At 44.3% G+C, this 72,089-nt stretch overlaps 3 protein-coding genes across 3 annotated transcripts; all 3 read right to left on the bottom strand.

Moving 5' to 3' along the window:
• Positions 1 to 1,726: 1,726 nt before the first annotated feature.
• prdx5 (peroxiredoxin 5) lies at positions 1,727 to 9,130 on the bottom strand. Its single transcript, XM_056284899.1, has 6 exons — positions 8,975 to 9,130; positions 5,684 to 5,818; positions 5,456 to 5,587; positions 5,303 to 5,341; positions 5,151 to 5,215; positions 1,727 to 2,166 (listed from the first exon to the last, which is right to left on the bottom strand). Exons 1-6 carry the CDS (start codon positions 9,065 to 9,067, stop codon positions 2,061 to 2,063), a joined length of 570 nt encoding a protein of 189 aa, XP_056140874.1. The 5' UTR covers positions 9,068 to 9,130; the 3' UTR covers positions 1,727 to 2,060.
• Positions 9,131 to 11,486: 2,356 nt separating this feature from the next.
• esrra (estrogen-related receptor alpha) lies at positions 11,487 to 41,691 on the bottom strand. Its single transcript, XM_056284205.1, has 8 exons — positions 41,385 to 41,691; positions 39,491 to 39,607; positions 24,365 to 24,745; positions 23,521 to 23,637; positions 23,261 to 23,374; positions 22,078 to 22,245; positions 18,399 to 18,668; positions 11,487 to 14,822 (listed from the first exon to the last, which is right to left on the bottom strand). Exons 3-8 carry the CDS (start codon positions 24,738 to 24,740, stop codon positions 14,569 to 14,571), a joined length of 1,299 nt encoding a protein of 432 aa, XP_056140180.1. The 5' UTR covers positions 24,741 to 24,745; positions 39,491 to 39,607; positions 41,385 to 41,691; the 3' UTR covers positions 11,487 to 14,568.
• Positions 41,692 to 46,592: 4,901 nt separating this feature from the next.
• On the bottom strand, positions 46,593 to 55,291 carry LOC130117199 (potassium channel subfamily K member 4). The gene is made up of 6 exons (XM_056285370.1): positions 55,103 to 55,291; positions 52,701 to 52,818; positions 51,588 to 51,748; positions 51,289 to 51,475; positions 47,624 to 47,766; positions 46,593 to 47,537 (listed from the first exon to the last, which is right to left on the bottom strand). The coding sequence occupies exons 1-6, from the start codon at positions 55,289 to 55,291 to the stop codon at positions 46,887 to 46,889; spliced, it is 1,449 nt and encodes a 482-aa protein (XP_056141345.1). The 3' UTR covers positions 46,593 to 46,886.
• Between the last annotated feature and the right edge of the window lie 16,798 nt (positions 55,292 to 72,089).

Genomic DNA, 72,089 nt, shown 5'->3' with positions numbered 1-72,089 from the left:
GGTGCAAGACTTTTTCCCAGAATGATCCGGGGGAAGAGTTCAGAAAGTTAAATAATACATTGTGCTATTTTATTTAATTAATGCTAACCCATTTGTTTATGGAAACTTTAGTTTGTATCGTAAGCTTTTAGTTTGTGATAATACTGAATATTATCACCAATATAGGCTACTTCGTATTCATTTGCGAGTGAGACATACCATGGTCTTTGATGTGCACAATGGGCCCTTTTAGTCCACACAGATGGATTTAATAATAGTTTTGTGTTTCTAAGGCATTTAAGCTATGGTGCCAGCCATTTCAAACTGCCCTCTTCACAGATTTGTTGTGGGCGTTATTGTTTAACTTAATACATATTCTGATTAAAAAAAAGAAATATGGCCTCAGCATTGAAAAGTTTATCGTCCTTACATAAACTTTAAGTCTTTATTTTTATCATTCTGAAAAGTTTGAGGACCAAGCACCGAACCTGTGCAGACAGGACCCTCTCCTCTGCTGCCCCCACCCTCTGGAGCACTTGCTTGCTTTAGGTTGTCCGTCGTGTCCGATGATGACAATCCTGCCTCTGTCACTTGTGAGTCTTCTTATGGCTGTAAAGCCCAATCCGCGATCCACAATGTCTGCCACAGACAGAACAGGTGAAATCACTGACTGGGGGTGTAGGTGTGGTACTGGCTTCATGTCTCTTCAGACGTCTTCTGGTCCGTCGATCACCGCGGTCCTTCTCGAGGTTTTGTACCCCTTGTTGACAGAGCTGCCGCCAGATGGAGCGTTGGGCGGCAGTGTCTTCCAGCTGGCTCGGGTTCAGGCCGCACTTCTTTATGATGGTCTTCAGCTGGTCTTTGTACCGTTTTTTCTGGCCCCCTGCCAAGCGGCGGCCAAGATGTAGCTGGCCATACAGCACTTTACGCGGTAAGCGCTCCTTTGGCATCCTGATGACGTGACCGAGCCATCGAAGTTGGTGCTGGGTGACGGTAGCCTCCATGCTGATGCAGTTGGTCTTGCGGAGTATTTCAGTATGGGGCACTCGGTCACGCCAGGTTATCCTCAGGATGCATTGTAGGCATCTGATGTGGAAGGCCTCAAGCATCCTGAGGTGGTGGCTGTACAGGGTCCACGCCTCACAGCTGTAGAGGAGAGTCGTGATGACAACTGCCAAGTAGACAGATATTTTGGTGTGGAGGTTGAGGTCTTTGTTTTGAAAGACCCTTCTCCTAAGTCTGCCAAAAGAGGATGACGCTTGTTTAATCCGGTTTTGCATCTCCCTGTCGATGCTGCAGTCGTCAGAGAGAAAGCTGCCCAGGTATTTGAAGGATTCCACTGTTGCAAGTGGTTTGTCGGAGATGTTGAAGGTTGGTGAATGAGATGGAGGAGTAGATGCCCACTGGCATAGAGGAGGAGTAGATGCTTGCTACTCTCTGCTCTCAGCGTGTGTGTGTGTGTGTGTGCTCCTCTGGAGCACACACACACACACACACACACACACACACACACACACACACACACACACACACACACACACACACACACACACTCCTTCAAAAAAGTACTTAAAACACACCTTTTCAAATGTGCTTACAATCTGTAACTCTTTTTGTTGTTTGATTTTAACTTAATTTTGATTTTTGTTTTTATTGTGTCTGTGAAGTATCTGAGTCTGAAAGATACTTTAATAATAATATCATTCCTTCACCAGTTTTAAAAAAGAAAAATCACACTGTCTTCTGGCATCATTCACTGTGGAGGCCGCTGAGCTGCAGAAAATGAGATCAACGCAAACTAGAAATTTACATACAACATAGGGAAGATAAGTACCATTACTTTCAGGGCAAATTTTATTTGCTTCCACCTGACGGTATACACAAGAGGGTGTGCAGTCATCTGGAATGGCATTCAGTCATAATTGTGCGCATTTATTTATTTCTGTACTGGGACCTCACCAGCCATCTGACATTTGCATCCTTCTTTGGGATAGTGAAATCATAGGGGTTTGGGTAAACCAGTGCAATTGTAACAGTGTCTATAGGGCTACAGTAAGGGTGTCAACGTGCTCCAAATAAGTCTAGAGCTGCGACAGAACATTGGAAGCCAAACTGCATGTCAGGCCAGTACCGTCAGGCTCCACATTAATGTTCTTCACGACTCCATCCTCCACCACCATGACATACCTGAAAGACAATGGTTTAAAAAGACAGTGAGGCCTTGTACTAAATCAGGCTTTTACTTCTATTTTGAATCAGTTCAGTCTGGAAATGCTTTCAATGTTTGGGCAGCACTACTCTCAAATCAGTTTTTTTTCCAAAGTGCTTTACAGAAGAAAAAAATATTTTAAAAAAATAATGAAAATAAACAAAAACTTGCAAAAATAGTAAATTTGGTCAAAAGGTAGCAAAAAAATACATAAGTCTTTAAAAGGTGTTCTGAAAGTGGATATTGTAGTGGACTTATAGACATGATGCACCATAGCTTGTTGTTTGTATAAAGCTGACATGCTCACTTTAAGGGCTCAAGGTGTAGCCATGGTGATGCAGCGCCATGTGGTTGGGTGGGGTGGTGTATAGTATAAGGAAATAACCAACACATGCGGGGTGGTGGTCAAAGAGAAGTTGTTCGTCTGTTTTCTGCCAACTTCCACAACGGTGATCCTGACGTGGTCATAACCAGGAGGAGACCCCTAGCCAGGCTGCAGCTCGTCATAAGTGGCAGCATCACCGTAACTTGAATAAGACGGGTCAGAGTTCAAGTCGGGGTATTGGAAAACCTCCTCAAAGACAAGCTGGGATGGTGATTTCCTGCAACGCGAACTGCGCTTCTGTCTGGGCGAACCAAGCTGAGGCTGATGACTCCCAAAACTCAGCAGCTTGAGAGAAACTGCATTAGCCGCCATGTTCGTGAAGAGCTGTCTCCGGAAACGTCAGGGTGGAAGTTGGGAGAAAACAGAGATGAACAACTTCTCTCTTTGATCACACACCTCGCGTGTGTAGTTTATTTACTTATATACACCACCCCGCCCAACCACATGGCACTGCGTCACCATGGCCACACCCTGACGGCTTAAAGTAAGCACGTCAGCTTGATACAAACAACAAGCTATGGTGAATTATGTCCATAAGTTCCATTATCCAAACCACTTATCCTGCTCTCAGGGTCACGGGGATGCTGGAGCCTATCCCAGCAGTCATTGGGTGGCAGGCAGGGAGACACCCTGGACAGGCCGCCAGTCCATCACAGGGCCGACACACACACATTCACACCTAGGGACGATTTAGTACGGCCAATTCACCTGACCTACATGTCTTTAGGAGGAAACTGGAGCACCCGGAGGAAACCCACGCAAACATGGGGAGAACATGCAAACTCCACACAGAGGACGACCCCCAAGGTTGGACTACCCCGGGGCTCGAACCCAGGACCTTCTTGCTGTGAGGCGACCGCGCTAACCACTGCGCCACCGTGCCGTGACTATCGTAGTGGATGTCCATAAGTCCACTACAATATTCACTATTCCAGCTTTATATGTAGAAATGGGTAATGCAGTGACACAGCATGGTGGTGCCATCAGCGCCACCTTGACTCTTGATAGCAACATAGCTTGGCTATTAAACTACATGTATGCTAAAACATACAAAGACAAATGGGAGAGTATGGCTTATACAACCAATCATCTAAAAGGAATCAATAAAACCTCCAGAACATTCTCAGGGAAGTTTCACAGAACAGTTGTGTCAAAATTAGGCAACGTTTCAGTCTGCAAGACAAGTCACGTCCTGCATACAAAAACAGCAACTGATAAAGCCAGACTCAATTATAATTAAGTGTCAATGGATTTGTGTGTGCAATGCACTGACACCGGAAGAGATTTCTCTTAAGACAGCAGGTGAAGCAACACAGAGAGAGGGGAAAAAAGAAAAAAAAGAAAAGCATCACACCAATATATTGTCTCTTAACGTCAAAACATCATCACCTCTTTTTCCTCTGAGGCCAAAATAATGCTATGATTTCTTAACCACAAATTTTGATCATCAACGGTCACCGGTCGACACCGATGTGCGCACACAGATTTTGGCCTTCATACTTGAACTCAGCCCTAGCACGTGCCCTTGAGGGTAGTGACGGGTTTACAAAACCGAATTACACACGAATAGCCAAAAAATGGACGCAAAGAATATAAACAAAAGAAAATAAGGGAGCACAAAAACCCTTGGTGGTTAACCACTTTGTCGTTTTGTCTTTCATCCTGTGCTGCTTGAGTGTGTAGGCCTTATTGTGTTAGTGCCTTTGTCCCCACAACTGTTGGGTTTCATGTGACGTCATGCTACCAGATAGCGTCCCCGCTTGACCAATCAGCATGGGTTAACGACTGTGAGCCAACAAGAGAAATTTGATTTATGTTTGGATAAATAAGATTCTGCTCAGTAGTGGGTCATCTCTCATAGAATATAATGTAATCATACTTGTTTTTCTAGAAAGATTAGTGTCATCATTGACATCTGAATCTACGCTGGAGTACTCCAACTAAGGGCTCAACTTATCCCTACAGCTCAAGTCTGCATATTTGCCCTCCTCTAAATGTCATAACTATGCATGTGAAAAAACAAGACACACTTTTTTATTTTATTTTTTATTTACCCCCCACCTTTTCTCCCCAGTTATATCCGGTCAATTACCCCACTCTTCTGAGCCATCCCGGTCGCTGCTCCACCCTCTCTGCCGACCTGGGGAGGGCTGCAGACTACCACATGCCTCCTCCAATACATGTGGAGTCGCCAGCCGCTTCTTTTCACTGACAGTGAGGAGTTTCGCCAGGGGGACGTAGCACGTGGGAAGATCACGCTTTTCTCCCCAGTTCCCCCTCCCCCCTGAACAGGCGCCCAAACTGACCAGAGGAGGCACAAGTGCAGGGACCAGGACACATACCCACATCCGGCTTCCCACCCGCAGACACGGCCAATTGTGTCTGTAGGGACGCCGGACTAAGCTGGAGGTAACACGGGGATTTGAACTGGCAATCCCCGTGTTGGTAGGCAATGGAATAGACCACTGCGCTACCTGGACACCCCTCTTTTTTGTTTTCAAAACAAAATGCCTGACAGGCGCCAGTTGTATGTTACAGTATGTTGGCACAACTGACATGGGTAAAAATTATCCTTACCGCTTAGATCTCTTGTTCCCGAGGACTTGCACAATCTGATCATTGTCAAGCAACAGGTCAACTGCCTAAAAAGCAGAGGAAAAGAAATCAATTTGGAGAAAGTCACAAAAATGTCCAACAGATCTTTAATAAATCAGTGGATTTTGTTTTACCTTAGTGAATGCTCCCGTAGGATCGGCCAGCATCCGAACCTACAATCCGACAATACAACCAAAACTATTTAAGGGAAGGACATCAATCTATTTTTTGCTTTTTACAATGGTACTGCTTTAGAAAAAAAACTTTGAAAATAAAGCATATCCCACCTTGCCATCTGATCCATGCTCCTTTCCCCAGGCAGTCATGACAAATGCGTCATTGACAGCGATGCAAGCAATCTCTTGCATACCTTTACTTCGCAACTCCACAGCCTGCTGCACAAAACCTGGAAGATGTGTCTGGAAGACAAGTCAGCAATTTGAAATGAAGACAGGCTTAGATTTGTTCATTGTGTGACATGTTGAGTGAACTCATTCAATTGCAGGTGGACCTACCTTGGAACAACCAGGGGTGAAAGCCCCTGGCACGGCAAAGAGGACTCCTTTTTTCCCTTTGAAGAGCTGGTCCATGGCCACCTTGTTACCAGGCTCCCCCTCCTGGACCTCCACTTCTGGGAGACTTTCACCAACCTAATATGGATTGTATGAAAAACAATGAAGAATTAGAATAAATAAAATGCATTATAAAACGTAGCTGAGGAGACCATAGGGGATCATTGCAATGCATATTGTTGTGGCTTTCCTTTCAAGTCTATAGGGATGTACTTTCGCAGATGAAGTGAAACGAAATGCTGTTTCCCCCAGCCCACAGCAGTGCAACATACAGACAAAAACACATTCAAGAACTACAAGAACACACATATTCAAATAACACATATATCCAAACCAAACAAAAAATAAAAGTCACTGTCCAAGGGAACAAACATCAGCAAGGATGACTGTCAGAACCACCGGTCTGCATGAGCAAGCGGTTAGCCTAGCCTGCCCCGATTACGCGTCCTGTCAGACTGCCCTCCGTGTTTCCTCTTCGGGCGCAGCTCCAGGCAGGGGCCGTGGTCCCTGTGGCAACCGGACGAAGCAGACCAAGCCCTCCCAGCTGATCCGGCGCCAGCTCTCCCAGCCAGACAAGCTACCTCCCCGCAATCCACACGACGACATACAAAACACCAGTCAACGGCCAGGTGAGGCCGCCGCCAGACCGTCCTCGGTGTTATCGTTAGCTGCCAGCCTTCATGGGCTAGCAGTTAGCTTAGCCTGCCCCACCTCTGCGTCCTGTGAGACCGCCCTCAGTGTTACCCCCTCAGGTGCAACTCCGGGCAAGGCCGTGGTCCCTGAGCCCACAGTGCAGCAGACCAAGCTCTCGCAGAGCCGATCCAGCGCCAGCTCTCCCAGCCAACAAACGGAGACAAAAATTTAGACGCAGACTTGGACAAAGACACTGCATCGACAGTACTGGGTGAGGCCGCTACAAATGTGAATTCGCGCAGCCATCTTCCCACACCGGTACTGGGTGAGGCCGCTGCGAACGTGAATTCGCGCAGCCATCTTTGTTGGTTATCCATCTGCATCTCTATGTTCTCAAAAGTGAAGCTGTTTTTCAGTAACAGACTTAATTACCGACATCAATTACCCCCCAAACAGTGAACAACATAAAATCAAAACCCCAATCAACTTCCTGTCTTTCCATTTCATGATGCTGTTCTGTTACAAAGTGTCCCTGGTCATGTTGAGTCAATAATGTCAGACAAAAATCATTGACTGAAGGATTCTTAAATGCATATCCAAACGGTTGAATGCTTAGCAGGTGATAATTGTGCGTGAACTTTGCATGCATGTGTACAAAACACATGCACATTTTCTAAACGTGCATCAACAAGTAGGTATAAATAAGTGACCTCCGGATGGCGCTGCGAGCCATTTCTTCTTCCCAGGCTGCCTCGTTGGCCGCTGCTTTCTTTTTCTCCCCGCCTCTGATTGGTTAAAGTTAGGGTTACGTTGGGGTCAGGGCTCGGCTGCGTTGGGAAAAGGAAACCCTCTTGTTGGCTGGACCGGCCGGTGGGCCAGCGCCACAAACGCGAATGTCGCTGACTGACGATTGGGCCGCTGGATCAGGTGACCAACAACGTCACTGACGTTACACAATTGGTCGGCCGAGCGGCACGAGGGAGAGCGCAAAAAAAAGAAAAGAAAAGCGCAGTTAGAGCACCCCAAATGATTACTCTGTGACAAAGCAAATAGCGTCTCGGTGCTGCTTGCACGTATTTAACTTACGTAACATGCACACATTTGGCGCAAACTCGGCCTCCTTTCTCTGCAAATCAGCCTTTCACAAAAGTGAAAATGATTTGCATTTTCAGAGAGTTGGTGGTAACGGACGCGCAGACTTCCCAGTGCTCATGGCAGCAGTGGTTGTAGCCAGGCGTTCTTGTGAGCGGATATCTAGAAGGAGAATATCACTCTTGGCTTTAACTGAGACCGAAGTCATTCACAGATACAGGTTGCCAGGTCTGACAAATTATTGTTATACTTGATGGCATCCAAGGGTGAAACATTGACCTACTGTGTTCTTGACGCAAAAGCAACCATTTATACTTTGCTACACGGATAATTGCAATCAGACGCAAAACAAGGGCGGGTTGCATTCAGGGGCAAACAGTGTGCGTGTGTGGCGGGGGGGGGGTTAAACTGTAACACCAGTAGCGCAACATCTTTTGTGAATCGGGACCTCCAGACGGGGCAGATAGCGGTTTGCAAGTGATGCGCAATTCATGGCGTTTATCAGGGGCCACAACCCGCTCTTTATGAGCCCGCCTGTCAACACAGAGGGAGTCTTAGAAAAAACCAGACATCCGCAGATAGAAGCAGATGAAAGAGGGAGGAGAGTTAACAGATAATTAGAATAGTTATAATTACAATTGTTCTCTTTCAGATCAAACAGTGGAAAGTATTGTTCTTTCCTCTCAACGTAGTTTAAGCATGTCGTGTGATAGCACCCTTTAATAACAAATATTAGTGGGACCGCTGCTGATGACACGTTTATATCCAGGAATTCGCATTACAGACACCACCACGGACTAGCCCTCAAACCAACTGGCCACAATTTCCAACGCTGACCACACACGGTCCGGGACGCAGGTTTGGACCTGGTCTCGTTTTAAAATGGCTGTGCTGCGGTCGCTGGTTTAAACTGGGAAGCCATTCTCGGCGTGAGATACGTTTAAAGCGATACGTTTACCACTCACTTACCTCAGGATTGCTCCAAGTGTCCCCATTTACCAGCAAAATAACTTTGATCGCGGATTGAAACGAGGAAATTAGTAAAGCTGGTGGGGGAGGAGGAGGGGGGGTTATACGGTACTGCGCAGTTTAGTATCGGAAGCACGTTTAACGCGGCCCACCGTAGCCTTACAGTTCTCCCCGGGGGAAATAACGGTACTGAATAGTGCAATCACAGCCCTCTCCAGTATATTATAAATTAGGACTTTTAGTTACTTATTGGTGTATATGCGACATGGCGATGGCAAGACACGCAGAAGACGATTATTAAAAACATTTTGCTTGGACGACTTGTACAACAAAATACTTAACGTTGGTTGTTTAGGCTGCGACGGACCACCGGCTGGCAGCGTCAAATAAACAAGAGTGGCTCCCACACACAAACGCGTTACAGGGGGAACCTCGTGAATAACGTTACATCATCTTTCTCTCTTTCCTTCTTTTTTTCTTAAAACAAATTCCCGCACTTCTGCCACGGTCCCCCTGTAAAGCGACGAGAGTGCCGCTTACCTTGATCGGCATGTTTGCAGCGGCGGCCGTGTGCAGCAGTCTTCCGACCTGGACGACGCGGATGTGTTTTGCGACGAGCGTAACTGGAAGCATCCCGGCGCTGAATGGAGCCCCGCGTCCACCGAGGCAAAGTCACTTCCTGTCGGCGCGCGCGCACGCACACACCGACTCGCTCGTCCGATTGGGATTTAGAGCGGCTAAAGCTTATTTCATTGCATCATCTCCAAACCGGAACTCTCGTCTAACGCAGTTAGTCTGATGCTCTAATGAGCACTGGTGGCGACCATAAACGGAGCTCGTCTAGACTGTGAAGGCGCTGGGTCGTTCTTTTTTATTGTTGCTGTTTATAAATGTGTTAGTTAGATGTGGTGCCCGTTCCTGCTCATAATCACGTCAAGTCTGATCGCTTTCTACTGTGTTGTTGTTGTTGTTGTTGTTTTGTTTTGTTGTTTTTTTTGAACTGTGATGGATGTCTTTGTCTATTGTTAATGTATTTATGTTCCTTGCCTGATGGCAAATGAATTTGCCCTTTGAGGATTAATCTTCCTGTCTATCTATCTATCTATCTATCTATCTATCTATCTATCTATCTATCTATCTATCTATCTATCTATCTATCTATCTATCTGTCTATCTGTCTGTCTGTCTGTCTGTCTGTCTGTCTGTCTGTCTATCTATCTATCTATCTATCTATCTATCTATCTATCTATCTATCTATCTATCTATCTATCTGTCTGTCTATCTGTCTGTCTGTGTCTGTCTATCTATCTATCTATCTATCTATTTATCTATATATATATATATCTGTCTGTCTATCTGTCTGTCTGTCTGTCTGTCTGTCTATCTATCTATCTATCTATCTATCTATCTATCTATCTATCTATCTATCTATCTATCTATCTATCTGTCTGTCTATCTATCTATCTATCTATCTATCTATCTATCTATCTATGTCTAGTTGCAAGAATGTTTCAGACCATCTTTGCAAAATTCCACTTTTAATGAAAAACCAAATTGCACATGAGTGAATTTTTTTCTTGTTTTCGAGATTTTGGTAATTTTAAGTTGGTCATACCAGGGTTTAACCAACGATGAAGTCCACAAAGTCGATATTTAATACTTTTTTTTTAATTCTCATCTGGACCAAAAATTACTATGTACATTATTTAGCCATTAGGGGGCGATATAATCAAGCGTCGTACCTAAACTGGCGCTGATTTACCTCTCCATCTGTTAAACAAATTTGTCATTTATAGTTTGTGTGTGTGTGTGTGTGTGTGGTGAGGGCAATAGATGGATGGATAAACAAAATCAGTGTAAGCCACTCATCTTTTGTACCAAGCTTTGAACACCATCCTTGTATTTGTGTGAAGCTGGCGTTATCAGGCGTTGACACTCATGCCATCATCACTTTAACCATATAAACTGTAACCTACACTGCATGGACCTGCATGAGGCACTACATGAAAGCTTTTATAAATGTCTGATATTTTTCTTTATTTTATACTGTTTTTTATCTTTACTCTTATTTGGTCTTACTCTTATTTTTGCCTTGTCTGGTTTTATTTCTTTGTAAAGCACTTTGCAACATTGTTTTAGAAAAGGGCTACATAAATAAAGTTATTATTATTATTATATGAATAGCTGGCTGACAATTTGACATCCCAGAGATTTATAAATTTATATGTATTCACTGAAAGGCCAACTAATACATGAGATGAGAATGTCAAAAATATTGAGATATTTGACACCTTCCCACACATCTCAGAAGTAAGCCAAGACACCGAGATTAATATGGGTTGGCATAGTAGGGCTACCCATCCCCTCTAACATACACCCACGCATACACACATACGTACACGTGTACACACACACACACACACACACAATGCACACACATACACAAGGCATACACATACACGGAGACATAATGAGACCAATGGTATATGATGGTGGTGTGTCCATATTTATTACACAACACAAAGCACCTACAATAATTCACTACCTCTTCTTTCTGGTAGTGCAGGATTTCAATTTTTTTTTCACAGTGATTTTTATATGGACATTTTTAGACAGGGACATTTAACTGTTTTTATCTTAATGAGAAAGTTGCCTATACACAGAAATTCACAGCCATTATCACACACAAAAATGAAGCAAGTTTTGACAAACAACAGTAAATTGAGTAAAAAATAGAATTTAATCATTTAAATAGTCTTTCAAAATACAAACATTGATTTTAACTTCTAAATAATACAACATTTAGTACAGCTATTCTTCATTATAACTGGCAATGTTAAATTTACACTGTGGCTATACAGGGAAATGTGAGAGTTTTGGTAATTTCTTGTATTGCTCATTGATATTAATGCGCACATAATAGAAACTACAAATGAATATGATTTTATATATATATATATATATATATATATATATATATATATATATATATATATATATAATCTAAATGGGGACACTACAAATGATCCCACCCATCCACCTCCATCGTACCTATGACAATGCAGTTATGTTTATGTTAAGTTTAATTCCGTGGAGCTGGCCGAGTCGTTAAGGAGACAAACATTCCCGACTGTTAAAACTCAATGCTGACATCTATATTTGCATAGATGTTTTCCCAGAACTCTTGATCGTTAATCAAGAAGTTACTAAGCAACAAACGAGGAGGGAAAATATATTTTACAAGATAGGATGATGTACGTTTCAACCTACAGACTACTGTTAACTATTTTTAGGACCAAAGAAGAACCGAAAAGTATAAATCAGAACAAGAATGGACACAAAAACACGAGCGTTTAAGCCACCAACTTCATTAGCTGAAGGTTGTGAGGTTACCAGTCACTTTTTTCCCCATCCAGCTGGGTGAACAGACTACTTAGCAACTGTTGTTGACACTGCCAAAAAGAAATGGGCCTAAAAACTGTTAAGTCGTACCGTCCCTCTGTTTAAAAACTCCGTGAATAGGCGTCCGGGTAGCCAACACTGGGATCGCCGGTTCGAATCCCCATGTTACCTCCGATTGGTCGGGCGTCCCTACAGACTCAATTGGCCGTGTCTGCGGGTGGGAAGCCGGATGTGGGTATGTCCTGGTCGCTGCACTAGCGCCTCCTCTGCTTGGTCGGGGCGCCTGCTCGCGGGGGGAGGGGGAACTGGGGGGGAATGGTGTAATCCTCCTATGTCCCCCTGGTGAAACTCCTCACTGTCAGGTGAAAAGAAGCGGCTGGCGACTCCACGTGTATCGGAGGAGGCATGTGGTAGTCTGCAGCCCTCCCCGGATCAGCAGACGGGGTGCAGCAGCGACCGGGACGGCTCGGAAGAGTGGGGTAATTGGCCGGGTACAACTGTATAAACCCCGAAACGTGTAATGTTGGCTCTTGGTTGGGCTTGTCGGTGTGCTACACAACATCAAGTACTCAAAGGTGTTTCAAAAAGTAGGATTGCTTAATTGCCTCCAACGTTCATCAATAATAACAATTTTAAAAAAAAAGAAATTCAACACGTCAACAATAACACACATCGTCTTTGTAGTGATCCACCTAACCCTGCTTCTTGAGGTACCCCAGTCGTCTCACCCTGCCAAATGAACTACCAAACCTCATAAATTGATCCGCAAAATGAAACTTCTGAATGAAGTACACATGTTCAGCTTTAAAAAATAAAATCTTTTAACATCCTCAATAGACAGCTTTATTTCATACCAAGCCAGTCATTGAGGATCACTACCTAAAAAAAGCTTGCTTGAAATCCAAGGAAAATGTATGAGGTGAATTTTGAGGGGTTTTTCTTTTTTTTTCTTTTTTTTTTTACAAATTACAATAAATCATACACTATACAAAAATAATGGTACCTGGGAATTTATCACATTTGCTGGTTTCATTATCTTTGTTACAAATGGGATGTTTCCGCTCACTGTACTAGTGTAAATCTCAACGTCGAGTAGATTCACCGGCCGTTTTCCACTGAAACTTCCAGAACACTGAAACGTACCACTGTCAGGGATCTCAACTCGTCATCGGTTAAATGCCTCTGATCAAATGGAAATGAATTACATCCAAAGCAAATCAATGGAAGTGAATGGAGAGAGAGAGAGAAAAAAAATATTGGATTATCCATCTGGGCCACACGGAGCAGCTATTGAAGATATTTTGCAAATATTTACGAATTCAACATCGCTTTAAAATCAACAGTAAAGGAAGCAACCACAGAATGGACTGTCTGGGAGGGTCTGTCAAGGTAAGGATGTATAGTCCCAAAGGAACAATACACGTTGCATTTACTGTTGCCCTGGGCCCATTATGGGCACCAATCATTTGCAGTAAAGGATGTACACGACATAGGGATCTCATATGGAAAATTAGTTCAGGATCCATATGAAGCAAACTGTTATGACACCCAAACAAACAAATGGGCTAGTGTTGCACATTATAGCCTACAAATCAAAATAGGTCACCGATACACCATAATTTTAAAACAGCACATTCTCTCAAAGTCAAAAATGTTGGTGGGATCAAGTGAAGAATAGTATATTAAAAAAAAAAAGAAGCAAATTAAGCATTTGCATCCCACTTCTCCTTTTATCGCTGCTGTAGCCAGACTGGTTTTAATGTCAAAGAGCTGTGTTTTTCCCTGATCTCAGAGCACTCTCATTGGTTTTGCACGCACACACACACTCACACACACACACACGCGTACATGCATGGCTGCATGGAAGCCACTTTGTTGTGTAGCTATAGGAATTGCATACAACACTGAGCCACTTAACTTCCAAGTACAGTCTTTTTCTGAGTAGACAATCTTTCCGTTTGCTTTTCCTAGAATACAAATCAAATTGCACAGCCTTTTAATAAAGCGTTCTCTATTATCACCTATTGTATACACACAGGCTGTCTCAGCCCATCCACATTTAAAATGCGACACACCGACAGTCGTTTCATTGTATTGCTTATAACATATTGCAAGTAATTCCTATCATTTTTTTTTTTTGCCTTTGAAGGCACACTAACCTACAGTAATACAAGAACTGCTCAGTGCATGTCAATCTGACTCTACTGGACGATTTGTCAATGACCACTTGCCTGGTATTACATTATGGCTTTTGGGAGCAAGTATTGCATTATTTGCAAAAAGTTCAAAAGCCACATGGTTGGAGCCCAGTCTTCAACACCCCCCAATGTCATTCTTCAGTGGTTATGCAACTGCAGATAAAGGCTGTAATGGAACACACCATGAAGATAGCAGAGAGTGGATTGTATTCTGACATTCATGTTCAGTGCTCTCAATTCCTATTTTCCCCCGCATTTGGATGAATCTGGATCTTGGAGCCTTTCACTGAAGTTTGGCAGTTATGACTTAAATGGACAACTCCCACAACGGGACAAGAATACAAGAGGACATACGTTCCTCACGTACTTATCTTCTTGTCATGTAGCCTAAATATAAAAGCAATTACCCTCCCCATTATTAACTCGCTAAGAAATCCTCTCCATTCATACTAAGCACTCATTCACTCTCGTAGACTCGAGATCTTTGTTTAGTTATATTCCCTGCTTCCATGCTGTTATTTCTGCGTTTTCCCTCTAGGGGGAGTCCATCATGGCCTCCAACATCTCCAGGAAGAGTTTGTGCATGGGTACTCCACCGCGGGTCTTGATGCTGTAGAAAGTGGTGAGGGCACGGCCTGCAGTCTGTCGGAGGAGGGGCAACGTAAGAAGGAGGCGTCCTGCTCGTTGGGGGTCCTCGGGGCGCCGCTGAGACTCCAGCTCCAACAGGGCCTGGTGGAGGAGATCACGCAGCTTCTGCACAGCCTCCATGTCCTCTATGTAAACAGAGTCTGGGAGAATGGAAGAGATGTATATGGTAAGGTCAGGGTGCTTGTATTTCCCCTCACCTTTTGCCGTGGAAAAGTTCAAGCCCATCTGGCTGAGCCTTTTAACACTGCTACAACACCACAGGATCTTCTATGTTTACAAAACAAGTTGCCAACCCTGAGGTACAAGCTAGCTACGCCGGATCAGCTGTTTACAGTAAGAGTGAGTGGACGTCCATGGAATCTCCATTTAAGAAATACAACTGTTGTGTCAACTGAGCTTTTCTCTACCTAACCATGACAAAAATGCTAGTTAATATTTACAAAATTTAACAGCACAAATGCTTGATCATCAGTTGTGTTATTACCATTAATTTACACTCTACACTATATACTACATGAACACAGCAGGCATGCCAAAGTTGGAAAAGACAAAGCAAAATGGCTTTTTCTTGCTGGTCGACAACTTAGCCAGGAAGTAAAGCCAGCTTGTCTGAAGTAAAGCCAGTCTGACAGCTCAGTGACACCAGGTCCGCTAAAACCCTATGTTGTTGTAATGGGTCTTAGTCTGTTGACAAGCATACAAACCTGCCTGGTGGACAGACATCACACACTACACTGTAAAGCACTTAAGTACTTACAAACAAAAACATCTTTACAGATGCTGCCAAGGCTAGGGGGGGAGGGAGGGAGAGGGAGCGGCTGTCCTCTCTCTTCCTCATCCAGTATACAGATCTTATCAAAAGCCAACCGAGGTGAGTCAAGCACTCGTTTACAGTAATATCAACAGCAGCACTAGAACCCAAACAGTAAGTGTTCGGGTGTGTTATGGGACACAGGCAGAGAGCCATGCTAGGAGTTAAATGTTTAAGGAACAGTTTGGAATTAGGTTGGTTTTTTTATTAGCCTTTCTCTATTTTATACTCACCGCTCACGTTCCCCTCATCCACCGACCCCCCACCCCCCATTTTCTCTATTTTATACTCACCGCTCACGTTCCCCTCATCCACCACCCCCCATTTTCTGCCTTTATCGGATAGAGATAGTAGAGCGACAGACAGGAAAGGCAGAGGAGAGAGAGGGGATGACATGCAGCAAAGGCCCGGGGCCGGATTCAAACCCAGGCCGCTGCGGTAAGGACTCAGCCTTATGTGGTACCAAGTGAGCCACCGGGGCGCCCCCATCCACCCTTTTCTTCATACTGGACATGCAGCCCCAACTTATGATACAGTCAGTTCATTGCTATTAATGGGAGACAAATCCACAACCCTAGTTCAGTGCAAAAGACACCCCACTGTTCAACTAACATCAGTATGACGCTGCTGCACTCGATCATAGTATCATATCTATCACAGGCTGTGTGATATGATCAAAATCCCAAATCCTGGCGTCCGGGTAGCGTAGCGGTCTATTCTGTTGCCTGCCAACACAGGGATCCTGGTTCGAATCCCCATGTTTGAATCCCCGTGTTGGCTGTGTCTGCCGGTGAGAAACCAGATGTGGGTATGCGTCCTGGTTGCTGCACTAGCGCCTCCTCTGGTCAGTCAGGGCGCCTGTTCGGGGGGGAGGGGGAACTGGGGGGAATAGCGTGATCCTCCCATGCACTACATCCCCCTGGTGAAATTCCTCACTGTCAGGTGAAAAGAAGTGGCTGGCGACTCCACATGTATGGGAGGAGGCATGTGGTAGTCTGCAGCCCTCCCTGGATCGACAGAGCAGGTGGAGCAGAGACCGGGATGGCTCGGAAGAGTTGGGTAATTGGCCAGATACAATTGGAGAGAAAAAGGGGGAACATTTCAAATCCCAATATGGCCATGGTGTGTGTGTGTGTGTGTCTGTGGAGCAGTCCCGCCCTCGCTGAGCCACAGAGAGCGGAGGAGAGTAGCGCAACCATAAACGACAGCAAAACGCAGTAGAAACTCACTGAGCTGAACTGAAACGAGTGCACATAAATTAGTTTTATAACATAAACAGTCTCTTCTGCGTTTTGCTGTCATTTATGGTCGCGGTAGTTCCTTGTCTCCTCAACTCTGCTCTGTTTCACCGTGGGCGGGGCTCAGCTCCTCCAGACACGAAGCTCAGCGGAGCGAAGGAGAGTCAGACAGCGGTGGAGGGTGTACAACAACTACACTTGTTAGGCTACTGTAAGTACAATAAAAGCTTTGTGAGTAAAAAGCCAATAAGAGTAATTTATTATTGCAATCCATTTAAAAAAAATTTAAATTCAAAAGACGGAAAGACTCCAAATGACGAAAAATATTGCCGTAAAGAGTTATTTGTGGCATGAGGGTAGCGTAGCGGTCTATTCCATTGTCTACCAACACGGGGATCGCCGGTTCGAATCCCTGTGTTACCTCCGGCTTGGTCGGGCGTCCCTACAGACACAATTGGCCGTGTCTGTGGGTGGGAAGCCGGATGTGGGTATATGTCCTGGTCACTGCACTAGCACCTCCTCCGGTCGGTCGGGGCGTCTGTTTTGGGGGGAGGGAGAACTGGGAGGAATAGCGTGATCCTCCCACATGCTACGTCCCCCTGGCGCAACTCCTCGCTGTCAGTTAAAAAGAAGCGGATGGCGACTCCACATGTATCGGAGGAGGCATGTGGTAGTCTGCAGCCCTCCCCGGATCAGCAGAGGGGGTGGAGCAGCGACCAGGATACCTCGAAAGAGTGGGGTAATTGGACTGGTGCAATTGGGGTGAAAAAAAGGTGGAGAAAAAAAAAAGTGTGATTTGTGACACAATGAAATAAAAGATAAGAGCATAATATGAAATTGTAGACATTTTTCTATTGTCACACAATATACATCGTCATATCGCACAGCCTTACTCTATCATAGCAAATCTGAGTGGCCATTTTAAAAAATTAGCTTTTTACAGTCAGTTATGGTCGTTTCCTACTATGCTACTTCCTACAACTGCCTATGAGTGGTTATCAGCACGAGTCATGCCACGGCGGCACAGCAAAGCTGTTATACTTAGAGGGAATTTAGCAATGAAAATGAATGTACCTTTTTTAAAATGACCGCTCATATTGACCACGATAGACTGCTGTAGCATCATGTTAGCTTTGGCTGAACTGTGGAGTAATTTTTTTACACTGAACTTGGATTATGGACTCATCCTGCATTAACTGCACTGAGCTCTAGCTGGCAAGCTGGAGCTGCATGTCCAGTAAGAAAAAAAGAATGGATGACTAAACATGAAATCTACTTATGCAGTATATGAGCAGCGAGTATAAAATAAGTGATAGACTTCAAAAAATCCTAGCTATTCCTTTAATATTCTATAGAGCTTTGTGATCAGTACCCTTACATAGGGCTATAGTGGTTTTGATTTGGTTTAATTATGGTTAGTTGTGAGGAAAAAACAGTTTACAAGCTAAATCTCTTGTAACGTGTGCCACTTTCATAACTTGTGAAATTGCCTGCCATTGTAGAACGATATGACCTTTTGAATATACTTTGAAAATAATTGTGTATGTTATAGGCCAACAGAGGTAAGCCAAACTGGTTTGAAGGTGGGTATACAAGGTCATTAGTGGGTAAATTATATAAGCGAGCATACATGCTCAGGCACACTGCAGATATTATACCAATCTTACCTGAGTTGGTGAGTGCAATGGCTTTTAACATGACAAATTCCTCTCGGTCCACATTGAGCGTGCGGAAACGGCGCGCAAGTTGACTAATGGCAGCATTTAGCTCTGTCAGTCCGGCGACACGTGACATCTCCTCGTCCAGAACAAAATCCTCTGCGAACACCACCTCATCCTCAAAGCTCAGGGAGCGGTATGCTACACCCAGCACCAGCACCTCCAACCATACTGACTGCAGCACGGACATCTGGTCTGCCAGTGACAGTGACAGGAAGCCTACAAAAAAAACAAAAAAAAACAACAAAAAAAAATCACAAATAGGAACCTTAATGTAGGAGACAAAATCACAAACACGATCGAATATGCTGTACTCAGTAGACGCGAAAGTTCCTAATAACCACTTAAAAAGTATTAGCCTAATCTTTTCAGTGAATGGCTAATAAGCTATGAATGGTAGTATGGTGAGCTAATTGCCTACAATGAGATGCCGCTTTAAATGATGAACAGCTTACTAACCAGTAGTAGGCAAGCAAGTAACATTAGCTAACAGGATGGACATCTAAATGCCGAGAAGAGGATAACAAACACATGGAAATATAAGGGGAAACAGAACTCACAATGAGGAAGCAATTGCTGGAAAAACAGATGAATACACTATTATACAACAGTTAGTTCCAACCAAGTCATTTGATTGGACAAGAGGCATTCCATGAGTGCCGATATTCAGTATAACAGCACTGGGACTTTTAACTATATGCATCACTCCGCCGCACAGGTGTTCTATTAATAAACGTTAATTAGGCTATATTAATAGTCGTTACCAACATAATGTCATCCGTTTATTACTGTACAAAAAACGTATGTGTGTTGCAGGTCTGAAAGCTCGCAATAAATTACTGGAGACCATCCACCGAGAGCAGCAAACGATGGAGCAACGTACTGTCTGATTGCTCATCGGAATCACACATGCCACCCAAGCGACTGTCAGTGTCAACAGACTCTTATTTCACTGGTCGCACAATAAACGGAAACGTCCAGATTAATGTACATGAATACAAAGTAGCTAGCCAGTGGTAACGCGTGTAGACCTATACAAAGTAGCAAGCTGTGCAGGAAAATGTTTGCGTTCAGGTTGCCTGGCAATGGTCCAAGTTCAAGAGCGCAGTTGTGGAACTATTTGTTGGCGGAGCGAAATAAATGATTAAATCAACAAACGAATCATAATCTGTTGTCGCTTATTACTGTTAACTAATAAATGGCGATTGTAGAACTGTTGAATAAAAGCAATAACAGCACTCCCTCTCGTGTTGATACTGCTTAAATAGCTGAAGTCAAGGCTTGTTTGTCAGTTTAGAACTTTCATAATCGATAGTTTTCAAATTAAAACTAACAAATGACATCAACAATACAATAACACATAATGAAACTGAATTTAGTATTGGATAATCATTTGTAAATATTCAGTCATAAATGTGTAATGTAGCAGTTATAACACCCTTGTTCATAGATCATGAATGTATTCTATATACAGTACTCCTAAATTCAAACTAGGCGTTAACCCTTATTTTACAGAAATTGTATATGGGTGGGACTTGAAGAGAGCCTTTATGAATGTCTAGCATAACACCGCAAAGGAGATCTTTAAAAACAAAATGGAAGCAGTGGAAACATGCCTTACGCCAGTTTGAGACATTTGTTCGATGAGGCATTCATGTAAACTGTAGCACCAGGCAGCAGAACACTGTATCATTTTCCTTGGAGTAAAGTCAAAATTCACTTTTAAGGAATGAGAGTTATGTCTTTGACATATCAGTCCCTGTTAAAGTCAGTATTGTCCTCCCCTGTTCAATGAGTAGTCCATATTTTGAAGGTCAAAGTGCTTTGCTCCTTTGCATGCTAGATCAACTTCTGCTACCACAGTGATACAAAGCCTGGCATATCCTTTAGGGCCAAAACTAAGTTAATAACTTATGTATTATATGTAAATATATATTATTGCCTAGCTCCGCCCAGAAAACAGCTGGATGCAAGTCACAAAAATCAAATTGTTCTTCTCAAAAGTAAATCAATTAACATGGAAAGCAATTGTAACTGTCGCATGGTAAAAACCTCCATAGCCATGAGAGTTCATGACCACTATTAATAATATCTACTACAGAATTTAAATCTGAAAAATGTCTGTACTTACACATTTGTAATATAGCTTTATATTATAGTGGTGCCAACAGTATATTACATAGATCCACTTTTAGTTAGAGGGATGCATTTTATTTTCCCTATTTCAGGAATATACTTTCAATTGGAGGAATACACTTTTTTTGGGGATCCCCCCCCCCTTTTTTTCCCCCGATTGTACTTGGCCAATTACCCTACTCTTCTGCTCCACCCCCTCTGCCGATCCGGGGAGGGCTCCTCTGATACATGTGGAGTCGCCAGCCGCTTCTTTTCACCTGACAGTGAGGAGTTTCACCAGGGGGACGTAGCGCGTGGGAGGATCACGCTATCCCCCCCCCCCCCGAAGAGGTGCCCCGGTCGACCAGAGGAGGCGCTAGTGCAGCGACCAGTACACATACCCACATCCGGCTTCCCACCCGCAGACACGTCCAATTGTGTCTGTAGGGACGCCCGACCAAGCCAGAGGTAACTGGGGGATTTCAACTGACGATCCCCGTGTTGGTAGTCAATGGAATAGACCGCTATGCTACCCGGACGCCCCGCGGAGGAATAGACTTTAAATGGATGGTTCGAATTTCTTGACAGAGGGTTGTATGATTTACTCACTAGTGGTGTCATCGCAGCAGTGCAGTACCTTGTTTGGCTAGTCCTGTGGGCACAGATCTGCTTGCTAGTCCTAGCGACTGGGAACTAAGATGAATAGCAGCAGACCAAGACAGCTAATAAAACCATTTTAAGCCATTAGAAAACATGCACAAAAATGAAAGGAGTACTCGAGTTGTAAAATTATACACATGTGCAAGCCTTACTGTCTGCATTTCTCAGGTTACCAATTGTAGCTCAATTCTCTTTGAAACAACTGATAGGTGGCATCATACGCTTTGCAAACAGGCTCTGGTGCAACAAAAAGTAATTCCAGGATAAAGAGTGGTCTGAGAGGAAAATCAAGCAACAGAAATACATGAGAGATGCTGCATTGTTTTGTGGATTTTTCATTACGGAGAACTTTTTTTTTTTATTAACTGCCCCCGGTTTGCTGCTGTTCATCTTTGTATCGCTCACTTGGACTAGCTACCAGATCTCTGACTGCAGGACTCGCCAACCAAGGTAATCTCCAGGCATCAATAACACTACAAGTGAGTAACCCATAACACCTTACTTCATTAAATCTCATCTATCCCTTTAAGTCGGATGAATGTAAAGAAATGTCCTAAAAATAAATGTTAACCTATATTGCATTACTTTATAGTTGTGTTTAAAATTGTGGGTTTTTTTTTTTTTTAGAATGTCAAGATTCTAAACATTTAAGCATAAAACTTAGGGAAGCAGGATCAGTATCAGTATGGCTGATGTTTTTATAAATAATCAGAAATCGATATCAGCCAGCAATTTTCGTAATAGTGCGTCATCATTTCTCATTGTTAAATGAAATCAGATGATGGCATTTCTACTACTGCTACCGTGTGAGCTCTATCGCTAGTTCCCATGTTATAATTTCCACCTCCTTTACCAGGAATGTGTTTGGCCCAGCCAATGATAACAACCAGCTCACGATCAGCAAGATCACAAAGGGTGGTGAGCGTGCGCTGGGCTGTGTCAGGCTGCAGGGGGTCAGGCATGGCGAACAACTTCTCTGGCTCTGCCACTAGTAGGTGGGACACAATTATATTGGAGGAACCTGCAAGAGAGAAAAAAAGTATACACAGACACGATTTTTACATCACAGCCACTGATTGGTAGCTCATACAGATACACATGCAGGTTATTCCTAATTATATGCTGACTTAAATGCAAAAAATGTAAAAAAAAAAATCTGATTCTTGGAAGATCTGAAATCTTTCTAGAGGTACCGTGTTATGCTACCTACTCGGGGAAATATGAATACAACAGTGACATTAGGAGCTGCAAAAAAAAAGGTACTATCATGGCAATGGCATGGTATGACAATGTCATCATCATAACAAGCTTGAATAAATCTTTCAGAGTGAAAATACAGAATCATTTGTATGAGCATGACATTGCCGTATCAAAGAAGGGGTTGTCTTGTCAAAGCTCAATGATACAACAATGACTGAGGAAAATGGGTGTTGTGGAAGTTTATGGAAATTTCGCTGACTATAGTCACAAGATTAAGCACTTTATTACTTTGCAGACTATGATCAAGTTCCTTAATTCTCTGTATATTAAGGTTGACCTTAAAATGTCCTCATTCAGGAGTCGTTCAAGGATATGTTTTCTGTTATGAGACAAACCACAACACAGACATTCCCAGACCAACTTCATTGTCTGTGTTCGAATAGGTTATCTCCTATTTCCTTTTTCAGAGACTGGGCTCTGCTTTGGTCTGCATGCATTTATCCATGCTGCGTGAATAAATTCACTTCATAACCCCGCCGAGCAAGGACGAACACCAAGACACCAAGTTTTCCAGTGTGTAGCCATCTTCTACCTCAGTGGTTCTCAACTCATCTATAATCAGTTCATTTACCTTGATCTACTCTTGCCTATGTCATGCATTTTTCTGGGTTTAAAGTGACGTCTAACTTTTAGAAAAACATTTGAGATACTTCCTGGATTACATCACTCCACAACAGCTCGAGGGAGCGTTGTACGTTAATTATCACACTAATGTCCCTTATTATGTAAATAATACCATTGTGTAAATAAAAACCTAACAAGAACCTAAAACCCACCTTTCTCCCCCTCCTTTCTCAGGGGTATAGGAGCGCTCTGGTACGTTGCATTCTCCACTTCGGGTCGCCTTTTGTACTTCTGTCTTCCCCCTCTGACCCTGTCAAGACGAACTCCTACAATATAAAAAAGGGATAAAGAAATAATATGGACTGGTGGCTGAATAAGAGGACCAGTAGGTCCATCGTAACTGTCTTCTCAGAGGATTAAACCAGCGTCTGGTTTTATTCAAACAACTGAATTTCACAACGACATCACTTACCCTCTTTCAGCATGCCTACTTTGAGGCACTTGGTAAAGCGGCATGCCTGGCAAGCCTTTCTGCGCCTTTTGGTTATCTCACATTCATTTGATGCAGGACAGCTATATTCAATGTTACCTATATGAGATTAGAGAAAAAAAGTTGTCAGTTTAGAGGTAGGAAGAAAATAAAGAATGGACACAAATTCTGATGGGCAGTCAGTATGAATGTTGTTTCTTCATTCGAGTAACACCCTAGGCTGTTAGTTTGAAATAGCAGCCATTTCCAACAAGCTTAAAAGCTCATCTAAAATTTAAAGAGTAGCTACAAACTAAAACCAAATTCTCAAATGTTTAATATGCCATATCAACTTGTCTGAGGTGAAATGGCACTGATCTTGCTCATAAACTCAGTACTTTAGAACAAAACTCTACACTATGCAAGTACTGACAGATCAGTGGTTCTCAAACCGGAGTTCAAGACCACGAGGGCAATCACAAGATATTAAAAAAAAAAATTCTAAAATTAGAAACACAGGATCATGTTTCTAAACTCTGTGATAAATGCTTTTCCCTCATGAAATATTTTTAATCCTCACAGATCCTTTAAAACAGCATGAAAATAATAAATAATAATTTATTTATTTTTTTGCTGTCACAGATCATTCAATCCCACATGCCTCTGTCAGGGGGTTCTCTAATGGGAATCACTGCATTTATACAGGTCGCAAGCCAAAAAGGTTGAGAAATACTGATACAGATCAACTTCTTCCTATAACTAATATGACTCAGAAGTACAGACAAACATGTCTTCATTCATTTGTGCACAGCTGTACAAACACTCCCAAGTTTGAAACGGTACACACCTTGGATGGTTCTCTTGAAGAACGCTTTGCAGGCCTCGCATGAAGCCACACCATAGTGGTAGCCTGATGCCACGTCCCCACATACTAAACACAGCCTCTTGGGTAACGTACTCAGGGCATATTTGCATCGCCCTCCTCCACTACCTGTGGAGCCCTCCTCTGCCCCGTCACCGCCCTCCTCCTTGAAGTGGCAGCGTAGAGCCGGCGTGTACAGGGGTGGGGAATAACGCCGATTGCTGTCGCCTCTGGTCCCGCCACCACTCTGGGAAGAGTCCGACGAGGCCCCACAAGGGCTAGTCCGACCTCCCCCACCACCTTCTGGGCTGCTCGGTTCTGCCTTTATGTAGAGATCTGACCGACGTTCCCTGGAGGACATGACGTCTACGGGGGAGGGGGGGGGGGAATAAAAGGCAAACAGAAATAAGAAAATGACAAATGTTTCAGGATTCACTCTACATCAGCTGCATTCCTGCCCGCTGTACCTTACACAGGCACCAAATTACAGAAGACAACATTATGTTAGAGACTTACATTAATCCAGTGGTACTCAATCATGTGCCATGGGGGAGGTGCAACTTTTCATTCCAACCGGACTCCATATGAGCCGATTTCACTGATTAGCACACCTTCAACCAAAGATGAGGACTCAACAGGGAAATCACCTGTGGCAGAAGTCTGGCTGGAATGACTTTAAACTTCTGTTTAATCACAGGAGGTGCACCACAAATGAGTAAGGGTTTTGAGTAATGTTACTGCTCTAAAAATCAGTAGTGACTTGTCTTTGTTTCTTTTAGTCATGCTGATAAAAGAAATGTCTGTATTTCAAAACGTACTCCTTATTAAACTTTACGGCGACGATCCTAAAAGTTGTGAAACTTTGGTAACTCTGATAATGTTGGAGCACAAAACACACACAAAACACTTCAGCTCTTGTGGTCCCATGAGCCAAGAAAAACAGATAACTACTTACAAAATGTAAGAACGGCAGACTGTGGACATCTTGTACATGGTTTTAATGGAGTTATAAACAGCCCATAGTAGACGAAGTAGTTTATCTATGTATTTGTGACTTTTCAAGGTCAAAACAGGATCATCATGGATGAAGGTCACTACAAGCAGCTGCAGCAGGTACAGTGTTCATTGGACATATAGCCTAGTGTCTTCAGAAAGTATTCAACCTACTTAACGTTTTCTCTATTTTATAGTGTTGAGGCACATTTCTTTTTTATAATTGTACCCGTCCAATTTCTCCACTCTTCCGAGCCGTCCCGGTTACTGCTCCACCCCCTCTGCCAATCCGGGGAGGGCTGCAGACTACCTCATGCCTCCTCGGAAACATGTGGAGTCGCCAGCCGCTTCTTTTCACCTGACAGTGAGGCGTTTCACCAGGGGACGTAGCGCGTGGGAGGATCATGCTATTCCCCCCAGTTCCCCCTCCTCCCCGAACAGGCACCCCAACCGACCAGAGGAGACACTAGTGCAGCGACCAGGACACATACCCACATCTGGCTTCCCACCCGCAGACACAGCCAATTGTGTCTGTAGGGATGCCCGATCAAGCTGGAGGTAACACGGGAATCGAACCGGCGATCCCCGTGTTTGTAGGCGACGGAATAGACCGCTACGCTCCCCAGACGTCCTCCTTTTTTAAATCAAAACTATCCAAAACACCTCATTAGAACAAAAATGTGAATGTATCCAGGAATTGTTGCTTTCTCTTTAAAGCACAGAAATATCTAATTTAAATATAAGTATTCAACAACATCACAATACCATGAGAAAAACCACTTTTGTCAGAAATTTAAAGCTCAGTAAATAGCTCTGTTTGATTGGCACATCTAAATTTCCCTTCTTTGCAGATTTTCTCAAATTTAATGAAGTTAGATGGGGATCTGTGAACTGTTTAAGTCATTTTTCAGATTTTAAAAGGGATTTAAATCTCAGTTTCAGCTAGGCCACTCAAGGACATGCATTTTGGTTCAGAGGCCACACCAGTGTTGATTTGGTGGTATGCTTAGGGTCACTATCCTGTTGGAGTAAAAATCATCACCTCAATCTAAACTCCTTATCACTCCAAATCCAGTCCTTTTAAAAAGTATGCATGTATATGGCTCCATTTATTGTTACCTCTGTTCTTGCTATGCATGTATATGGCTCTATGTCACCTCTTTTCTCTAGTTTTCCACTCCCTGCTATGAAGGTCGACAGTATGATAGTATAACCTTCATGCTATACAGGAGGGATTGCACATAATAACTGAAGAGTTCATTTCAGTAAGTGTTTTGCTGCTTATGATCCCAAACTCCAGGCATGGCGTTAGGTGGATGTGTTTTATCTTAGTAAAGTTTCCTTTTTGCCACTTGGCCAAACAGCCCACATTGGTGAAGTGTTGCACTGACTGTTGACCTTGACACAAGTTCTCCCATTGCAGCCATGAAACTCCGCAGATCTGCCAATGAACATCGAGTTCTTGGGCATCTTCCTGACCAAGGTCCTTCTTGCACATTTGCTTAGTTTGGTTAGACAACCAACTCTAGGATGGGTTTGGGTAATTCTGTACATTATTTTCCATTTCTCTACTGATGGACCTTGTTGTGCTCTTGTGAGTTTGTTTTTAATATACATTTTCTAGTTCTCTGGCCCATCAGAATCGTACCAGTTTCCAGTTTCTTAGACAGACAGAATAGTAGATTTTGGCATTACATTTCTGCTATAACATGACCTGACATCTGTGAAATCTTATGTACAAGTTATATTTTAAAGTCTTGTCTTGTTCAATTTAACATTCAAAGGAATACACCTGATCTCAATTTGGATTGTCACTGCAAAGGATTTGAGTACTTCTTGACTCAAAACATTTTGCTTTTATTTAATTTGTAAAAATTGTAAACAGAAATATACTTAATATAATATATTGTTGTATGCAGATTAAGGACAATAAATTCCTGATTCAAACCATTTTGAAATCAGGCTCTAACACCACAAAATGCAGAGAAGTCACAGGGGTTGACTACTTTTCAAAGACACTGTTTACATAGCCAAGTTCACACAAGGTTATTGAAGGACTGCACACGTCCTTGCTGTGTTGCTGGGGACTAAACTCTTCTCCGATAGGCTTAATTGCCTCTCAGTAATCGCAAACAATGTGGCATGGTCTTCTGGCACACAATTTTGAACAGTTGAAAAGCACTTTGAGAGAGAGATGTATGCCTACATCCTTGGGCATACAGAATGTATCTCTAATGATGTATAAGTTTAGGATACAAAGCAGAGGCACGTCGAAGATCATGAGTCCCAGACTATACAGTTACCAAAAGTGCGTTTTGGAACCTCTAACTTCGTGTATAATGAAACACGAGATATGCAGATTCGGATTCTTCTGATTCTGATTTAAGCAGTGCAGGATATGGGTACAATTCAAGGTAACAAGCTGATCTCGTTTTGGGATGAGCTTTGTCCGCTTTGCCTCGCTATATATGCATCTTTCCAGCACTGTGTCCGCCATTCTCGTAGCTTCCTCTCAGATGCGTGTTTACGATCTTGATCTGGCACCTGGCTGCTACGTTTTTAGAGTCCTGCTGCCTAAAGGTTAACACCCAGAAATGTCCTATACACGGCTAACTAAGAAAAATTAGAAAATACAGGCAGAGGACAGGGTCTCTGCGGATACAGACACAGCCACACATGTCTAGTGGGTCATAAGTGATGATTGAGAGGGATTATTTTTTGTGTGAGTCTATACATTGATTTTATATGAAAATCCAACTCGTTCTACCTTTAAAGGGTCAGGGTATAAAGCAAAAGGAAAGTTTGAAGGGTTTAATGTCATCTTTACACAATATTTGAAGATAAGCGAGGAGCCTTGGAATTCATTACATGTCTTTATGCATGCTCAATAATCCAGGTAAGAAAATCACAGCAAGTTGAATGTGGACATGACGTTTGATAGAAAGGTTTCATTACTTATCTAAGTGACTTTTTCAGTCTCAACTGAAGGATCAGGTCCCCTGGCAGAAACAGAGCAATATAGTGTATGCTGATAAATGCCAGGAGGATTGCTGTGACTTGTACATCGGGGAAACCAAACAAACGCTGGCCAGGAGGATTGCACAACATAAAAGAGTTGCCTTATGCATGCTCAATAACCCAGGTAAGACAATCAAAGCAAGTTGAATCAGTTCATCTGGAAACCCGTTCAACTTGACCATTAACTGTAGTTAATGATGATGATTGATGATAACGCTAGTTGATGGTCACGGTAGTTTGCATATGAAACCGATCATTGTTTTCGGTCATTATGCCACTGTATTGTTTATAAGGGTGGGGATATCTGCAGTCAGTTGAGACTGAAGAGGTCATTTAAGACAGATGAGTGATGAAACGTTTCTCTCAATAAACGTTGTGTCCAGTTGAACTGATTAAACTTTCTGTGAATGCACTATCAATGTAATGGGGATCATGACAGGACCATCTTTTACGTTGGGTAAAAGATGAGATTTTTTGCCATTTACAAACAGGCAAGCCAATACACCCATTGTTTTTCAGATTGGTTACATAAATAATCTGGTTTCAACCTTCAGTGTTCTAATAGCGATGGCACATTAGTTAGGGAGGTCCAGTGTCCCTGTCCTTAATGACATTCCTTCAGTTGCATTTAATTTTGATGAGGAGCTATTCAGGTTTGCCCCTAAATCCACACGGCATACATGTTACAACAGAAAAGTGCCATTGTTGTTAAGATGCTATGTAATAAAGCCATATTATGGATTTGCACCATTATATATTTCTATTGTGCGTGTGCACATGTGTATGTATTGGGGATTATGATTGAAATAAGATCAATACTGACCAGTGCAGTGATCACTTGTCCATTTCTTGCACTGTCAGTTGCAGAATTCCCATTGCTAAAAGAGGTATCTGCAATAGCTCTTTTAGCAATCCCGTTACCTACTTTTTTTATGTAGTGTGCATGAATATCATTGATGTGTGAAAGCCAATTTGAAGGCCACCAAGGGTTAGGTATTCTAACATCAGAATGACAATCCCAGTTTGGTTCATATAAAAAGGACAGGACCATCTATTGGCAGGGACAAAGAGAAAAGCAGGTAAGGCTCTCATTCTCTTGAGGATTTGAGAAAAACTGAAGCAGTCTCTGGGACTCAGCCAAAAGGACAGGTTGGCAGGATCAGAAAAACAGACAAGTTTAAGCTTGTTACAAAAAAATCAAAGAGAGGGTAAAGTTGCCATGTGTTGGCAGAATTTTATATTTATATATTTTTTTTTAAAACCCATTTAAAGTTGATATTTGGTATTTTTCTCCATTTATAAATCTTTATATGATCCATCTGAAATAAAGTTACAGAGTACAAACTGGCATTTTTACCATTTTAGAGGCACTCTCCCTATACCGCTGCTGAAATGTATGAGCAGGTAAAACGGACTCTGGTTAAGCGGCAAACATGTTCCTACTCAAGCAGGAAAAAGGATTGAAATGTGACGATGATGTGACAATGCTTTCGTAAAGACAGGTAATCTCCTTATACCTCAATGAATATTACTGTAGAGCAGCATTCCCGTATCGTGTGATGTTGTTTGCTTTGGTTCGAGGATACCATTTTTACAAGGGCAGGAACTGTACTGCTGAGCTGACAGCACACAAGCGGTAATGGCTGCTGCTGCTGCTGTTATACCTTATCTGTAATTCTCGCTGTCAGAGGGACGGACAGACTGGGGTGCAGATCACAGATTTCAGCTTTAAAGAAAAGTTAAGAAGACATGGTCTGGTGGTGTGAGACCATCCTTCAACTGAACATCATGTTTTTTACCGGACTGCCTTGTTTTGGCAATTGCTCATCCCATATCTCTGAAATCAGAGACTGGAAACCTGAAGTTTATTCTCTATAACTGACCTCGTGCTGAGCCCCCAGGAGGGCACTGAGCAAAACAGATGTCCTCAAGATGGATAAACAACTGTCAGTTTTATCATTTTGTGTGATTGGTAAAGCATTTATATCACGGGCAAGGGGCTGAGTAATGGGTTTCATGTAAAACAGGTGTGGGCGTTGACTCTGGTTCACTGAAGCGGAGTCAACAGTCCCAAGTTCCGGTAGTTGGCAGCAAAGCGCCGTCTTGATAACTTGCTCCCTTGCTGGACTTGTGGCACCGTGGTGCCAGCGGGGACTTGCGTCAAGCCTTTAAAATAGAACCCAACCAGACTGACCTCAGCAGCGCGGTGGGTCAGTCGCTACAACGAGGACTAGTCGTTCAAAACACAACCTGTGTTATTTACTCTGTTTGCCTTGCCACGCACAACCCCCCCCCCCACCACGCATCCCACTACCATGTGGATCACGGCAAGCCAGCACGACTCCCTTCTGCCCCGGCAAGATAGCAGCTAACGTCAGCGTTAGTCTTGGAGGGGGGGGGTTAGATTGTCGTTCGACCCGGTCAAGTTGTTAACTGTATATACTACCGCCTAACGCCGGGGCGAGTTAACGCAATTCTCGCTTAGTTGGTAAGCGACGCGTGGCGTCGTTATAACTAAACGGCGATCCGCCGACAGTCCGGATAACGTTGGCATTTAGCCGCTGCTACACTTAGCTAGTTGGCTAACGCTAGCTAATCCTCTAATTGAGCCAGGTCTCTTCCGGGAGCCCAGTGATGTTTTATTTATTTATTTTGCCTATCCAACCCAGGCTACGGTGCGGCTTACCTGGAGACGGTGGCTGTTTTTTTTTCTTCCTCTTTAGTATCAACGATGTTGTACCATGGCGCAGATTTTAAAAGAATAATAATACCAAAAAAAAAAATTAGTCCGCAGGGTGCAATTTATTGGCTTCACTTCTTCAAAACGTAACCAGAAGAGCCCTAGCTAACGCTTGCTAGCTCGTGTAAACTGTTGAGATGGGAGGTCTTAAGGGCCGGGCTACGGGGAGAGGGGGGGCGGCTTTTTCCACGGATGATAAATAAATAGGCCTTAAAAGGATGGCTGGGTTAGAAATCACCCACATCTGGGTGTCTACGGCTACACGGGATATAGTTTTAAACACGTTGGGGTGACTGGTCGGAAACGAACGGAGAGCTCAAGTTTTATTTTCCTGGAAGTTGACCGATGAACACAGTCCTTTTGCCAGGGCTCAAACGTGGTTACTTATTTACATAGGCGATACACACACACACACACACACACACACACACACACACACACACACACACACACACACACACACACACACACACACACACACACACACACACCCGGGCTCATGGGCAAAAGTCAGCAGAAGAACACGCCGCAGAGGGTCGGAGGAAAGCCCTGGTTAGTAAAGTCAAACATAAGGGGGGAGGGGGGAGAAAACACGTGGTTGCATGTGTCTGACACCAGAAACTTCCAATTCCGAACTAACAGCCTGACGAGATGCCAAACCACAGGCCAGTGTATGCAGGTCTAATTCCAGTACTTTAGTGATTTTGTCTGACAGTCCATTGGGGTTATAAAATCACGAATGGCTGATGATGATGATGACGACTCGTGGTTAGTGTTATCAAGAAACAGATCCCAATTGTATGTGGTAGCTGTTTCAGTTGTGTGTTTTTTGTTTTTTGGGTTTTTTTTTTTTTAGAATAAAGAATAATAATTTTATATTCAGTCTATCGGATGAGTTAAGCTTTACTGCGTAGAACTGGGTTCAACCAAAGGTTCAGCAGAGCTGAAAAAGCAACTGAAGCATAATTCTTACCCATCTGCATGTCACTTAGAGAATATATGGATATTCTTTCCTTTGAAATAATCAATTCTACGTTTGAACCAACAGATGCACACTTTCAAGGGGTGACCTAATCTCAGAAACGTTTCCAGAACCTGTCACGTATCAGGAAAGAACCCAAAAGCAGACGGGACAACCAGGTAAGGGAAGAATCAAGTCTTTATTGAAGTGACCGATCTCAGGGGTAGAGCAGGAGTTGGCTCAGTGACAGGTAGACAGGCAGGCAGAAGTCCATGAAAGGCAACGTTCCAGCAAAGACTGGCCCACAGTGGAGGCTTTTTAAGGGTGATGGCGATCGCTTTGATGTCAAGGGGGAGTGGCGATTGCTTTGATGGCCAGCTGGTGTACCGGGGTGAAGGGGGGGGGTCAGCAGGTGTCAAGGGCGATCGCTTTGATGTCAAGGGCGAGAGGCTGATTGCTTTGATGTCAAAGGAGAGAGGGCGTGACCAGCTGGTGTACCGGGGTGAAGGGAGGGGGGTCAGCAGGTGTCAAGGGCGATCGCTTTGATGTCAAAGGAGAGAGGGCGTGACCAGCTGGTGTACCGGGGTGAAGGGAGGGGGGTCAGCAGGTGTCAAGGGCGATCGCTTTGATGTCAAGGGCGAGAGGCTGTGACAGTACCCCCCCTCCGAGGGGCGCCACCAGGCGACCTATCAGGCCCGTCAGGGTGCGTCCTGTGGAAGTCCCGGATGAGGTTCGCGTCCAGGACAAGGCGACGAGGGACCCAACACCTCTCCTCCGGGCCATATCCCTCCCAGTCCACGAAATACTGCAGGCCGCGACCGCGGTGACGAGAGTCCAGGAGACGACGAACGGTGTAAGCTGGATGATCGTTGATCATACGAGGAGGTGGGGGCAGGGGGGCCGGAGGAACTAGAGGGCTGGTAGAGACAGGTTTGAGGCAGGACACATGGAAGGAAGGGTGAACCCGGAGAGTGCGGGGCAGCTTCAGACGGACCACAGAGGGGTTAATGACTTTGAATGGGAAAGGGACCAATATACCTGGGGGACAGTTTTTTAGCGTCCGATTTCAAGGGTAGATCCTTGGTAGAGAGCCATACCTGGTCACCGGGGGAGTAGTCCGGAGAAGGGGTGCGATGACGATCTGCCAAGCGCTGGTAACGGCCGGAGGCCCTGAGCAGTGCAGCACGGGCTCGCCGCCAGGTCTGACGGCACCGACGGACATGGGCCTGGACAGACAGAACCGGAATGTCTACCTCTTGAGAAGGAAAAAGGGGAGGCTGATAGCCGTAAAGGCATTGAAAAGGGGACAACCCAGTAGCAGACGATGGCAAGGTGTTATGGGCATATTCTACCCAGGGAAGTTGTGAGGACCAAGAGGATGGGTTGGCAGACACCAGACAGCGGAGAACAGTCGCCAATGCCTGGTTGGCCCTCTCGGCCTGGCCGTTGGTCTGAGGATGGAACCCCGATGACAGGCTGACGGTGGCACCGATGGCAGCGCAGAAAGCCTTCCAGACAGCAGAAGTGAACTGGGGGCCACGGTCAGACACCATATCACGGGGAAGACCGTGGACCCGGAAAACCTCCCTGACCAGCAGATCCGCAGTCTCTCGAGCCAAAGGCAGTTTAGACAAGGGCAAAAAATGAACAAATTTACTGAAGCGATCAACAACAGTCAGTACAACGGTGTTACCGTCGGAGGCGGGCAGACCAGAGATGAAATCCAAGGACAGATGTGACCAGGGACGGTGTGGAACAAGCAGGAGGCGCAGCAGACCGGCACTGGCCCGAGTGGAGGGCTTATTCTGGGCACAAACAGGACAGGCAGAAACAAAAGACCCAGTATCCTCCGTCATGGAAGGCCACCAGAACCGCCTACGGAGGAAGGCTAGGGTACGGGTTACTCCAGAATGGCAGGTAAGTTTGGAAGAGTGAGCCCACTGCAACACACTAGATTTAACAGCATCTGGAACAAACAAGCGCCGAGGGGGACCGTTACCTGGGTCAGGCTGAGTCTGTTGTACTGCCATGGCCTCCCTTTCAATGTTCCAGGTGACAGCCGCAGCCACAACCACACAGGTAGAGGGGACGATGGTGTCAGGTTGGAGCTTGGGCTCAGACTCCTCCCCATGCACACGAGACAGAGCATCGGGCTTGGCATTCCTGGAGCCAGGTCTGTACGTCAAAGAAAAATTAAAACGACCAAAAAAGAGTGCCCACCTGGCTTGACACGCGGTGAGTCGCTTTGCTGACTGGATGTATTCCAGGTTCTTATGGTCAGTCCACACTATAAAAGGAAGCTCAGACCCCTCCAGAAAATGTCGCCATTCCTCCAGTGCCAATTTCACCGCCAGGAGCTCACGATTCCCCACATCATAGTTCCTTTCAGCTGGGGAGAGACGGCGAGACAGGAAGGCACAGGGGTGTGTCTTGCCATCCTCACTGGAGCGCTGAGAAAGGACTGTCCCCACCCCAATTTCAGAGGCGTCCACTTCTACAACGAACTGTTTGGTTGGGTCTGGCTGGATGAGGATAGGAGCTGTGGTGAAGCGGTGCTTGAGGGCCTGAAAAGCTGCCTCTGCTACAGGGGTCCACAGGAACTGTCTGGAGGTGGAGGAAAGAGCGGTTAGTGGGGCTGCAACGCGGCTGTAATTGCGGATGAACCGTCTGTAGAAGTTGGCAAAACCGAGGAACCTCTGAAGCTGCTTACGGCTGGTCGGGCTTGGCCACTCAAGAACCGCTCTGACCTTGGCAGGGTCCATTCTCACCTGCCCATCGGCCACGATGTAGCCCAGGAAGGTGACTGAAGGGGCATGGAATTCGCACTTCTCTGCTTTTACGAAAAGGCGGTTCTCCAGTAGCCGTTGAAGGACTTGGCGGACGTGCATGACATGCTCCGAAAGGTCTCTGGAAAAAATCAGGATATCATCCAGGTAAACAAAAACGAAACGATCCAACATGTCACGTAGGACGTCATTGACCAGACTCTGGAAGACAGCCGGGGCATTAGTGAGACCAAACGGCATCACCAGATATTCAAAATGCCCCAGGGGGGTGTTGAAGGCAGTCTTCCATTCATCTCCGTCTCAAACCTGGACAAGGTGGTAAGCATTGCAGAGGTCTAGTTTAGTGAACACTGTGGCTCCCTGGAGAGAATAAAAAGCAGAAGTCATGAGGGGCAGAGGGTATTTATTCTTGACGGTGATGTTATTGAGGCCTCTATAGTCAATACACGGCCGGAGAGTTTTGTCCTTCTTGGCCACAAAAAAGAACCCCGCACCAAGGGGTGACGATGACGGGCGAATAAGACCAGCCGCCAAGGAGTCCTTGATGTACCTCTCCATGGACTCCCGCTCAGGCTTGGAGAGGCTATATAGACGACTGCTGGGGAGGGGAGCGCCCAGCAGCAGGACAATAGCGCAATCATAGGGGCGATGAGGAGGCAGGGAGAGAGCTTGCTGCTTGTTGAACACGGCTTGGAGGTCATGGTACTCTGGAGGCACCAGTGACAGGTCAGAGGTCTCAGAGCTTGACACCTGACAGGGGACAGACTGAGGCAGAGCAGACTGGAGGCATATGGCATGACAGACGGGACTCCAACTAGAAATTCCGGCCGATGACCAATCAATATGGGGACTATGCTTAACCAACCAGGGATGACCAAGTATAATGGGGACAAATGGAGAATTGATAACAAAAAAGCTTAGCTCCTTTTGACGGTTTCCCGACAACAGGAGGCGCACAGGCTCGGTCTTAGAGGTTATCTGGGCCAGGAGACGTCCATCCAGCGCATTAGCTTCAAGAGGCTGGTCCAGACTCACAGTGGCAAGACCTAACTGCTTCACAACACTTGCATCCAAAAAGCTTTCATCAGCTCCAGAGTCAATTAAAGCCAAAGGTTTAGTGGACTGACCTTTAAAACTGATGGTAGCTTGCAACTGAGTACATGGACGAGGAGACAGAGGGCAGACAGTTGGGCTCACGAGGATCCTCCTCCTCCCTCGTGAGCCTGCTAGTTTGATGGACGGTGAGGGCAGGAGGCGAGAAAGTGACGAGGCTGACCACAATACAAGCAGCTGTTCTCGGTGATGCGGCGTTGATGCTCCTCTGGGTTGAGCCGGAAGCGGCCAAGTTGCATCGGCTCCGAAGCTGGGGAAGAGTCACGCCTCGGGCCTTCTCGGAGAACGGCAGCCTCAGTCGAGCGAGCTCGGCCCCCAGAGTTTGGAGGTGTGGCCCGTGGAAAGTTGTTGTGACCAGGAAAGCGGCGCGTCCTCTCTCTCCTCCGCTCCCGGAGACAGTTGTCCACACGAATGGCCAGGGTAACCAATTCCTCCAACCCTCCAGACTCGGGGTAGGGAACCAATTCGTCCTTTATGGATTCGCTGAGACCGTTGGAAAAGCCGGCCTGGAGGGACTCGTTGTTCCATCCGCTCTCCGCTGATAGCGTACGGAACTCAACTGAGTAGTCAGTGACGCTGCGGGAACCCTGGCGGAGAGAGATCAGTCTTTTTGACGCATCCTTTCCCCGCACGGGATGATCAAAAACCTGGCGAAAAGCAGTGGTGAACTCAGCGTAGGATGAGGAAGTGGAGGCCCGCATCTCCCACACCGCTGTAGCCCAATCCAGGGCGCTTCCCCGGAGAAGACCCATGATGTAAGCGACTTTGGCTCCATCTGTGGAATATGACTGGGGCTGCTGGTTAAACACAATCTCACACTGCATCAAAAAAGGGCGACAACGTCCAAAATCTCCACCTTCCTTTCGGGCGGGGCAACCCATGGTTCCTTGGCCGAAGTTGATGGCGCTGAGGGTGGCGGAGCTGGAGGGGCGGGTCCCGGGCTAGCGGAGGCACTAAGTTGGGTCTGAATTCCGGAGATCTTTGAGCCGAGCTCACGGAGGGCGTCAGCCATCTCCTGTAGCACCTGGCTGTGCTGGCCGAGGACCGATTCCTGGTTGGCTACAGCCTGGCAGACCGTGGCCAGGTCTGTGGTGGAATGGTCTGCTGGGTCCATAGTGGCTGGAACATACTGTCACGTATCAGGAAAGAACCCAAAAGCAGATGGGACAACCAGGTAAGGGAAGAATCAAGTCTTTATCGAAGTGACCGATCTCAGGGGTAGAGCAGGAGTTGGCTCAGTGGCAGGTAGACAGGCAGGCAGAAGTCCATGAAAGGCGACGTTCCAGCGAAGACTGGTCCACAGTGGAGGCTTTTTAAGGGTGATGGCAATCGCTTTGATGTCAAGGGAGAGCGGCGATTGCTTTGATGGCCAGCTGGTGTACCGGGGTGAAGGGGGGGGGGGTCAGCAGGTGTCAAGGGCGATCGCTTTGATGTCAAGGGCGAGAGACTGTGACAGAACCAGCTTTAGGATGATGTTGTAGTAAAAACAGTTCTGCACTAACCCACAACACTGGATATTTCAAGTGTTTCGTGGTTTTTATTCCAATGTGTAAATTCACTAAGAGGTTGTCAAACTATTAAACTAACAACCTTTTAAATAAAACTCTTAAAAAGGTCAAATTTTTTGTATATATACCGAAAAATTGTAACAAAAAATACCAGATTTTAAGCCGTGAATGTCGCTTTAAAGTTAAATCCAACCAAACTGTGACAGCCAGGTTTTGGAGACAACCGTAAAAAGAATCATGCAGCTATTCACATCAGCACAACACTTACTTCCCGAGGCGATCCATGTAGCATATTAAGAAAACGCCTTGTGAATGTACCGACAAATGTTTGCACACAGAAACCCACATCACCAACCTGAATGCACTGTTGTCCTTTTGGGCAACTGTTTTAAAATGTGAAGGAGTCGTTTTGGAAACCTCTACAATAAGTTAGGCCCCAACTGTGCGACAAAAAAACAAGGCCATTAATGCTGCTTTCAGACTCACTCTTTGAGGTCCCTTCACTCCATTCAGCGTTTTCTTTTGGATTTAAAACAAAAAAGAAGTCACATACCCTACTTTTTTAAAGGTATAGTGAAGTAGGATAGACTCATACAAAAATAATCCCTCTCATTCATCACTTATGACCCACTAGACATATGTGGCGGTGTCTGTATCTGCTGAGACCCTGTCCTCTGCCTCTATTTTCTTATTTTGCTGTGTACGGGACGTTTCTGGGCATTAACCTTTGGGCAGCCGTACTCTATAAAAACATAGCGACCAGGTGCCAGATCGAGATCATAAGCACGCACCCAAGAGGATGCTATGACAATGGTGGACACAGCACCAAAAAGACGTAAATATAGTAGCAAGGTGGAACGCCAAGCGGACAAAGCTCATTCCAAAATGAGAGTGAATCTGGGGTATGCTTTCACCCACTGGCGAGCACTCAAGGAGAGGATGGGAATGAAGAGCGACAGAGTTGGCCTGTACGCCGGGATGTGTTCTGGCGACTGTGGTTAGGAGGCGTGTCCTTCTGGTGACGTTGAGCCGGGGAAGGGGCCAACTTTAATGTTGTGTTTACAAACCGCAACAGACAAATCCTACTCAATCGACCTTTATCTACTACAGCTTCAGTCCTCTCTGGCCTCACCTTGAGTAGTTGAATGCTTCATACTAGTACCGGAACTTGAATACTTGAATACTTTATAAATCATCTGTCAGATATAGCCTATGATTCCCGTCACAGGAAGATCCCTGGTTCCTCTGTCAAGCTCCTATTCTCCACCAAAAAAACTACAGCCAGGCTCTCTTTTAGTCTCAAGAGTTGCGGTATTGCAGCAGGATGTTCAACTATAGCAACCACTCAATTCACGTGAGTATTTAGCGAACAGCAAATGCTTTGGATTGGCATCATACTCTTGTTATTTTGAATGTAAAATTGTGAAATCATGTAATGGCAGTTAGGTTTAAATGCATATTGTTAATTTCATTTTGACCAAGTTTTCAATTTTACTGGACAACATATGAAGCATAAAATCTGATAAAATTTCCATAATTCATGGCACCATATTTGAAATCACAACCCTATGTTCTTTTGGCATCTTTTGTCTTTCATGTCTTAAGTTACCTTCTTGTTCATTTATCACAATTTTTTTGCACTAAGAGGCATAAATAACTACATTTACCACATGCGAGTTATAACACTGTGTCACATTGTTGTCCAGCGAAATGCACAAATTGAACAAATGGTTGTATATCCAAATTCAAATACATGCAACTGAAGAAAAAAAGCAAAACCTGCCTACCTTCCTAGATGATCTAGGGAATAAAACTATGCAAACCCTCAAGCTAACATCTTTGGAGTGGCCTTGGAAATATGTGCCTGGCCCTGACCAATGTAAGAGGTCTTGCACAACCCTGCACAAATAATTCATCCGACCTTGATTGAAATACAACACAGGGAAATAATGTCTCCATCAGTAGTGAATGATGCGAGAGGAGACGAGTTACCTGTTTAGTGAACTGCAGTTAGGAGGCTGCTTAGCTGGCTTTTTCTGTGGTCACTGAAGTGCTATTGGTCTGTAGCAGGCCTAGAGAGCGAGTTGAATTCTCTGGTTCTACAGACACCTGCAAAGAGGGCAAAAGAGTTGTTGAGCAAAAATAATTTGCGGTCAGGACCAGGCATGACAACCCCCTAAAAGTATATAACATCGTGCAAAATTAGCCTATTTACCCTCACACATCATTATTTGATTGTTATCGACTTGTTTTTTTTCCCAGCGGTGGTAAGGAGTGCTTATGCCCCTAGCACTAACTTTTTTTCTCCCCCTCCTTCAAATACAGCACATAACCAGCTGTATCTTTACACATATCTGTTCACCGCTCTACAGCCCTCCCCCTTTATGCTCTGTGACACATTCCAAAGGTCACAGTCACAGGAATGCTTGAAGGACAGACAGAGCCAACTAACACCTTGTCTGTCACGTTGGCTTGCTCTTAAAGTTTATGCCAGGTGATAACTGTCTGTATACAATTGAAGAGACTGCACCAAAAAAAAAACTTAATGAAACTCACCTTTAATATCAACAATTGCTTATAATATTTAACACAGTGCTAAAGGTTGCAGAACAGAGCACTCAAACAATGTCATGCAAAAGTCAGAGCTGAGCAAAAATAGGCATCATGCAACTTTCCCCTTGCCACCGCAAGACTGCGATGGGTGCGAACAGAGTTCCCACATAATTAGGAGGCAGAATTATAATTATAGGATCAGGAGGATCAGGAACTTAACACGTTTAGATCGGTTTTGGTAACTTGACGACCATCTGTAAAAGTGGCTACTGATGAGCAAATACTGAGTGGCGACTGAAAACTCGGATTGAACTTTGACTAAATTGTAGTACCCCCCCTCCTCTTCTCCCACTCTTGTCATAGATGAAACGTCAAACTTATCAATGGCGGTGACTCCTCTTTCTTTCCCGGAGTGTGAAAACGTGAGAATCGATCATTTCCACACACACACACACACACACACACACACACACACACACACACACACACACACACACACACACATACACACACACACACACACACACACAAAGCAAAGCAAAAGGGGGGAAAAAAAGAGAAACTTGCATTCCCGGATATCCAGAATGCACCAGTGGCGATTGTCCGCATGGGACAGGTCATTTGAGTGCGTGTTAAAACTCATATGAGCGCTTTTACATGCGGCGCAGTGTGGAGACGGCGAGAACAGCAGACAGGGGTGACCTTGCCTATGCTGATCTCGGACCGGTGAAAGGTTAATTGCGAAAGTGGATTATGTTTTAAGATCAGCCATCTCAGCTCTAGATCACTAGCATGTCTGAGGTTTGCAACGGATTATTGTGATGAAATGGTCCCCAGCACGGAGCTAAAACACAAGATGAATTATAGTTGGGAGGCGGAGGGGAGAGGTTGTGATTTGCCCCCCAAAAAACTTGACTTTACACTAACGACAGCCCGCAGTAGGACGACATGAGACGATGGCCTTGCAGCAGTCCTTAATGCCACCCTATCCCTCTCGATTGCGGATCACTGAGAGATTCAGTGGGAACCCGTCGGCGGTTAGCGGAGAGCCTATGGCACGGCGGGTTGCAGCATTGCCGGCGTGACATCACGTAATGCCCGCTGGACAGTCCGTTCAGTGGTTGGCCCAAATTGTTAAGACGAATGCATGTCGCTTTATTGACAACCCCCCCTTCTTCTCCCCCCCCCTCAAATAACGTGGCCCCGCAAAGTTAGCAAGAGGAGCCGAATCTTGCACATGCACATCAGACACGCCGCTGTCGGATGGCTGACAGCCGGAATAATAACCGACACATAACCGCTCGTCTCCGCCGGTGTAAGGCGACTCACTCACCGGCAAACGGGAAACATCGCAGGGTAGTCTTGCTTTAAATCCAGCTTGGCAAGTCGCGGAGACCGGTAAGTCCACAATCTGCGCCAGCGTTAACTGCGGTACCGAACGTGCGCAGGCTTTCCCGAGCACGGCACAGGACCCCGCGCGGGAAGCATAAACTAGAGAGGCACCGGGGGTGGGGTGGGCTGGGGGTGGGGGACCGACCACGGTCTCGATTTTTTTTTGGCTGTGCAGCTTCGGCACACCGACGTCGGAGGAGTCCCTCTTCTTCTTCTTCTTCAGCTGCCACAACTGAGGTTGTAGTTACGTAGCCCGTGTCCCGTGTCTACTCTCCTCCCTCTTCGCCGGTTGCGTGCGCTGTGTCTCCGTTACGTCCGCGCGCCGCCTCCACCGGCGTCATCGGCATTAGCCAGCCAGGCTACAACAAAGCGACAAAAAAAGAAAAAGTGACCCAGTACACTCTAATCCTAATATAGTCCTCCTGGTGCATTCAACTGCTAGCTCAGTTTTAGTAGATATATATATATATATATTAAATAAAAGCATATTCCCGCTGCTGATTCGACGCTTTTTCTGTTTTAAGCGGAACGAGTCGCTGCAGTGAAAGCCGGTGATATGCGGTCGCGCTCGAGGCTGATGAAGAGGATCTTCTCTCTTTTTTTAATGTCTCTTCTTCAGCCTATCATTGTTTAGAAAGCATTGCTGGTTTTGAGTGTACGTTTCTTTACATTTCCTAACCCATTTGACATAACCGCCCCCCCCCCAAAAAATCACCCTTATTTCCACTCGTGTGTCACCCATCTATCGCTTTAGATAGCATGGAAAATGTCTCGCACACGGTCTCGTGACAGTGACCCGCGAGCTCGCTGGAAGGCATTTATTTATTTATTTGATTTTTTTGGGGACAGAGGGCAAGGAACCGAGGATTAAAGAGGGCTGCGACGAGGTTCTAAATGAAAGTATAGTTAGAAGTGATAGAAAACAATTTCGCAGATACGCGTCCAGAAGACACTTTTATTTTGGGAGACAATTATTAGAAGGACACATTTTGGTCCGATAGCCCACTCTGTGTGCAAGCTATTAATCAGTATCCCGATAAATTTTACTCCCATTTCGTTTACCCTATCATGCTCTGTTAGAAATATAGAAATAGACTAACCCCCCCCCTCCCTTCCCCATCCTGGTCTCGAACAGTCCTTGACCATAACGCGACTGACACAAAGGGAAATGAGACGAGGTGTAGATCGGGGCTGAAGCAAAGTTGCGAGAGGAAAACACAACAGCAACACTCAAAACAACAACTAATGACAGCAGGTGTAGTCAGTGGAAAGAAAGAAAGAAAGAAAGAAAGAAAGAAAGAAAGAAAGAAAGAAAGAAAGAAAGAAAGAAAGAAAGAAACGTGTTGCTCTGCAGGTTCCAAAACCTTAATCTTCTTTATAGGCTGATTATAAAACAAGCAATACAATCGTGCATGTAAAATATTGACCCCCCCCCTGCCTCCCTCCTTAAACTGTGATTGTGCGGCTTGGTAAGTGCTTTATAAATTGTGGTCGGATGTGGGAGCGTCCATGCTTTCGCGCATGTGAGGAAAATCTGACGGCAGTGTCATTACGACCTTGAAGCAAGGTCACCTCGCAGTCTCTGCAGACACTGCAACTCGGGGCTGCATCATAATGGTGCAGAGTCTGCATTATCAACTTGGAAGCACAAAAAAACTGGGTTATGCTTTAATATATGAACTTAGATCCTGATATAATAGCCTATTCGATTTATATATATACTATGTATTTTTATTTTGCACGGGAGAGATTAACTCTACGTATTCTTGTCGGTTTCGAACGACAAACGTTATACACGCGTACGCTCCTTGTCAGGTGTGAGGTTACGATGGAGAGTCGAGGCGAACTGAAGAATGGGTGCCAGTATAGGTCGCTGCCACGGGTCGTGACCTGAGACAGGTGTCAACAGCTGACAACCAAACCGAGCGAATGTAGGCCTGCCCTGCATGTGGTGCACATGAAAAGGGCATTGGGAGGAGGGGGGGGATCATTTCACTCAACCGTTTAGAGGAAACAACAGAAATGAGACAGAGCAACCCATGTGTATAGTATGTTGCATCGTATTCTCTCTTTATTCTCAGCAATAGACTCCCCCCCCCCATATTTATACAGTTCAGTTAGGACTTAATATAAATGGTATATATCTGCTTTATCGGCTGACTCACAGGCAGTGTCGACGGTCATAAACGTGTTTTGCGAACACGAGGTGTGATTAAAGCAGATAACGTGATGAAGACAGATACACTCAGAAGCAGCGTATTCAACCAGTTTCAGACAGTGTTCGCTAATGCCTGTATATCTGTGTCAATACGACACATTCGAGGCCTATTCTAGTATCCGTCCGTCCGTGCGATTTTCCTCTCACGTCCAATAATCCAGGCACATCCGGGCTGCAACGGCATTATTTTGCACAGCTGCGCCCCCTAGTGGCCAGCGGTGCAAATGCAGGCATTGTGACCGGCGTTTTACTGTTTCAGCTGTTCGGCGTGCTCCAAAATGTAAGGTCACCTCTATCACAACGGGTCGCTGGTGGCTGCAGACGCACTTGTTATCCAATTTCAATTTTTTAAACATCAGTGAAGGAGCTCGGATGTCCAGGTTAGACTTCCATGAGACTGAGCCGTTTTGTGACATGCTACACATGCCTTGTTTTATAGTATGGCTCGGGAGCTGTCCTCAAACAGCACGGGTCATTTTATAGTATGGCTCGGGAGCTGTCCTCAAACAGCACGGGTCATTGGGCACGTTTTGTAAGTCTGCGCCTGAGGCCTGCTTTTGTTCAGCTCACATCACTTTTTATGAATGTAACGATATTGGTATTATTGTTATTATTATTATTATTATTATTATGAATAGGGGTGGGTCTAAGTCATGGAGGCCTCTTTCAGAAACTTACCGGCTTTATAAAAAGCAATGTTTTTCAAACTCTGTGTGTAGATGTTGCAAGTGCCACCAGAATTCTGTTGATCGCACGAATCATTTTATGTGGTACGAGTTGAGTAAAATACTGTGAAATTGCTATTTCTGCCCTAATTTTGAGTGTGTCCAAAGAGATGGCTTATTTGCTTGATAATGAAACTTGGTACTTTTCATGGTTCATGCCTTAAGTATATGTCGAACACGTCGGAGAGGTTGGGTGTATTTCTCATAAGGATCGCTTAAAATGTGGCATATCGTCAAGAGATGTAGTACGGGTCGTCGCTGTACCCGGTTCGGCTGCATAAGTACCCGGGTGTGCAAGTCCCTTCTCAAATACCAGTGACAGATTGTCTATGAACTCCTGCACTTCCCTGCCCCTTGAATGAAAATACCTTTTTTTCTGTTAGCTTAGGGTTTTTTTTTTTTAATCTTAATTTTTACCTGGTGAAATCATGAAACTGTCCCTTATGGGATACGATTCACTTGATTGTTTTGGTAGGATTCACATCATAGCCTTCCTCACCTTTTAGGGTGGTTGGATGTGTACGAAGTGCACTTGCATGTAAAAACTCATAATGTTTGTATCAATTATACACTTAATATAGAACAAGTACTAGTTTTCAATTAACATGATGATAATAATAATGATAATAATAATGATACCCAATTTGAAAACTGCACATAATCTTTCTTCTGCTAAAACGAGTTGTTGCCATGCTTGGACGATATGTGACAGTAGACTGGGACAATATCTGAAAGAGATGTCACGTGAATCGTTTCTTTAAGAGTATTACGCAAATAGTCTTTCTACCTATGTATGACTCTGTGTGGTCCCCATAAATAAAATTTGTTTAGTGCTTTGATTATCATTATTTCATTCTGTCACTGGACGGGAAAGTTCAATAATAGAAATGTGATTTCTGACTGTCTGGTTGAAGGTCACAGTTTACATATACATTTCATATTGTTCAGTGACAGAACTCAAGTGTGTATCTCTATTTGTTTTCGGAGTTACAACCCTCTGAAATACCATGATTTAGACTTTGACCTTTGAAGGTCACTCAAAGTGAAAGGTCATGGTGCCAGGTGGAAGTGCTGGCAATACTTCCTACCTGCCAATAATAGAAATTAAGTGGGTATCTGCAGCTGTTTATGAGTTACTTGTCCTTACATGGATGTTGCAAGATAAAATCTACCTTTGCTTAACCAACTAAGGTGCCGCTTTACCTCTCCGTTGAATAAATTGCAATGAATGGCATCAAACGTTTTTAGAGATCATCAAACTTCCTTAATATATACTTCTTCTTCTTCTTTTGTCTTATTCCCTGTTTCTCGGGGGTTGCCCACAGTGGATTTTACAGTTTCCATCGGTACCCTGTGAGGACACAGCACCGATGGCGGCCGTTGTTAACCCGGACCTCGACCGATGCGGTATGGATCAACTTCCTTAATATAGACACTGGGTGTAAAACAATATTCATATATTTCATACTTCATTGACAAGGAGAGCAATGCTTCTGGCGTTCCTTGCTCACACTGCCATCCCCGTGCAGCGGTTTGATTTCTTCACAACATTTTGTGTAAGACAAGTTTAAGGTCAGACAAAAGCACGGCCTTGTTCATTTTATCTTCCATTCCTTGGTGTCCTGACATCAAAGTCAGATTAATAACATACATCTATATTTATCACTATGATTCCCTCGCCCATTTCTTATATTTCAAGTTTATATAGACGAGCCAGTCACACCTCCAAATTGGAACAATTGTATCCATTGGCCTAAATAGGGTGAAAAAAAAACAACATTTCCGTGCATGTGTGTGCGGCCAAAACATACAAATATCTGTAACTTCCTAAAACTGGTTTAAACTTCCACCTGAAGCCAGTCCACTGCTTTGTTAGAGATGTTGATTTTTAATGTCGGAAAACGAAGCTGAGCAAATTGTTTTTACATCATCGCTCAGAACACACAATTGCCATTTCAAATCTGTTTATGTTCACTGAATTTTCCAGAGCAAATTCGATCCACTGAATTGATTTGTATTTGTATTTGTATCCCTCTTTAAGAGGAATAAATCTGACATGACAAACATGGCTATATAACTCAGTGCAGTTTTTTTTTTTAAAAAGTTTATTTCAGATGTGCAATACATAAAGTTTAGTGCATTCTTATCTCGACATGGTAATATCATTCTGGTATACAGAGTTAAAAAAAGTAATAGCGGTATTTGTATACGTACAGGATGGGCTATACAAGACCTGATATAACTATTAGCAATATTCAAGAACTTATACATCAACGCCTCAGAAATTAATAAAGTGAGATAATTGGCATAATAATAATTTCACCAACTTTCATTCAGGCACACACACCCGAATGCTTGGAGTCTCTCACACACACCAACGTTGGTTAATTTTCCCTAGCATGTTCTGCTTTAAGGTGTCCATAAGTAAGCAGTAAATAAACACACATATACATGGTCATGTTGATTTCCTTTTATCAGATTTTGAAAAGACCCATCACTTTCAGTGGGATATTTGTGACGCCACTGGACTTCCTGTCAAATCTTTAGGCTTTAAGGTGCGGTTTGGAAGGGGCTGTACATCTCCGTTGGGCTTCCTCTTCTCACCGTTGGAGCAGTGGTTTTTGAAGCTCCTCTGCGGGAAGGGTCTTCTCTGTCGTCTCCTCTTTGGCTGACGGGAGCGAGCGGAGTCGGGTTGAGCCGGATCTAAGAGAGGATCCAAATGCAGTTTCCCGCTCTGGGCATCTGAAGACTCATCAATGAATGCCAGGTTCTCCCCAAAGTAATCCAAGGGCTGAGAAAACAGAGGATCTGGCAAAGGCTTATCCTTGTCAACGTCGACAATTTTGATCTCCGGCACGCGCACCGTCTGTGTGACCTGTGACCCTGTCTCTGTGCCGGACTCGGATTCATTGGAGGAAAAGGAGGAGGAGGAGGAGGAGGATCCCGATTCGGTTTGACTCTGTTGCTGCTGTTGTTTCTCCTCTGGGGCCCCTGCGGTCGACAAGCTGTGGCCGTGGCTTCGGGGGCCACGGCGACGCTTTCGCCGATGCCGTTTGAAGGGGTCATCAAGTTTCCCCGGCATGTGAAAATCCACCGACATGTTCTGGATGTTCTGCGTCCAGTCGGTGGCGTGGGCTCGCAGCCCCTCCATCTGAGAGAAGATGGTGAAACAACAGATGAATGAAAAGGGGAGAGACAATGGATGCTTAATGGAGGGGGAGAAGAGAGAGGAGGTACCTCGGCTCTGGTCTTCTTGGACAGAACTCGAATCCAGTTACCAATCATTGTCAGGACAGATGCAAAGTAGGCCAGGCCCAGTAGGATCCAAAACCAAACCAAAGGCTTATACCAGTGGTCACTGCCTTCATTTCCAGAATCACCTTAGTAAAGACACATGTGCATGAGTGAAAGGCAGGATTAAAACAACAGATGGGAACATGCAACTGTTCCCTCTGGTGCTGAAATAAGACATAACTGAGCCAGAAGTCTACAAACCTCAGTAGGACTACTAGATGAAATAATTAATAATTCATACAAGAAAATGATCATAAATAATTGAAGAGGTAAAAGAGAATTGTTTCATACTAAGGGAACTTACTGCTTCACATCTGACTTAGATTTAAGGATTATCGTAATTAAGAAGTTCAATGCGTAACAGCATATCAAATTAATCAATACATATAAATTTAAGCATTTTAATGGCCATTTCTTAGCCCTCGCTCAGAACAATGATTTGTTTAAATGCCATCACAGTAAAAGAACTTGTGTTTTTTTATGTTAACTCCGCATTGCACAACTAAAGAAATATGGAGAATTCAATTATAATAATTAGCATTATAGAATGCCTCATATCCCCAAGAACAATGACTAAGACAAATTGAATTTGAAGTTATTGAAGGATAGTCCCTTGAGATGTAGCATCTCATTTTCAAGGGGGTCCTATAGAAAAATACAAAATTATAAAACACATACAAACAAAAACAGCATTACATAACAAAAATATGCTGCAAATACACAGATACAGACAACTCGTTCACCCTCTCCCACCCACACTCTCAGTCCTCAGAACAGGAAAAATTGGATACAATGACCCAAATAATAAATCAATAACATCAACATAAAGAGCAATTGAAGTGGTTTATCTTCACGTACACACAAATTAAAAGCACAAACAGGTTGTTTTACGATGAGAAAATAAAGATGTCTTGAAGCAGCAGAAAGAGGTAATAGATCTCAGAAAAAGCGGAAGATTATTCCAGTTGGGAGGAGCTTTGGATTGGAATGACCTGCGTCCGACTTCTTTGAAAATTCTGGGGACCAAAAAAAAAAAGGAAAAAAAGGGGATATTGCATATGTCTGAGTTGAAATGAAGATCTACACAGAACCAAAAACTGTTTCAAATAGGAAGGACAATTAAAGTAAACACATGTGAACATGAACTGAACCCAGTAAAATTGGCTTCTAGTTTTAAGCTGTAACCAATTAAGCAAGTCATACATGAAACAACGGTGATTCTATATGGACACCTAAAAACAAATATACTTTGAGAATTATACACAACATTAAGGGGCCTAAGATAAGTGTCAAAGGTGTTCTGATAGACAATATCAGCATAATCAATGATTGGTAGTATAAACTGAGAAATTATCCTTTTTCTGACTTGAAATGCAAAACAATTAATTGAGTGATAAAGTTAACTCAGACAACCATATATTCTTCTTATAATAACATCAATATGGGGCTTAAATGAGAATTCAGGGTCAATCCAAAGTCCAAGATGTTTGAACAAATCAATTTTCTTAAGGGGTGAGCGATCATCAAAATAAATATGCAAATCAAAGGGATATGAATGATTGTGTCAGGTGCCAAACACCATGCTAGAGGACTTCTTCTTATTCAATGAGAGTTTGTTGCTAGGAAACCAGTTTTGGACCAAATTAAAATAGAACTGTAAAGAATTCTGGATTTGTATTATATCAGAGTTAGAAGTGTAAATAATAGTGTCATCAACATTAAGATGAACAAGACAGGTTAGAGCATATTTGAGATATGTCATTAATAAAAATAGAAAAAAGAAGTGGTCCCAAAGTGGAACCTTGTGGACCACTCTTTTCAACAATTAAATAGTGAGACTGAGAACTCTGAAAGGCAACACACTGTTATGAAGATAGGTATTAAAGCAGAGGAGAGCATTTTAAGTTGAACCAATAGAACAGAGCTTATCAAGGAGGAGGTAGTGATTAACCATATCAAAAGCCTTGGAAAGATCGATAAAAATAGCACCTCTAGGTTGGCCTTTATCAAAGGAAGAGAACACATAATTAGTGAATTTTATAAGAGTCATGGTGATGGGAAAATTAGTTCTAAAATCTGACTGAGATGGCGATAAAATATTGAACAGATTGATGTACTGTGATAATTGATTAAAAATAAGTTTCTCAAAGATTTTATCAATAGCACAAATAATAGAAATTGGTCGATAATTATTCACATTGGATGGGTCTTCACTTTTGAATAGGTGGATAACTCTGGCACATTTCCATATGGGGGGAATTGAACAAGTAGACAGAGACAAGTTAAATAAATCTGCAAGAGGATACATTATGACCTGAGTGGCAAGTTTAACAAATTTGGCCCCCAAACTGTCTGGGTCAGCACTACTACTTTCTTTTAACTCACTTAAAGCATGAAAAACATCAGTAGGCAAGATTTTCCTAAAGGAAAATGAACCATTAGAATTTTTTTCTGATATCCGATAGGTCATATTCTACGGTCATTTCAGCCAGCAACGATACAAATACATGACAGTACCACCACCTGTCTTAGTTTCCACCAGTGGCGTTTACCTATTATCATACTCCAGATGTAATGTTTGGTGCGGATGCAGACATCTAAATAAACACTGGTTTATTAGTAGCTGTCCTGATTTTTTACTAATTCTTCTGTTTCCAGGTTTCTGCATTCACTGAAGGAGATGAGCACAAATGTCGTCAAATTGAATGGAGAAAACATCCCTCCATCCATCCATCCATTATCTAAACCGCTTATCCTGCTCTCAGGATTGTGGGGATGCTGGAGCCTATCCCAGCAGACATTTGGCAGCAGGCGGGGAGACACCCTGGACAGGCCACCAGGCCATCACACAGGGTCAACACACACACACGCACACGCACACACACACACACACACACACACACACACACACACACACACACACACACACACACACACACACACACACACACACACACACACATTCATATGTAGGGACAATTTAGTATGGCCGATTCACCTGACCTACATGTCTTTCAACTGTGGGAGGAAACCGGAGCCCCCGGAGGAAACCCACGCAGACACAGGGAGAACATGCAAACTCCACACAGAGGCAAATCCGGGATGATCCCCAAGGTTTGACTACCCAGGGGCTCAAACTCAGGACTTTCTTGCTGTGAGGCAACTGCACTAACCACTGCACCACCATGCCTCCCTGGAGAAAACATGTATCATTAATTTTTGCATAACATTTTCAAATGTCTTTGCTCTTGTATTTGTTCCATAACAGGTTGATCCTTAAAAGCTTGCCCATAAAATGCTATCCCAACTGTTGCCTCAATTGAAAACAGTTTTTTTTTGTAAATATCAAAGGGGATACATTTCTTTGTAGGCTGTAGTGTGACCTACCTTCTAAATCAACGCCTATTATCGTGATCTGCACGCATCATCATCGGACATCCATCCATTGCTGTGACATATCAGGCATAATTTTGATATCCTGGTACTACTAACACATTTTCCAGCAAACGTTGGCTGGTATCGATAAGCTGACTGATATATCGTGCACCCCTAAAGACAACTTACGTTTGAAAATATGTGGGTGATACGTTCACTTTTGCTGCACATACCTGCAACATAGTCTCCAAATCCAACTGTTGTCAAAGTGATGACTACAAAGTAGGCCGACTCAAGTAGAGTCCACTTCTCCACCTCTTTGAAAACCAGAATAGGCACTGCAACAAAGAGCACGCATCCCAACAAGATGGAGAGGACGGCGGAGATAACCCGCACGATGGTCGGACTAACCCGCCACTTCTGTGAAGATGAAACAGCAGAGCTGTATGAATGGACAGATAAACAGGTAAATGGACAAAGGATGGCAAAATGCAAGTGAACAAAGCCTTTAACTTCAACTGAGCTCTCTTACCAGAAAGAGAGTCTCTATTTTAGCAACCAGTTTCCTCAGCCCAGTGCCCAGATGGTCCCCAACTCCGGCCAGCAAGATACCAAACAGAGGAATCCCCACCAGGGCATAGAAAATACAGAACAGCTGCCCACCCTCCGTCTTTGGGGAGATGTTTCCAAATCCTGGATGTAGTGGGACATGGATTGAAAGGAAACAGTACTGAAATGTAAACACACTACAACTGGGTCTGAAACCATGCAGTGTCTGGTGTGACAATAGCTGTTATGCAACCTGGGTTCAGTGTAACTGTCGCTGAAGCAAAGCCGGTTAGTCGACCTAGGTAGTTATACTGGATACCAGTCTTATAGTCAAGACCACCCAAGTCCAGACCAAGTCTTAAGTGGGGCACTCGAGTCAGAGACTGGAGATTATTGAGTCAGAGTCAAGTCCAAGACTCTAAGTGGTGAGACCAACTCAAGACCAATGGGGCCAAAATGTATGTAAAGACCGACACCAAAACGGTGTAAGTTCAATTAAACACCATGACTGTAACTGTAGTAGTCTACCACTGGAGTAAAAGTAAAACATTTTCCAAATTATAACTTCTATCAGGGTGTCCCGGTGGCTCACCTGGTTGCGTGCATACCATATATAAAGAAGGCTGAGTCCTTACCGCAGCAGACCGGGTTCAAATCTGTCCTGGGCCCTTTGCTGCATGTCATCGCCTTTCCTGTATCTCTCTACTATCGCTATCAAATAAAGGTGGAAAATGCCAAAAAATTATCTAGCTAGGCTTTTTTTTCTCTGCCATGGAAAAAACGTTTGAGATTCCAGTTTCCCAATGTTTCAGAAAAATAAATTAAGAATAATTTTAAAAAAAAGAAAAATTAAATTGCACTGCACTTCATTGATCTCCTCAGGGGAAGTTTGATATTCATTTCTAGGATAAAAAATAGGTTAGTTAAAATCTTGTACCTGACCGATCTTGAAAAATTATCATGAGTCTGCACTGTCCCAAGAACAAGTCAAGTCCGAGTCATTATGCTGTCAAGTCTGAGACGAGACTGAAACCTTCAAAATGTGGACTTGAGACCGAGTCCATACTTGAGTACATCACCCCTTGTGGATACCCACCGATGGTTGTGATGATTGTCCCAGAGAAGAAAAAGGCACTAGCAAGATCCCATTGACTGGCAAAGGAGGAAGAGTTGCTGCTAGGATCCAAGCCTACACCGACGGCATCCACCACTTCCTGGGTTAAAGGACAAAGTAAACAAAGAACTGGATTGTATGAAACAGGACAATTTACTGCAGAAAGACGACAGGGATGGCAATCAGGTGCTTTAAGACTATGGACCCTTGCAGCAGATTATGGCGAATCTGTCCTGAGATGCATCGCCTGAACTACTTTCCCAATTAAACGGAGTCCATGATGCAGTAACAGAATGAGACTAGTGGTGCTTTTTTAAGTGGTGCTTGCTATGAAACAGTAGGCGCTCTGTCTCTACCTTGTTGCTGCCAACATATATAATTTAGAATCTAAATCATTGCACTGATAGCTGGACAGAATTCAAAATGAAATGGAAAAGAATGCCAGGAATCATCACTTTCTTTGCCATGCAGGACATTTATCACATCAGTCTAAACCATCTGTGTAAACTATGGTAAAGGTTACATCTCCTAAAAAAACACAATATACACCATGTCATCTTTGTCTTACTGGTTTAACACAAATATTTTTATATACTTTGGAAGAGTGTTACACAAACAGTCATAATTACTTGATTTACATTGTTCAGTGTGAATATCTTCAGTTTGATTTATTTGTGTGAGAGTGCAACAAACTTTGTGCTCTGCAAATTTCCTAGTTTGCAATATTCTCTTGACATCAAAAGTAAAACCAAATGTGACAAAGCCACCGATCACAATGAGTTGTTGCCTTTAACATGCACTTCCTATTAATTTTGTGAACTTTAATGTCCTTATTGTTTAAGTCAAGTCAATTTTATTTGTATAGCCCAATATCACAAATTACAAATTTGCCTCAGTGGGCTTTACAGCAACACAACATCCTGTCCTTAGACCCTCTTTACTGAGTCTTTTAATCCCTTTCACTGTGCAAATATACAGTAACTGCACATCTAAAGAGTTTCAAACCCGACATTTGATTTTAACAAATATATATATATATTATGCCACTGTATTTAACATAGGTCTTACTCTACCTTTAACTTTTTGCCCCTGTCAGCTGTTGTATCTTTAAATCACAGTAGGCTAAAAAAGTAAATTTACACTCTATCATTGACACTGCATCCAGAGATTGCAGCACAGCTGCCAAGCTGGGTCTATATAAGAATTTATCCTTGGCTCAGCTTTCACTTACTTACAGGACAGCCAACCCTTTAATTCACAACTAGTCGTGAACCCCCTGGTTATCTGGCCTGTAGTCCAGTTGCACTGCTCCATAGGTTGTTAAGCAAAGTGGATATACAGGTGCGTGCTTGCCAGGTGGGGATTTAGCACTGTGCCATACCCAAATCTGATAGGTCACCCGTGTCACACTGGCTTGACACCATAAATTAAGTTTCTATTAATATGAATGAGGCAAAATAAATTGATAATAAATTTACTCATATTAAGAAACAAGCAAACCCAACGTTGTATCTTTCAGTGATACAAAACTATTGTTAACCATCAGCAGAGTTTCGTGAATTCTTCAAGTTAAGCGTCTATGCATGAATTTACAAACCTCACTAGTATATGCCTGAAACGAAGGGAGAATTTAAAGATACTGAGAGATCACATGCCAGGTTTCTGTTCGCTGAATTGATAGACTGACTAACTCAGGTTTCAGTGTGTTGTTCTGTGCAGCAGGAATACAAATATAGCACTAGTCTAGCATTTGGTGGCCTCTCTACAAGAAAAAAAAAGCACTAAAGTACAGCAAATGGTTCACTCAAAGAAAACAGAAGATATAAATTATTCCACAAAAAAATAACCATGCTAAAAGAAAATAGAAAATAGAAATTATTCCACACAAAAAATAACCACGCTAAAAGAAAATGGAAAAAAAGAAATTATTCCACAAAACTATAACCAAGCTAAAAGAAAATGGAAATAGAAGTTATTCCACAAAAATATAACCATGCTAAAAGAAAATAGAAATTATTCCATAAAAATATAACCATGCTAAAAGAAAATAGAAAATAGAAATTATTCCACAAAAATATAACCACTATGTGACTTTGCCATAATTTAAGTCCTAGAGGAATACCCCACCTGTGGAACTGATTATTTAAAAATGAATTTGATGACATTTCTGCTCATTTCTTTCTATTATATCACTGCCAGCTATTTAAGGATAAAAGCAAAGTAATGTGTGGCGCTTGTCTTGTCTGTCTGCCTGTCTGCCTGTCTGCCTGCCTGCCTGCCTGCCTGCCTGCCTGTCTGTCTGTCTGTCTGTCTGTCTGTCTGTCTGTCTGTCTGTCTGTGAGTGAGTGAGTGAGTGAGTGAGTGAGTGAGTGTATGCACAGCACCTCTATAAGGGCCTGTAGGTGGTCCGGGCTGACGCACGTGAAGTTCATCAGGAAGTCCCGACGTGTGTCCTGCAGCTGCAGGTGCTTGCCCTCCTCCAGAGGAGTCTCTAGGGTGCGAAAAACCACTGCTCCCAGTATCAGGTAGAGCAGCACCCCTGTCAGGATGCCCAGAAGGGTGGAGCAGCGCATGGCTGCACCTCCGCTCAGTCCCGCAGCAGCTTGCTGTTTCTCCCTTCCACCGCCGCTGCTGGGGTGGTCTGCAGCCCTGCTACTAAAGCTGACGTATCAACAGTCACATGAGCTCAAGGAATTCATATTGACCACACTGCCTGACAGCAACCCCAGGACCACATGTCTGCAGCCCGCTAAATTGACTGCAGCCTTACCACAGTGCTGACATACAGTAAATGCAACATCTCTCCCATAAAGCTTCTCCTCTGTATTTCAAACTGACATACTGAACAGATATGACAGTGTGAATGACAAGCCTATCCACGCCATCGTCACCTGCAAATCAAATCGAATCAAACCGAATCTGCAGTCCTATGTACCCATAAGAGCAATGGTTACCTGTTTCCCTCTTTCTCCTGAGCACACCGCCGTCTTTTCCAGATCCTCTTTCCTTTGTGATGAAGTATGGAATCCCTGGATCCGTAGCCGCTCGGGAGGCCGTCTACCTCACACTCTGAAGGCGGGGACACTAGATAGGGCCAGAGATGTAGATAGGACAATAAATTCTGGATTTATATTTGCGTAGTAGTCACAGTTTGCCCATACTAAGTTAGGGTCAATGAATTGAAGGACGTCAAACTGACCTGATTGAGCAATCTGTATATCACATAACAAGGCATCCTGCACAGCACAGCCACACAAAAGAGGGACATGCGATGCTACAGAACACGCTGAGCTCTCAATTATCAGAAAAATATCAATGGTGACAGACAGCAAGTGACAACAACGGTAAGCTGTCTCCTCTAACCCCCCCCCCCCCCGAATACATTGCACGAGAATAAGCAGGGGAATAAAACAATTCTGTCTGTATTAATGCCATGTTGATGAGCATTTAAGGAAGAAACTGACACGGCAAAACGAATAGGTGCATATAAATGGATGTCAACCTCAAGAGCCTTTGTGGATTTAAGTAAACTCTGCAAACAAAACTGCGACTTCATAGAGGGAGTGGAAACCTTGTGTGACATGTAGTTTTAGTATGTTGAGATTTCATGCTGATCATCGGCGAATAATCAGTCAGTCTACTGATCGGTAATTGAGAGGCAGTGGTGTGACATCAAAACAAAAATGTGGACGCAAAGGGAGGGATCCATGTTTTGACACCTCTCAACCTGGTTTACGACAAAGAGGTTGAGCAAGTGGCGGATGAACACTCCCTTTTTTCTGGGAGCTTTGGAGCATCTTAAGATGGAGCGATTTCATTATTTTGATTAGGAAGCTGTCCATTTGCAATTTACTTTAATCACTACACTGCAAGCCAGAATAAAATTACTGCCGCCCACCCCCTGCATCCAGCAGAACTTCTCTGTCTTTGCAATCCCTCCGTCAGCAGATCTGCTGGCCTCGATTCAAATTCTGACCAATAAACTGTCACACCCTGAAAAGTGAAATGTACTCTACCCAGCACAACAGTTTTAGGAGCTGATTGAAATATACTGCTCAAAGTGAGTCCACTTTCAAAAATTGATGATACTGACACACACTGCACAGTAAGTAGGAGGGGTAGTACCTTACATGCAACACTCATTTTAGGTTTGGTTTTTGTATACATGTCATGCAGGTTGGAATTCAAATTGTGAGCTATTGAAACTAATTGCAAGTGGGATTGTCGCACATAACTCACTGAATACACCCCCGCTTGCTTGTTGCAGCAGGCGTTTAACCCTCATAACATTAATATACCACATTCTGGCCTGACTGGATGGCTAAACGGAACAAGTGCACGTGTGTATTTACACTATATGTCATGCACCATGTATGAATCTAATGAGTTCTTGTACATGTTGAAGGAAAACATTAAATACACAGTATATCTACTCCGTACCAGCCGCACAAAATGACACAAAACACTAAACGGAGAGTGCAGTGCTCAGCAGGAAGGAAACTGTGATAAGGCTCACACAAGCAGCACCGACAGCATTGCTGCGACCACGCCAGCCGTGGTGCCTGCTATTGTGATCCTATATTATGACCATTTAACGTCGCCAAGGATCTGGAGCGAGCTCTGTGGTAACTGACCACATTGCCCCAGACAGACAGACAGCCCAGCCTCTAATCTGCTTACCTCAAAATGTATGATCGTATGGGGGGTCCAGTGTGCCGGAGATGATATGTAGAGTATTGCACGTATTCAGACATCCACGGGCGGAGAATGCAAGGGTGTGTGTGGGAGAGAGACTCTTGCTGAGTGCACAAGAAAAAAAAAAGAAAAAAGTGCTCAATCTGTCTCTATGTAGAGTGAACAAGAGGGAGGGCGAATGAAAGCAGAGAGAGAAAGAGGGTTCAACCAAAACGTAGGAAGAGAGGGGATGCCCGAGAGAGAGAGAGAGAGAGAGAGGCACATACTAAGATGAAAGGAGAGACCAGTCCCCCCCTTTTTTTTTTTGTTTTCCAGCTCAGATAAGCTTGTTGCTTCATTTGGTAAACTGATGTTGGATTGTGGCGTATTCATGTGTGAGCACTGAAAAGGCTTCCTGTAAACCACGTTGTCCACAAGCTGCTTGACTAGTCGTTCATGGTAAACATTAATCAGCGGCACTACGTAGTTAGATCCATTCAGTTTTCATATGTCAAGATTTCAGTCCAGCCTTGATTAAGGTGTAAATACAAGTCAAGTCAATTTTATTTGTATAGCCTAATATCACAAATTACAAATTTGCCTCAGTGGGCTTTACAGCAACACAACATCCTGTCCTTAGACCTTCACATCGGATAAGGAACAACTCCCTAAAAAAAGAAAAAAAACACCTTTAACAGGGAGAAAAAATAGGAAGGAACCTCAGGGAGAGCAAAAGAGGAGGGATCTCTCCCCCAAGACGGACAACGCGCAATGGATGTTGTGTGTACACAATTTACACAATACAACGCTGAAAGAGGATAACAGAATTATAATGGAGTTAAAAAATATATGAAGAATGTGATGAGGGGGATGCCAAGCACTGTCCAGACGCCACCGGAACAGCCCAGGACCAGAACCACGGACCACCATCACCATGTTAAAAAAAAAATTAGTCATACATCTTAGTGAGAGAAGGATATAACATTAAAACAGGATAACAACATTATATGGATTGATAAGACATATAAAAAGAAAATTTGATGAGGGGGATGCCAAGCAGTGTCCAGGTGGCGACAGTGTCTAAATTTAATTTATCAGTGAGCATACAGTGTACATGAGGCAGGCCACAATCTGTGTCAAACACAATTACATTTATTAATTTGTGTCTTTTTTAATTGAAAGACAAATTCACTTGGCTTAACTCAAGCCATATTTGATTCACTGCACCTTGCAGTGCACAGTTAAAGCTAATCACGTTGTGTGCATATGTTTGAATAGATTTTCACTGCCTCGATCCGAGCATGCAAGCTATTTGGAGCTTCATGTGAAGTCTGCTGGTGTTGCCCAGCCATCCCTCTTCCTCTCAACCTCAATATCCCGTCTTCATCACAAGCTGGCGTCGCCACAGAATTGCTGCTGTCTCTCTCTCTCTGTCTCCCTTATGTGTGGGTGCACATGTGTAATGCATGTGGAGTGATTCACTCAAACCTAGCCAACGACAGCTTTTCCTCTCAAAATGTTAATCATTACGCACTCTTAACTACCTACCCGTCAGGTGTGGCATGATACTTTTTTTTAAACAGATTTAGGATTACTTTTCTGAAAAGCTGCAGTACCTTTATTTGCTTTCACTACTCAAAGTTGAGGACCTATACTAGTAGTGCTGCAACAATGGGTCAAATATTTAATCGGTTAGTAAATCAACCATTGTAATTTCAGAATTTCGATAATTGTTTTAGTCATTTATCAGGTAGAAATACCAGAAATCTGCCGATTAAAGCTCCACAAATGCTACGATTTGCTTGCCTCTCTCTCTCTGGTGTATCAAATGAATAGTTAAGGGGTTTTTGGCTGCTGCTCAGATTACATCAACAGTTTAAAGCCATCCATTTGGGCTCTGGGGCATTTTATAGGCTAAACGATTCATTACTGGATTGATTTTATTAATATATTGATTTTGTATCAGTAGATGATTGCAAGGGGGAGATGTCAACACAGCTCCATTTACTAATTACATTAATAATGGATAAAAGCTAATGCGATGTTAGCTAGTATGATATGGATAGGGATGAAAATCAAGGATGCTCAGGTAAACATTTCCAACAGTCAATGTATTTTAATTATCCGACTGTTGTCTTTGCATTTAATCCAGTCCCCTCTCAGTATATCTGGAGTGTCCACCTCTCTATGGCTCCACACTGCTCGTGGTGAATTTCCTTCTAAATTTCGTCTTTCAGCATTTTGCTTTACTCAAGATGATAAAATGTTGGAAAACAAACAAACAAACAGCAAAACGGAGCAAAAATAAAGCCATCAAAAACAATTTGGTTATAAGATGCTTGCTATGAGTGCCAGGTTTTTCTGGAATATTCCAGTCTACCAAAACTAACGGCCACCGCTTTACACACTAAACCACATGACGGCTGACAGACAATATTGTTTTTCATGCAAAAAGTTTAGAATATGTAGTTTTGATATTACCCCGGTGCAGCCATTATCGTGTCCATTATAAGATCTATTACAGTACGGTACAGCGGCATGGACAGTCAAACACGGGAAAAACTGCAGCGGATTGTCAACAAGGCCTCCAAAATCATAGGCAACCCGCTCCCCTCAGTTGAATCTCTACATATTCAAAGCAAAGCCAGTAAAGCGAGCAAAGAAGATCATCTCTGACCCCTCAAATCCTGCTCATCACCTCTTCCAGCGCCTTCCCTCAGGGAGGCGCTACAGGTCACTGTCCACTAAGACTAAACGCTTCACAAAGAGTTTTTTTCCCCTAGTTATCAAGGCTCTGAATTCCTCCCTCTAGTCCCCTCCTCACACCCCATTGGTTTACATAATATCATTCTGCTAATTGTGTGTAATATGTTTGTTTCTGCTGTTGTGTAACTGTGTTGTTCGTGATGATATGTGGCGTATCTGCTGTTGTCTGTGTATGTATTGTGCTGCAGAGTTTAATGTGTACCGAAAACAAATTCCACCGGCCTTGGTCATGTGGCTAATAAAACAATCTAATCTAATCTAATCTATTCCCCCCAATTGTACTTGGCCAATTACCCCACTCTTCCGAGCCACCCCGGTCACTGCTCCACCCCCCTCTGCTGATCCGGGGAGGGCTGCAGACTACCACATGTCTCCTCCGATACATGTGGAGTCGCCAGCCACTTCTTTTCACCTGACAGTGAGGAGTTTCGCCAGCGCATGTAGCGCATGGGAGGATCACGCTATTCCCCCCAGTTCCCCCTCCTCCCGAACAGGCACCCGACTGACCAGAGGAGGCGTTAGTTAGCGCAGTGACCAGGACACATACCCACATCCAGTTTCCCACCTGCAGACACGGCCAATTGTGTCTGTAGGGACGCCCGACCAAGCCGGAGGTAACGCGGGGATTCGAACCGGCGATCTCTGTGTTGGTAGGCCCGGACACCCTTAAGTGTCTTTTTAAATGCCAGCTGCTGAGTTTTGCGTCCTGATTTGGCAGATGAAAGATGTCAGCGCTCTTCATTCTCTACGTCACATCCTGTTGCTCAGCGAGCAGTTGTACTTACAAGAGAGTAAGATTTGTCCTTCGCCAAAAATATCTCTATTTTGCACAGTAATTCAACTGAGTCATTAGTCCATGGGCCAGAGCCCAAAATTTCCTATTTCGGTACACTCAAGGTGGCAAAACTTACTTATAATTTTTGAAAGGATCCATGTCTGTAGATGATATTTTGGTATGATAACCATTCCTGAGTGGCAGCTGTATCACAGTTATCAGCTCATGAAGTTAACCACCCGCTAAACTAAATTGCATTTTAGACGCTGGTGCATATCCTGGTTTAGCCTCATGGTCAGGACATTTTCAATGTTCTATAATATTGTCTTTGGTATCATTTTAAAGGGGACCTTCTTAGCTTTCATTCAAGCCCTGTTGTGGATATTTCTCACAAATATAGAGGTCACTTGAGCTCTTCAACCCGTCAATAACACACATCTTTCTGCAATGTTCGCCTAAACTATATACTTTCTTTTAGCCCTGTGGCATCTAGGAATATCAGGGACACAAAACACAAAAACTGGAATACTCACAGGACTGTAAAGATTCAGGAAATGTATAATATACCCATACTATTTCATTGTTTGAGGTGATTGTGAACCTTAAATTAGAAGGGCATTATTACTAAGAAACTAACTAGACCAAAGCCAGTTAGTCCATGGGTCAGACCAGATATCGATATCACCCAAGGTGACACAACTTCACTGGTGCCATTTTATTTGGTACACTAACAGAAGTAAAATAATACATGATAACCTTTCCAAATGAGCAGCTATTTCATTTTTCTTTCAGGAAACCTGTTTCTGTGCCTCTCACGATTGTGTATTTGCCCAGATTTTTACAAATATAGCATTTCAACACCCCTGGTACTGATTAGCCTAGCTTAAACTCAGGGACAGTTCTTAGTTGGCCAACAACCAAGGATAACCAGTACTGTGTACTTCCATTCATTTTGCTAAGCTAGGCTAACGTGCAGCCAGATAGCTTTCTACTAAACACATATAGAGGAAACTGGTATCTATCTTCTTGTCTCACTCTGGAGAAGATTGTAAGCTAATTTCCCATAATGTTAGCATTTTCTTTTAATGTATATGTTAATATGATTAGTTAAAGTGGCTATGAGGAACTTTCATCTTGTGTTGATTTTAGCGGCCTCATGTGGACAAAATACAGCTGTTGCATAGCAACTAGGTAATGTATCTATGTGGCTATGTAAGATAAATAATGGTAATATGACGCTGGTGAGGCAAAGTAAACTTTGTTTTAGTAGTGTTCATACACCTAAGTTACATGTATTTGTTTGTATGTGGCAGGTGAAAACTGACTGAATATGGCCACTGGTGAACAAGCAAGTTTTTACCCAATACCAAAGCGCCCACGGGTGGAGTGCATTATCCACTGTTCTGATGATACAGATAAGCTGGTTTCACTACAAAGTGTCGACTCATGGAGAACTCTGCTCAGGGCAGCTCAGATACGAAATCATGCACCAGTTTTGAAACTGGCAAAAGACATTCCTGAGGGACAGATTCCAGCAATCTACTACCACAGAAAGTGTCGCAGTATCTTCACTATGAAGCAAATTCTCGATGGCCTCCTTGCAAAAGAAAAGAAAAGTTGTGTCTCTGCTGAAGAGAAACAATCTAAGAGAGTAGCTCGACATGCTCCAAGTACATCTAGGACTTATGATGCAGAGTGCATATTTTGTCAGAAAAACAGCAAATATTCCGAGACAGAATACGAGAGAAGTACTGGTGCAGTGTCGAGAACTGCGAGCTGATGCAAAGATCAGGAGTGCAGCCACAAAGAAAAGGGACAGCAGAATCCTTGCCATTGTGAGTAGAGACCTTGTAGCAGCTGAAGGGCACTACCACAGGTCATGCTATAGACTTTACACCAAAGAAGAGGTTTCCAAAGGAGAGGTTGCCAGCAATGAAGATGATGATGCTGCAGCCCAGTATGAAGCTGCTGTGAATAAGGCATACAATGAGCTGTTCCTCTTCATCAGGATGGAGCTTTTTGGCAATCCTCAAGTGATGACAATGACTGATCTCTCTTCTAGACTGGTAGCTTCAATGAACTCCCAAGGCATTGCCCAAGTCAAGGAATCAACCAAGAAGAACATAAGGCGAAACCTGGAGAGTGAGTTTGCTGGAGCCTTGCAGATATTCCCTGATGAGAAAGGAAAATTCCTCCTCTATCCCGATAACTTGTCCATGAGGGAACTTGCCAAAGAAAATCAGTCTCTCAAAAGGGAGCTGCAGACCCTGAAAAGTGTCAGTGCACAAGATGTTATAGCCAAAGCAGCCATCAAATTGAGAGCAGACATTAAAAGTCAAGATGTTCCTCAAACCTGGCCGCCTGAAGTCAAACCAGAAGCAGAATGTCCTACCATTCCAGAGTCGCTCATTATCTTCCTGTACTCTCTACTCACAGGCTCAAATGATCCTGATCATGCATCCCAGAGAGTGCAGTGCCTTCTGCAGTCATTTGGCCATGACATAGTATATGCAGTCACATGTGGAAATACCAAGCCTTCCAAGCACATTGTTCTGCCATTCAGTGTCAAATCGTTGACAGGAAATGTAGAGTTGATAAACATCCTCAACCGACTTGGTCACAGTGTGTCCTATTCACAGATGGAAGAGATCAACACTGCCCTGTGTCTCCAGAAACTCTCATCATCAGGGAGTGGCATTGCCCTTCCAGCTAACATCCATCCTGGCATATTCACAACTTTAGCCTGGGACAATATCGACCGTCTTGAAGAAACTGTCAGTGGTGAGGGAACATCTCACAGAGTCAATGGGATTGCTGTGCAAGCAAAGCCAGTCAACCCACTTCCTGTCCAACCCATGCCCACTGTTCCCAAAACAAAGAAGAGAAGCATTGATGGACCCCCACCAATGTTACCAACTTACAATGCTGGACAACGGGTAGGGCCACCACAAAGCAAAAAGTCAGATGCCGATACTGCAGCCAATACTAAGCTTGCCAGAGAGAAAAACCTTCTTTGGGTCCTAGCACGCATGTCACAACAAGAAGAACAGTCAGTCAGCAGCTGGACAGGCTTCAACATCCTGACTCGAGGAGAGATGACGGTCATCCCCGACAATATAGGCTATCTGCCTACCATCAATGCTCCAGCGACACAAATGTCTACTGTCAACGAGGTGCTTAACCAGTCACTGAGCATCATGCAGTGCTTAGGCCTGAGGAAGATTGTCTGTGTCTTTGACCAAGCCCTGTATGCGAAGGCTGTCGAGATCACATGGAAACACCATGACAAGTTCCATGATATCATCGTTAGGCTTGGGGTATTCCACACCATCTGCACACTGCTGGCAATAATAGGAAAGCGTTTCCAAGATGCTGGACTCAAAGACCTCTGCATTGAGTCTGGCATGATTGCAGAAGGCTCAATTGCTGGTGTTATGGATGGCCGCAAGTACAACAGGGCAGTGCGACTACACAAGCTCCTGTATGAGGCTCTCATGCGACTGACCTTGAATGGTTTCCTGTCCTGGTTGGAAGAAACTCACAGGAATGACATGGTTCACCTGAATGAGACACTGAAGACCATTGACAGCCTTGGGAAAGAAGTCTCACAACATGCTTTGAAGGAGGTCCTCGAGAACAGCTCTTGTACACGCATCATGGATCTATTTGAAGTCTACCGTGAGTTCCTTAGAGGTGGAAACGGCAGCCTCTCGAACTTCTGGATGTCCTATTTGGACATGGTTGAAATCTTGTTGGGGCTCATCCGAGCATCCAGAGAGGGAGACTGGATGCTACACTTGGCTAGCATTCGAGCAATGATCCCATGGTGCTTTGCTTATGACAGGATGAATTATGCACGCTACCTCCCCTACTACTACGCCCAGATGTCTAAGCTGCCCATCACACACCCAGATGTGTACACAGAATTCATGGAAGGAGGCTTCTCAGTCCAACTGGGCTCCACCAATCCCTTTGGCCGAATCCCTGTTGACCAAGCTATAGAAGAAACGGTGAACAAAGACACCCAAATAGCTGGAGGGACAAAGGGATTCAGCTTGAAGCCAGGAGCTGTGACCAAATATTATCTCACAGCTGAGTATAGAAGCATGTACCTCAGACAGCTGAGAGACCTGACAGGTCAAGGCAGGTGCAAATGGTCTCATCCAGATCTACAGAGTCCAAGGATCAAGAGAGATGAAGCAGATGTCCAGTCTCTCATGGACCTTATGGAGAATAACTGGCTCAATCCTATGTCCCCTGATGAGATTGATTTGGTTAGCCTCTCCACTGGCAACATGGCTCCACCTGATGTGACCATAGATCTCTTGAGAGCTCTTGAGAAAGGAGAAGAGGCCTACCAAGCATTCCAGCAAACAAGGTTAGATGCAGACCCACCACCTGTGAAATTCCACGACAAGATGACCAAGCAAAGTCTGAAAACATTCTCCAATGTCAGCACAAAACAAGCTCATGGAAAGAAAGCACAGGATGTGGTTCTGAAGGCAGATAGAAACCTTTTCAGTCACATGATCCTGATGGCTGAAAGCAGGAAGGTGAATCTGAAGGATGTCCTTGCCTACCCATTGGGCCCACTACCATGGGCACTGGCAAATGCTGATGGGTCCTTACGAAAAACAAACAAGGCTGCACTTGCCAGAGAGCTTGAAAAGAATGTATCTCCTGCAGAAGACATCCCAATCCCATCTACTTCCATCATTGATGGGATGAGCCTGGTCCAAAAAATGAATGGCAACAACAAAACCTTTGCACAGGTGGCAGAGTCAGCCTTGACCCAGGTCCTCCATGAGGGAGCACAGAGTGGGAGGATTGATGTTGTTTTTTATGTCTATCACCAGACTTCGATCAAAGATGCTGAACGACTGAACCGGGGTGGAGACATCACTCTCCAGTACAAGAATCTTGCAGGGGGACACCACGTCCAGCAGTGGAGAAAATTTCTGTGCAGTTCCTCCAACAAGACCAGTCTCATCAAGTTTCTGGTGGAAGAGGGGAAACTCCCACGATACAGAGCTATGCTGCATGGCAAGGTGTTGTACATGACCTGTGAGGAAACCTGCTACAAGTTGACAGAAGATGGGTGTGAGGAAGCAGCAGAACTGCACTCCACACATGAAGAAGCTGACACCCGTCTGCTCCTGCATGCATTGCATGCAGCAAATGCGGGCTCAAAGTCAGTTATCATCACAGCTGAGGACACTGATGTCATGGTGCTTTGTCTTGGCTTCCAGAAGGACATCACCTGTCCCATCTACCAGAAGTGTGGGACTCAGAACCGCACACGGTTTGTCGACATCACCAAACTGGCAAGTTCACTTGGAGACAGCATCTGTGACAGCCTAATTGGCTTACATGCCTTCACAGGCTGCGACACTGTCAGTGCATTCGCTGGTCGAGGGAAGCTGAATGCCCTGAAGATAGTGAGAAAGCACACTTCCTGCCAAGAGACTTTTAGTCAGCTGGGACAGACATGGAATGTGAGTGATGAGCTGTTCCAGAAAATTGAGCAGTTCACCTGTCGGATGTATGTTGCTAATAGCAGCACTGCTGAGGTGAACAAACTGCGTTACCAGCTCTTCTGCACCAAAAGGGGAGAGGTTGAGTCCAGCCAGCTGCCACCATGTAGAGACTGTCTCTTTATGTATGTTCAACGAGCCAACTATTAGGCAGCAATATGGAAGTGCTGTCTGCAGGCTAACCCTGTGGTGCCAAGCCCTACTGAGTATGGATGGACAGACGATGAAGGCAAGCTGGCCATTTACTGGATGCGCTCCCCACCTGCACCAGATGTGGTCTTGGAAATGCTAAGATGCAAGTGTGTGCATTCATGCAAAATGCCAAGCTGCATGTGCCTGTCAAATGGACTTCCATGCACAGACATGTGCAGGTTACAGACCTGCAGTAACCAAAAACAGCAGGATGGTCCAGAACTGGACTTTGAACTTGGGGAGTCAGATGATGAGAGAAACGAGCAGTTTGATGAATGACAGTGTGATGATTCTGATGGTATTACTGTGGTAGTAGTCTATTGATGCACAGGATGTTGATTCTGGACTTGGTTACCCAGAGCTTGATAACAATAATGTAACCATATTCACATATTCCCATTACCCTACCCATTACCATTACATATACCCACTAATGATATGGGATTACATGTATCATTGACTAAGTATATGTAAATGTCAATGTTGTTTAAAATATTAAGATAGTTCATTACCTCGCTATGGTATTCCTTTTTATCATGTATTTTGATTGTGTATTTAAACAAATGTATAGAGACCAGTTTGTGACCTAACTGGCTTTGGTCTAGTTCTCATTTAAGGCTCACAATCACCTCACACAATGAAATAGTATGGGTATATTATACATTTCCTGAATCTTTACAGTCCTGTGAGTATTCCAGTTTTTGTGTTTTGTGTCCCTGATATTCCTAGATGCCACAGGGCTAAAAGAAAGTATATAGTTTAGGCGAACATTGCAGAAAGATGTGTGTTATTGACGGGTTGAAGAGCTCAAGTGACCTCTATATTTGTGAGAAATATCCACAACAGGGCTTGAATGAAAGCTAAGAAGGTCCCCTTTAAAATGATACCAAAGACAATATTATAGAACATTGAAAAATGTCCTGACCATGAGGCTAAACCAGGATATGCACCAGCGTCTAAAATGCAATTTAGTTTAGCGGGGTGGTTAACTTCATGAGCTGATAACTGTGATACAGCTGCCACTCAGGAATGGTTATCATACCAAAATATCATCTACAGACATGGATCCTTTCAAAAATTATAAGTAAGTTTTGCCACCTTGAGTGTACCGAAATATCGTCTGGCCCATGGACTACATACCAGTCCTGAAGGCTTCACTGCTGCTTACTGCGGACCAGCCATTATTGAGAGCAAACGGTGTGATGCCCTATTTCCCGATGAATGATAGGGAAACTGGCAGTCAAAACACGCAATCAGTGAGGGCGTCCCGGTAGTGTAGTGGTCTATTCTGTTGCCTACCAACACGAGGATTGCCGGTTCGAATCCCTGTGTTACCTCCGGCTTGGTTGGGCGTCCTACAGCCACAATTGGCTGTGTCTCTGGGTGGGAAGCCGAATGTGGGTATGTGTCCTGGTCGCTGCACTAGCGCCTCCTCTGGTCGGTCGAGGTGCTTGTTCACGGGGGAGGGGGAACTGGGGGGGCGCTAAGTCTCCATGGTGAAACTCCTCACTGTCGGGTGAAAAGAAGTGGCTGGCGACTCCACGTGTACTGGAGGAGGTATGTGGTAGTCTGCAGCCCTCCCCGGATCGGCAGAGGGGGTGGAGCAGCGACCGGGACGGCTCGAAGGAGTGGGGTAATTGGCCAGATACAGGTGGGGGGGGGGCATGTCTCAGTGTCATTACCTTTTCAGTGAAAGAGCCTCTTAACTGTGTAGCATCAAGTGCACCAGCCTTGGGAGAGACTAGCTTTGTGTCCTCACAGGATATGTCTTGGTTGTTTTGGAATACAAACAAATTGTTGGCTTCTTATTATTATCAATAGTTTTAGGTTTTAAGGGGGGGAAGGGTGGCACATTGCAGGTTGCTCCAATTCTCAGTAAGATACAAATACCTCCATACCCCAAAGATGTTTCTTTCCTGCTTGAGCTGCCTCCTCTCTACTACCAAGCACGTTTGTCCTTGTTTGTTTTGAGAAATCTCTTTGGCACGCCTCACCACTTTCTCTTGGCATGGGTTTTGCTCTGATTAAGTCCCTGGCAACAGACATTTATAGTATAAGAACAATAAAAGCTCTTATCCTGTTAGGGAGAAAGGTGAACAAGTCTCCGGAGAGAATTATTATTATAAAGGCACCAGATTGGACAACAAACCAAAGCCAGGGATCAGGAAATGTGGACAACATGGGTGATAAATGTATAGCTCCAAGCCCGCCCACAGAAATGGCTGGGCCCCTGAAAAGGTCCAGTAAATGCCCCCCCCCCACACACACACACACACAATCTGCTTTGCTCATATCAATGCATGCTCATGCTCTCTCTCTTCTACTAAACACATACACGCAAACTGAGAGAGACTTACTCAGTAACGGGGACTACATAGGCACACACGCACTCTCTCACACACACACACACACACACACACACACACACACACACACACACACGCAACATCAGCAGCAGCAGCAGTCACTCGAAGTGAGTATGACGGTCCTCTCCATTGGGATTTCTAATTCCCTTTATGGAGGATGCCTGTGCGTGACTTTGTTTAATGTGGGGAGACTGGTGCACAGACAGCCACCACACGGTCCTTGAAAGATCTGGGCCAGAATCCAGTGGCATGGAGTCCAAGATGACTGGGGCTCATTTCTGCTGCAGCCTTCATCTGCCTTCCCAGCCGTTATGATGCTTCCCTAAAGTCAGCCATCATCCGCTGCCTGTTCCACCATTGAAGTCTTGGTTGGATTGCTCTTTGTCAGGGACCTCCCCCTTGACCTTACCGCCATGGGTGACCCTACCAGGAGCCTAGCTCCAGACGTCATTCCTCTTGAGATCTCAGGACCACGCAAGTTTCTGCACCATGACAAGGTGACAATCCTTCCGCGCGCGCGCGCACACACACACACACACACACACACACACACACACACACACACACACACACACACACACACACACACTTGTTTGCTGGTTATCCATTGAGTCCTATGATGACATCCCTCCTCGTTAACGGTGTGTTCTTTGATGACTGTAGAGTCCAATTCTTGATCCACAAGTTTTCCTGCACGTTGGGCATGTGAAGTCTGAGTTAGTGGGGGTTGTTGTCATGGTTGTGTGTCTCCTTAGTCTTTTCTGTTGTTTTTTCATATTCCTCTCCATTTCCAGGCGGTCTATACGTCTGTGGCAGAGCTCCCGCCAGTTGGAACGGTTGATGGCAGCTTGCTCCAGTCTCAAGGGGTCGATACAACACTTCTTCAGCAATGTTTTTAGCTGGTATTTGTATCGCTTCTGCTGACCACCTGCAGACCGGCAGTCCAGATGAAGCTGTCCATACAGGACATGATGTGGCAGGTGTTCTTGAGGCGTCCTGATGACATGCCCAAGCCAGCGCAGTTGGTGTTCAGTGACCGTGGCTTCTATGCTCTTGCCGTTTGGCCTAGCAAGAATCTCAGCATGAGGAACACGGTCACGCCATGTGATCCCCATGATTCGCTGCAGACACCTTCCGTGGAACCGCTCCAGCAACCTTAAGGTGGCAGCTGTATGTGACCCAGGCTTCACAGCTGTATAGGAGAGTTGTGATGCAGATGGCTTTGTAAATGGCAATTTTGGTGTGCAGGTGGAGGTGTTTGTTTTGGAAGACCTTACGTCGGAGTTTGCCAAAGGCTACAGAGGCTTATTTGATTCTATTATGAGTTTTGTGATCAGTGTTGCAGCCCTCAGAAAGGATGCTGCCCAGGTATTTGAAAGATGGAGCAACTGAGAGTGGTTGGTGTTCTATAGTGAAGAAAGGCATAGTGGGTGGGGGGCTGGACCTCCATTGGCATAACACCTCAGTCTTGGTGGTGTTGACTGATAGACCCAGCCTGCGGTAAGCATTCACAACTGCAGCAAGGATGGTTTCCAGGTCTTCCGGTGTGTGAACTACAAGAGCACAGTCATCAGCGCACTGCAGCTCAAGGACCTGCACTGCAGACAACTTGGTGGTTGCCTGGAACCTTCGGATGTTGAAGAGGTTTCCATCTAGCCTAAAATCTATTGTGATCCCACTACTGTCTTCCAGATCTTTATGAAAAAGTTTTGTGACACATAGGAGGTAAATGTTGAAGAATACTGGTGCCAGCACACACCCCTGCCTCACTCCAGTGCACACATTAAAGGGTCTATGGCCACCCAGGCCACCATCCCATCATGGAACTGTGATAGAATGTTCACAAATTTGCTTGGACAGCCAAACTTTCACAGGATTTTCCAGAGTAGCTCTTGACTCACAGTGTCAAAAGCTTTGAAGAGGTCGACAAAAGCCATGAAAAGGTCCTGATGTTGTTCGCAGCACTTTTCTTGTAGCTGTCTTACTGTGAAATCATATCCACAGGACACCCATTCTCCCTGAAACCCCACTGTGACTCTGGCAGCAGATGTTCTGTCAAGTACATCACCATCCTTCATAGCATGACCTTTGCTAGGACCTTGCCTGCAACAGCTAGTAGGGATATGCCATGACTGTTGCCGCAGATGGACTTATCACCCCTGTTTTTGTACAGGGTGACAATTTTAGCATCCCTCCATTGTTGAGGACACTCTCCTGGTCCCAGACCTGCAGGATGTACTGACAGATCATTCTGGTGCACAAGTATCCTCCTTGTTTTAGGAATTCTGCTGAGATAGCATCACTGCCAGGGGACTCATTGTTCTTGAGAGAGTGATGGTTGCAAGTACGTCTTGAAAAGTTGGTGAGTGGTCAAGGTCTGGGATGGGCAGACGAATTGGCAGCTCTTCCAGGATGGATTGGTCGGTTGGCGAGTGCTGGTTAAGTAGGGCTTCAAAATGTTAAGCCCACCTTGCCAGGATCCACGTTTGGTCTTTCAGGGTTGTCAGTCCACTTGCTGATTTTAAAGGTGTGACAGAACAGTTCCTAGAGCCATATATAGTCTTTATAGAATTGCAGAATTTGTGCATATCCTTTCTGTCAGCATATGATTGAATCTCGTGAGCTTTTTTCATCCACCATTTATTTTGCAGAGTGTGCAAGGTTGTTTCTACCTCCTTACGTAGTGTTTGCCACTGCTGCTGAAAGATGGTGCATGCAGGGCAGTTGAGAGTAGCCCTGTGTGCCCTATGCATGGTTTCCAGCAGGGATGCGATGATGTCAGAGTTCTCGTCGAACCAGTCCTGATGTTTTCTGGCTTTGTAACCTAGAGTCGATTGCAGCTTGATGTAGCAATGAGGTTAGGGAGGTCCATTTCTGATCCATGGAATTGTCAGAACTCAGAATGGCCTCAAACTCTAGTGCCATCGTGCCTACAGAGCGACTTTGCCAATTTGAATGGGATCATTTTCTTGTTTTTACCACAGGATGTAATTCCCGGTAGGCGCAGTAACCCACCTAGGAGGTTGGTTGAGTGGACAATTTTTAGGCCACCTTTTCTAGGCCC

This window comes from Lampris incognitus, chromosome 8 (genome assembly GCF_029633865.1).
Source record: "Lampris incognitus isolate fLamInc1 chromosome 8, fLamInc1.hap2, whole genome shotgun sequence".
In the NCBI taxonomy this organism is placed as follows: domain Eukaryota; kingdom Metazoa; phylum Chordata; class Actinopteri; order Lampriformes; family Lampridae; genus Lampris; species Lampris incognitus.
The sequence above is the reverse complement of the archived record's forward strand: the minus strand, read 5'-3'. Positions and strand labels throughout refer to the sequence as shown.

Coding starts and splice junctions, on each gene's coding strand:
- prdx5 (XM_056284899.1), bottom strand. CDS start 9,067: ATGCTTCCAGTTACGCTCGTCGCAAAACACATCCGCGTCGTCCAGGTC. Junction 5,588..5,683: donor TCACCCCTGGTTGTTCCAAG/GTAGGTCCACCT, acceptor CTTGTCTTCCAG/ACACATCTTCCAGGTTTTGT. Junction 5,216..5,302: donor CTACGGGAGCATTCACTAAG/GTAAAACAAAAT, acceptor TCTGCTTTTTAG/GCAGTTGACCTGTTGCTTGA.
- esrra (XM_056284205.1), bottom strand. CDS start 24,740: ATGTCCTCCAGGGAACGTCGGTCAGATCTCTACATAAAGGCAGAACCG. Junction 23,375..23,520: donor AGTAGGCATGCTGAAAGAGG/GTAAGTGATGTC, acceptor TTTATATTGTAG/GAGTTCGTCTTGACAGGGTC. Junction 14,823..18,398: donor CATTGCACTCACCAACTCAG/GTAAGATTGGTA, acceptor CCATTCTCCCAG/ACTCTGTTTACATAGAGGAC.
- LOC130117199 (XM_056285370.1), bottom strand. CDS start 55,291: ATGCGCTGCTCCACCCTTCTGGGCATCCTGACAGGGGTGCTGCTCTAC. Junction 51,476..51,587: donor AAATAGAGACTCTCTTTCTG/GTAAGAGAGCTC, acceptor TCATCTTCACAG/AAGTGGCGGGTTAGTCCGAC. Junction 47,538..47,623: donor CCAAGAAGACCAGAGCCGAG/GTACCTCCTCTC, acceptor ATCTTCTCTCAG/ATGGAGGGGCTGCGAGCCCA.